Source organism: Ixodes scapularis, unplaced genomic scaffold, assembly GCF_016920785.2.
Source record: "Ixodes scapularis isolate PalLabHiFi unplaced genomic scaffold, ASM1692078v2 PGA_scaffold5__190_contigs__length_132052651, whole genome shotgun sequence".
Taxonomy (NCBI): domain Eukaryota; kingdom Metazoa; phylum Arthropoda; class Arachnida; order Ixodida; family Ixodidae; genus Ixodes; species Ixodes scapularis.
This window is the reverse complement of record NW_024609880.1, coordinates 125,160,089-125,229,721: the sequence shown is the minus strand read 5'-3', so window position 1 is coordinate 125,229,721 and position 69,633 is coordinate 125,160,089. Positions and strand designations below refer to the sequence as shown.

General features: G+C 48.9%; 5 protein-coding genes across 7 annotated transcripts in view; 2 read left to right on the top strand and 3 right to left on the bottom strand.

Annotated features, from left to right (window-relative positions):
- LOC8050445 (solute carrier family 28 member 3-like) overlaps nt 1-22,394 on the bottom strand; it is a 22,906-nt gene extending 512 nt beyond the window's left edge. The window contains exons 1-11 of the mRNA XM_040205791.1: nt 22,264-22,394; nt 17,626-17,834; nt 14,792-15,025; nt 13,844-13,985; nt 5,819-6,031; nt 4,174-4,335; nt 3,614-3,739; nt 2,615-2,733; nt 1,257-1,425; nt 1,045-1,197; nt 797-977 (exon numbers count right to left, since the gene is read on the bottom strand). Of these exons, the coding sequence (XP_040061725.1) occupies nt 797-977; nt 1,045-1,197; nt 1,257-1,425; nt 2,615-2,733; nt 3,614-3,739; nt 4,174-4,335; nt 5,819-6,031; nt 13,844-13,985; nt 14,792-15,025; nt 17,626-17,834; nt 22,264-22,284 (1,729 nt within the window). The 5' untranslated portion in view covers nt 22,285-22,394. The remainder of the gene's footprint in view (nt 1-796; nt 978-1,044; nt 1,198-1,256; nt 1,426-2,614; nt 2,734-3,613; nt 3,740-4,173; nt 4,336-5,818; nt 6,032-13,843; nt 13,986-14,791; nt 15,026-17,625; nt 17,835-22,263) is intronic.
- A 6,027-nt stretch (nt 22,395-28,421) lies between these two features.
- Nucleotides 28,422-45,947, bottom strand: LOC8050447 (forkhead box protein I3). Its single transcript, XM_029995120.4, has 8 exons — nt 45,598-45,947; nt 45,464-45,538; nt 44,925-45,002; nt 44,177-44,284; nt 42,110-42,173; nt 37,531-37,692; nt 35,421-35,536; nt 28,422-31,080 (listed from the first exon to the last, which is right to left on the bottom strand). Exons 1-8 carry the CDS (start codon nt 45,814-45,816, stop codon nt 31,006-31,008), a joined length of 897 nt encoding a protein of 298 aa, XP_029850980.2. The 5' UTR covers nt 45,817-45,947; the 3' UTR covers nt 28,422-31,005.
- Nucleotides 45,685-48,854, top strand: LOC8050448 (E3 ubiquitin-protein ligase rnf168). Of its 3 annotated transcripts, none has more exons than XM_029995122.4 (4): nt 46,210-46,277; nt 46,340-46,598; nt 46,735-46,980; nt 48,076-48,854. In XM_029995122.4, exons 2-4 carry the CDS (start codon nt 46,340-46,342, stop codon nt 48,216-48,218), a joined length of 648 nt encoding a protein of 215 aa, XP_029850982.2. In that variant the 5' UTR covers nt 46,210-46,277; the 3' UTR covers nt 48,219-48,854. The 3 variants fall into 3 exon arrangements, with proteins under 3 accessions (XP_029850981.2, XP_029850982.2, XP_029850983.2); XM_029995123.4 differs by having other exon boundaries at nt 46,220-46,282; XM_029995121.4 differs by having other exon boundaries at nt 45,685-46,598.
- A 484-nt stretch (nt 48,855-49,338) lies between these two features.
- On the bottom strand, nt 49,339-59,610 carry LOC8050449 (negative elongation factor D). The gene is made up of 4 exons (XM_002433687.5): nt 59,029-59,610; nt 53,908-54,366; nt 51,219-51,752; nt 49,339-50,521 (listed from the first exon to the last, which is right to left on the bottom strand). Exons 1-4 carry the CDS (start codon nt 59,317-59,319, stop codon nt 50,075-50,077), a joined length of 1,731 nt encoding a protein of 576 aa, XP_002433732.1. The 5' UTR covers nt 59,320-59,610; the 3' UTR covers nt 49,339-50,074.
- A 184-nt stretch (nt 59,611-59,794) lies between these two features.
- LOC8050450 (cytochrome b-c1 complex subunit 6, mitochondrial-like) lies at nt 59,795-65,448 on the top strand. The gene is given in 3 exon segments (XM_029995130.4): nt 59,795-60,014; nt 60,017-60,047; nt 65,366-65,448. Coding segments are annotated over 3 exon segments (309 nt in total). The 3' UTR covers nt 65,424-65,448.
- Nucleotides 65,449-69,633: the final 4,185 nt, after the last annotated feature.

Below are 69,633 nucleotides of genomic sequence, written 5' to 3'. Positions count from 1 at the left end.
GATTGGGCCAACATCCGAATTCTTTAAGAAAGTTATTGAGTACGGGCACTTCAGATCATCGTACGGCTCGACTGCTGTGAGCGACGCCTCGATCGCCGTGGTTGACGACGCCGGAAGACAGGTGCTTAGCTAGTGCAAAGGAACGAGCCTACAATGGCTGGCTTCTTTTTTTTTTTCTTTAATTAAACTCGCATCACTTTTACAATTGACCTCTGTAACACGTTACAGAAAATGCACTTTTTGTGGGTTTTTTTGTAATTTTAATTTGCCTAAAAACTTTAAAGCAAACTTTTTTAAAAGATATTAGAACAGGTTATTGCATTACATTAAGTTAGTTTATGCGTGATATTCAAACCCGTCGGAAATTTATTTTACATGGGCCCTATGCGTTCGTGACGCGCTATTAATTATTTTTAAGGTATACGAGCGATAGGAAAGCATCCCATTATATTTTACGTGAGTAAGATGTAGGCAAGAATATTCATAGTAAAATGCGATGAACCCCGAACTGAGGAACGCGATAATCAAAGCGCGGTACCATCACTGAAAGCTGCTACCGGTCGAGTGTCTGAATTCTCAGGCGGTGTCGTTTTGCTCTGTCGCGGACGGTTTTTCAGGTTCCTGGAGGACGGCGAACCATTTTCTTAGATTTCAAATAAATCTTCACATTACTGGCCGTAATTATTTTAAGCGACGGCTGGAGATCTTTAGATAGTGAATCTGTGAGATCCGAGGGTACACGGAGGGTACTCCAAGCGAAGCCTCAGGCCGAGGCAGTCTCGTAGCCCCTACTTACCGGTCACGCAGGCGGTCATGAAGCAGGCGACAGAACCCGCGACGAGCGCCCGCGGAGCCACCTGTGCGCAGTCCCCGAGCCGGGAGGGCGCCAGGGCCGCGTAGGCGCCCAGCTGCACACCCACGGCGCCCAGGTTCGAGAAGCCGCACAGCGCGTACGAGCTCACCAGGTCGGCACGCAACTGAGAGGACGGACAGACTTCCTTCCTACTCCCTTTCTCGGAGCGCATGGAGAGCGTTTGTGCTCACCGGGAGCTGTCCCTCGAGGGCTTCGAGGCGCGCGTGGGCCACAAGCTCGTTGTGCGTGGCGCGGACCCCGAGCAGGGTGGCCACGCGCACGCACTCGCCCACGTCCACGCCCATGGCCAGGGTGAGCGGGATGAACAGGCGGCCCGCCAGCCACTGCAATAAGCGCGGAGAGTCGACAGCGGTCAAAGCGACCGCTCCCCCCGTCAACGCACGTTCAGACCCAGGAAGCTCCAGCCGAGCAGCGTGCCAAGGTAGACGAGTGCACTGTCCAGTAGGGCCATGCCCGCCACCAGGGCCATCAGGCAGGCGAGCATGTTGGCCGCCAGCAGGACCATGGAGGACATGCCGTGGGCCATGGCTTCCAGCACGTTCCGGTCGGGGCTGCGACGGGACGACGCGCTTCCAGAGAACGCCTCTCGGCTGGACGCGCAACCAACGAGCTCGGACACTATACGCCTATACTCCCCCACCATCTTCAAAACTCTTTGCGAGAGCCTTCTTTTTTTTTTTTAATTTCAGTTCTTCTTCGAGCTAGTAAGTTGGACCGGGGAACGCTAAGTCGCACCGAAACGCCTATAACGAATGTATCCACGCATCGGGCACTCATAGGAAGTCTACTCAATTGGACTCTTCACTTTGCGTCATATCCGCTTACTCGAGAAAGAACGAAGAATATTTAAATAAACGATCAGTACGCGATCCTATCGCCGGAAGTTGTTTTAGTCTCCATCCATTTCGCACAACCAAGTTGCAGTTTTTTCTTTTCTTTTTTTTTTTTATTGTACAAGGAATGCTGCCTTAACAAAAAAGCTTTTCAACGAAAAAAAAAATGGGTGGCTGCATGAACTGAGCAACTCGGGCCAGAGGGGGTTGGTCAATTGGATCTAATCATTCAGATCTTTGGCTGATCCCCTCATTGGGTAAGTACAAATGATCCACAGTACGGTCACTGCGGCATCTGCGACACGTCGTGGCGAAGTCGAACCCTTTTGTTCGGGAAACCTTGACGTCAGCGCACAGTTTTTTGCAGCGGCGAGGACCCGAAACACACTTGTTCTCTCGGGAGAAGTGTGTCTCGGCGTCTCGCCGCAGCGGAGCGCCAGTCGCGTGGTTTTCCTCTCATCCGTTGTTTGCCGCTCCACCTTTTCCATTTCGGCAGCCGCTTCTCGTGGCGATCTGCCAGGCTTTGTCAGTATATAGGAGGCTATGATACTACAAAAACTCTAAGTATAAACGGGGTTAGTTGTTAACGTTGTGGCTTAGCTCAGTAGTAATGCCCCTGCTTCGCACCTAGTGGACCGAGGTTCAATTCCCGCGGGCGGCGCGTGATCGTTTTCCAGGATTGGGCAACATCAACGACGGACTCCCTAAATCTCCAACTGCAATATCAACAACTACTACTAAAAGATCAAGAACGTCAACAACAACTACTACAACTACAACGTCAACTGCGTCATTTCCAGGAATGGCAAGAGTCCACGAGAGCTCTCGCTGTGCAACATACTTCTGACAGACGAATGACAACTGTGGGCCTCTCCGAGTATTCCGAAAAGGAGAGCGGGACACCAACCTGTGGAGGGGGTCGTCCTTCTCGTCCGACTCCTCCGTCTCCGGGTAGAAGAGCTTGGCGAAGCCCATGGCGGCCGGGGCGGACATGAGCGAGGCGGCTAGCAGGTACTCGGGCTTCAGCTGGCGTCGGAGAGGCATCATGCGGGGACCCTCGGCAACTCCATGAGAAGGACGCAACGCGCTTCCGAAACGGGCTTTGAGCTCCCGAGCTATACAAACACTGGGCTGCGCTCTAATCGGCAACGACATTCCGATCGAACCCCCGTCCACTCCATGTCCTATAATCGTCCCTTCGAAGTTCCTTGGATTTTGAGAACCTACTGACGTCGCTCTACTTGTGTTAGCGCCTGTTATGACCCGCGTGAGCGAGGGTAATATGGATCGAGTTAGATTCCACAGCCGACGTAATGCAGTTCAACGCTGCTGTGTGGACGATGTCTTTAGGCCACCTACCGGCGGCCAGCACCGGACCAGTGTTGCGCCACCCTTGGGACGAGACAAATTCCAGTCGACGTCCGCGTTCCGTAACAGGAAACCGGAGCCAGCCATATCTAACGGACACGCGGACCTGTCTAGACCTTCTATGCGTTGCCGACTATCTGCAGGTGGCGACTATACCAGGCTTTTTCGACGTCCTTCATCATGGCGCCATGGATTTTGTGAATATCTGAAGAGTTCTTTCTGGACCATACAAGCTGCTCCGTGCGCTAATAAAGCGAGCCTCTTTCCAGATGTGCTGCGAAAAGAATCTGTTTACGTCCGGACTATGCACACGGCGCGGACTGTATAATATCTAAATTTTTATTATTTAAATTTTTCTTTTGGGAACCGGGCCTGGCCTATAAAGTAAAAACTACGGTTTTCATGTTAAAAGTATTGCCTTTTGATGGACAGTAGATAATTCTTTTAACACAAAAGCCACGGACTCTAGAGAAGTGCAGTCTCGTAAGCCCTTGTAAAGGTTGTAAATATAAGGCAGTGTTTGTTTTCCGGTACCTACCCCGAACTGGATAAAGATGGCGAGAAGGCTTCCCGATACCGTGGCAAATCCCGTCGCCATGATGCAGTGGATTTCAGACTTTGTCAGGCGCAACATGTACGGCTTGATCAGCATGCAAGCGTCCGCCTGCAAAGAGTTAGTCGTGCCATCTGTTGCCGGAACAAGTGGATGAGGGCGCCGGGGCCTGGTAACAGCCAAAGGCCATCGGTCCTTCCAACGGCTGCCAGTCATTGTCAAGTCCCTCCATTCAAACGATGATAATTGATGGCGCTTAGAATATCGACACCCGATTCTTTCGTGAGCGCCGTCAGTTTGTTTAGTGCAGAGTAGGCGCGTCTTTCCTATAGCTTTAGATGGCAAATAGGCAAGATTGTTTTGCTCTGCCGCGGTCTGTGCCATTGTAGCATTGCGTAGGTCGAACTAAACCCTGCCGACGAACGGCGTCGGGACAGACGGGCGCTCCCAGTGGGAGCCGTAAGAGCTTCCGTGCACGGCTCAACAACGTACCGTTCTTCGTAACCTGTTTGGACGTCTGCAAAGGCGTCCGCGCGAGAACGCACCTGGCCGAGGAGGAGGTTGCTGGCGGCGCAGAAGGACTCGCAGCCCGTGGTGCCTATGGTGGCCGCCATGAGCCAGCCCAGCTTGCCGATCACGCCCTGCAGAACCTGGTAGTGGCGCAACACTGACACGAGCATGCCGAAGAAGATCAGCGTGGACAGCACCTGCACGGTTTGGAACCACACGGCACTGTCGTCGGTTCGCCAGTGGACTCGTCCGCCAGGGCTGAGACGAGTGACTTCGCCTATCAGACATCGAGCGGAGTCAAAGCAGTTCCACAGCCTGCCAATGAGAAGTTGGCACTCTTCGATTAAACTGCCGAGGCCATTCACGGAATAGAGAAACGAACCTGGCGTTCCTTTGACGAGCTAAACTGCACCACACCGGAAAGCGTTTCGCTCGGGGGCATTCGAGGCACAATAGTGGGATGCAGCGAAGGTTACGCAGTTACTTGTCCAAGTAATCGTTCGAATGGAAATCGACTGGAAGACGAGACGTCATCTTCGAAGGTTTTACTCGCAAATTTAACTTGGACCGCCGAAATTTATCAAAAAGTACAAATACCTAAAACGATCAGCTGCCCGTTTTCAGTGCAATATCTGAGGAAGTTTTAAGGTAAGATTACTTCAAAATGAACGACAAGGTTTCTAACAGTTTTTTATGAAAAGCATAAGGTTATTTTCAAGATATATATTTTCAGGTTTTAAGTTGGTGTGTTTTTTGTCCTTATATCTTTAAATTGGAATGTTGCAAATTCCTTCGGGTGTTTCTGGGGCTCCCTTCCCGTTAAGAATGAAAAAGAGAACCGGGGAATCGGTTCTCTTAAGAACTTTGCCATCAGTGGTTGAACAAACCTGGAAGCGCCGTTCTTAGTGAGCGTTTCGAGTCCGCCTATGGTGACAGAGAGAGGCAGGGAGGATTGTCTCGCCTCCAACGTCTCGTGCAACTCGCGCACGCGCAGCCGAGGCGTAAGCATAGCCTCCTTTATACTCACGAAGCCTGGCAGATCGCCACGAGAGGCGGCCGCCGAAATTGAAAAGCTGCTGAGCGGCAGACAACAAATGAGAGAAGAGCCACGTGACTGGCGCCCGCTGCGGCGAGACGCCGAAACACACTTCTCCCGAGTGATGGAATGTCCGCTCGTGCTCCTCGCGTTCCTAGCGCTACCGCTTCTTTTCTAGTCGGCTTTGAAAATCATGTGTCAGGTCCTCGCCACTGCAAAAGCTGTGCGCTGACGTCCAGGTTCCCCAAGAAATGCCCTGTGCTACCAGATCCTCGCGCTCCAAATCTGCGACCGGGCACTCTATGGCTCCATCGTCGAACTGCCAGGTTTGTGAGTATAGAGGAGGCTATGACGTAAGGCACGCAACGCGCGCTAGACCTTCCAAGACACGTCCTGTCGTTTACACTCTGCCAGGGACGAATAGAAACTGGGGAACACCGAGCTCGAACTATAGAATGAATAGCGGGTACCGCCCTTGGAACGCGTTGGAACAGTGAGTAGAGGCAGCTGGGCTTCGCGTCCCACACCGAGCTCGATGTCGCAAGGTGGCGACACGAAGACTGACGGTGTCATGCGTCAGCGTGTTTGCTGCTCGGGGATCCAGAAACGACGACGACATCAGCCTCGTCTTCTCTTGCACGTACCGAGAAGACGGTGGGGGCCGCATTTTCGGTGGGCGCTCCTCCGGACACGAGGGGGCCGAAGGCGAAGCTGCTGCCGGCATTGGCGAAGGCGACGAGGGCGCTCAGCTTGGCCCCCAGGCAGGCCATGGCTTGCCTGCCCCAGCCCCAGCGCACCAGGGCCAAGCCGAGCAGGAACTGCGCCACCACGCCCCAGAACACGGGGCTCCACCGGACCTGCGAGACGTCGACGCCGCACGCCCGACAGACGCTTCTCTTTCTTGCATCTTATATCGTATCCTTAAAGGGGCCCTCCGGAGCGTTCTGCGATGGTCTATTTATGGCGGTAACTCAATCTGCAGGCCCTAAGAATCTTAAAAATCATAAAATTACGGTCATGCGCGGCGGATTTCCCTACTAAAATTGCTATCAAAGTCCCCGGCACGCCCCCCTTTCTGAGATGCCCCCGGAAAACGGGAGGGGCATCTCTTTACGCGTCAGCCAATAGCAAGCGAAGGATCCCGGCGTCACTGCGCGTCACCGACGCCGCTGACCGCCGACCCGCGGAGAAATCTCTCGAACACGCGCGGACCGTCGTCAAGGAACCCGGACTTTGTGCTCGGCAGTCGTCGTTCGCTGCACCGCACCGTCGCGCTGCTACTGCAATACGCAGTCGCATCCCACAGATGGCAAGAAAAAGTTTGACTCGTTGACGTGGAAGGATCGCAAAGCTGGCTTCGGAGTCGGGATCCACGGGAAGAAGGAACATGTGTCCCGCAAACGCACGCCTGCAGACGCCTCGGGAAGCAGACGAGCCGACGCGCCGACGCATCACCCCCTAGCAACAAGCTTGCGGGGAGAAAACATAGTTCGCTGGTTTCGGAGCGATAATTGCGGACTGTGTTTCCCGCACCACAATCAGTTTACGTTTTTCTCAAACTCTAATTTACAAAAAACTTAAAAAGTGTTGCAAAAATAACTTTCGCACTCACCGCGGGACGCAGCATTTCCATTGGTCAAGTTTTAGCGATGGGCAGGGAATGGGGGATTGTCTTCCAAGAAAAAATAGTCCCGATATATTTCTTCTGCCATCTGCTTAATAAACGGTTTTGTAATCTAAAACTTTGTATACATATTAACTTGCACCTACTACGCAACATAACAATATAAACAGACGATCGCAGAAAGCTCCAGAGGGCCCCTTTAAGGAAGCCAAAAACCAAAGAAAAAGCCATCACGCACAACATAAACCCAAGATGCTGCACTTGAACCATCATCGCCACTGTTCTTTCATCGGTTTCATTGCATCATCATTAGACGCGGCGCAGTAGGCTTCGTGGCAAGGGCGACTTACCTTTTTGAGCGGCTCTTCAGATGTCCCGTGCGGGATGGCATCGTTATCCTAGGCATTACTTGTTTACGCATTCCTTTACCCGACGCTATCAACTCTTTCCTGACCGCGGCCATGGGCCATCGATCAGCGGTGATCGATGATTTGCAAGCGCTGTCAAGAAATTCAATTGAGTGCGGGGAATTTTATTCCACAATATCGTGGATAGCCGGAAAACGTTAATTTCGGTTTCAAGGTAGGTTTAAGCTATCACAAGGTGGTGGGCTGTCAAAAATACTCCTGGGAACGGTAGTTGCTCTTGTCTAAGGTGGCCAACTGCTTGCATCGGTCTTCGAAACAAAGATGGCATTATTTACATAATTCAACTGTATTGTGGAATATTTCTTAGACCTCAAGACCTCTGGGGACACTTTTAATTATGTTATAGGCGTCGCTTAACAGAAGGTTTTTATCGGTAAGCATCGCTATAATTTCCAAGGCCGTTATGAGCCTGCGTGCACGTTTTACCTCCTCCACAAGGCGCACAATTTTTTTTTTTTTTTTTTTTAATACGAGGCAAATGCAATTAAGGCTGTGGCAAGCCCAAGGTAGAACACAAAGAAAGCTTTCTGCTGAGAATGTGAGGTGTGCACGTATATCTGTGCTTCACCAATATAAACATTCCTTCGTTGAAAAGCAGACGTGTTACGGAGGCCAACTCTCCAAAGAACCAAAAATAGACAATACACCCATGATTTCACAGCCGTTCATATTTATTGCTTTGGTGAAACTGTTGTTGATGTATGTCGGTACAAACATCGAGTTAGAGAACACTAACTTTCAGAAATAAGAGCCGTGGGTGTGGGGCACATTTTCTATATTCGGATTTTTTTTTATTTGTCCCTTAATTTGACATGGCTATAGAAGTTTCGGCGTTTATACGACTTCCGCACATATATATTGCATTTTTAAGAAATAAAATTGTAAACTATATTACCGACAATATCAACCTCTTTTTCCTTTAAAAGAACAACTAACTGGCGACATTTTAATTGTCATTTTGTTCCATAAGCAAGTTAGTTAGGAAAATAAAATCGCGGATACTTTGAAAAGTGCTACTTTTCTCGTGTTCAGGAAAGGGTGAAAGTAATTTAGATAAGCAACTCGTAATGGACGGATTTCACTAACCGTTCGCCGCGTAACGAACCTTTGACTTCAACGGAGGCTAGTGCACGCGCAAAGTGTTAGCGTCACACACGGTCTCCCGCTCAGACTCGCGGGTTCTTCTACTGCCAGATCATTAAATGTCAGCTGATGGAATACACACTAAACATTGTAACAACCATAATCGTGTAAAAAGGGTGTAAGAAGGGTGTAAGTTAGGCAAAACACCCTTTTACGCGATTTCTGAATATCGGTGGGTGTAAAAAGGGTGTGCTCACGTTTTACACCCTTTACACACCGTCTTTACGCCCCACTTGCAGCGATGGTGTCTGAAATCGTGTAAAAAGGGTGTATGGGCGAATTTTACGCCCTTCATCCACACGGTGTGAAAGGGGCGTAATGGCGATGCTGTCAAATACACCCATGATTTCACAGCCGTTCATATTTATTGCTTTGGTGAAACTGTTGTTGATGTACGGCGGTACAAACATCGAGTATAGTTCATCGCCACATGGAGTCGCGTATGTTTTGCAACTTTTATTGAACTCTTCGTCCGTCACGAGCCGAAAATTACGTTTTGCGCGTGCATCAGTTTTATCGGTTCAACCTTGACTAAAAAAAAAAAAATCATCTCCGCTCGCAAAAAAATGATCGAAAACGTGTAAATATACAACCCAGGCAGCACACAGCATTGCGATGTTATGGAATTAAATCAGAAAGATTGTGTCGATATTATTTTGGTCTGTAGACCGATCTCACCACGCGTTCTGCGCATCCGTGAAGCCGTCATAACTTTAGTCCACAGGAGGCAGGCGGCTGTGCCCGCCACAGCTCGTGCCATAGCCTCGTCTATACTGACAAAGCCTGGCAGAAGGCCACGAGAAGCGGCCGCCGAAATGGAAAAGGTGCATGGAGTGGCAGACAACGGATGAGAGTCACGTGACTGGCGCCCCGCTGCGGCGAGACGCCGAAACACACTTCTCCAGTACGAACAAGTGTGTTTCGGGTCCTCGCCGCAGCAAAAGCTGTGTGCTGACGTCCAGGTTTTCCTAAAGCTCCTTCATGTTTCAAAAGTAGCGCAAGGTGCGTCGGTGCACGAGGCACGTGCAAATTGCAGTCTTTGGGAAGATCATGGCGCCGCAGCGCAGCAGTGAGCTAGATTTCAGACGCCATACTCTTCCCAGAAGTGGTGCGCGCCACTTTTCCCAGGATAGAGGGGCTTTAGGTTCCCCGAGAAATGCCTCTTTGATGCTCTGTGCTACCAAATCCTCGAGCTCCAAATCTACGACCCGGCAGTCTATGGCTCCGTCATCGAACTGCGAGGCTTTGTGAGTGTAGAGGAGGCTATGCTCGTGTCTTCTCGTGCTCTGCACACGCAAAGCTCCAGCAAGGTTGTCGCACGTGCAGAAATACGAAAGTTCCCTCGATGCATTACGGCAGTGGTGGCGTAGCCAAACTGGCTGCTGAGATCGCTCTTTTCCCCCTCGTAACATACCCTCGTTAAAATGAATTTTCCACTTCTTCATTCTTAAGGCCGGTTCTCACATGCAGCGAAGCGCTGATGTAGCGCTCCTCACGTGCCGTCAGCTACTTATCGTCAGCCATGAGCAACAGTTTTGACGGTGGGATACAAAGCTGGTGAACGCTCCCGTCAGCACGCGCTTAGCGCGAGGTAAGCGCTATGCTGGTAGCGCTCCGCTGCATGTGGGAACAGGCCTTTAAAGGGGCGATGCAACAATTATTGTACTTTGCGCAAATGCCGCTTAGAACGAATCCCTGACGTTAATTACCAATGAAACACCCGTTCGTTTTTCACCCCACGCAACAGAAGTCCCCCCCCCCCCAAAAAAAAAAAGAGCAACGTTTACCCAACACTGTAGTTCACCTCCTCAACTCGCAGCCAGAACAAGCGGCCACGTGATATGGAGCCGATTATATGCCGCCAAGGTTGATCATAGCCACGCGCTGGGGTTGGCAAAGCACAGGACACGCGCCGAGTTCCAGACATTGTTATGGCTCGGCTACTGTCGCCGTCGCAGCGATTGGACACGGGTCACTACCCGAATGCTTCTCGAGCTAGTAATTATCACGAGCCCAAATCGAGTGCCCACGCAATGCTCGGGTCCAATCTATGAACCGCATTCAAATATCGTCATTGGGCTGTACTGCGATCCCCACGTTACGTCACCAAATTTTGCAAAGGAAAGATTGAATGAAAATGATCGCTTTTGTCCCTGAAACTATACCGCAACAAAGGAGTTTCTTGGACAGTGGCGTTGCGTGCGAGTATCCTTGAGTCCCACTAGTGCCTGTAAGCTCGTGTAAAGTAAAAAAACATTCCTATTTCATATCGTTGCACCGCTCCTTTAACTTTAATACCCAACTCAAAAGTGACATGTCGCGTGGTCCTGAGTTGGTTACGCACCGGTGCGATGACTCCAAGCTTCAACCGTGCTTTTTAAGCACACCGTAGAACTTGTCATGCGTAAGTAATGATAGGTGCCATCACGGCACTCGTTGGCCACGAACCCGAATGCAATTGCTCGTCGACAGATTGAGTACGTCCGGGTGTGTCCTCTATCTTTTGTCTAGTCTGTTTACGCTGTACGTTTTAATCATCATGCTTTACCAACACGCCCAAGCTTCCGTTTTTGAGCAGTGCTCGCGTTTAATGCCGAGCTGGTGTCGGCTGACGTGCGTTGGGTATCGCGGATGTATCACGGTGAAAATGCGGAGTTTTCAAAGGAAAGGCAAATACGAAATAGACCATATGCAAAAGAGAAGTGCCATCTGGTGTACCCTACCCATAATCAATTATCAAATTTCCTCCGTATTGGAGGACTCTCGTACCGATAGTTCCGACCGAGAAAAAATGGTCCCGACAATAGGGGAGCCGTAGAACTAAATTATGATCACCTGCATGCTGCAAGTCCAGTACGAGCACTTCACAGACGTCTCCGATAAAGACTGTTCACTGGCCTGGGGGGCTATGTTACACGTTTTGGACTCCCAGGAGACTATGACGGAGGAAGTGACGTCAACAACGCTCTTTGAATGTTGATTGGTCGAGTCGCTGATGACGCGTTGCGTGGTGCTGCTAAGATACGTTCATTCATACCTACGTCACTTCCTTCTACCTAGTCTCCTTGGAATCCAAAACGTGCAACATAGCCCCCCTGGATGGCCCAGTTCTCTGCCTCAGTGACGAGTGTTGCGACCTCGTTGCAGACAATTGCTTTTCCAGAATTTCGCGGCCGTCTTTCTTTTCTTGTTTGTACCGAAACTAAACAGCAACTCGTTGAGCGCTCAAACCAATTGTCCATATTTTAGGAAAACCGAGTTATATGCAGATGCGCCTCGTCCAAAGCTGGAAGATATAAAAAACAAATGGCGGCTCCTAATGGAAAGATGATGATAGCTGGCAATAATTTTGCACATGGTATATAAATGTTCGTACCGAAAGGCATGCTTTTAACATTCTGCCCTCTTTTTTGGCTCACTAAACAATATGCAATTAGCAAAATCTCAATCTAAAATTGTTCATGCCGGCCCAAAATTTATTTTCCAAGAAGACCCGACGCGACATCTCTTCATCGCATTTCAAGGCGATCCCGGCTCTGAGTGAAGCCCCGCTGCACAGCTCGGATTGGGTTTGGGCCGAAGACGCGCTGCCGAAACCCGAGCGGCGCCTCGTGCATTTAAAGGGATGCTGAACCATACAATTCAGTGTCTACAATAAGTGGCGCACTATCTTTCCATGAGTCAGCAGCCGCCGGTGTGCGCGAGCACACGCAACGAGATTGACGTCATCATATCCCCCATTCAATCTAAGCTTGAATGGGGGATATAATGATGTCAACTTTCTTTTTACTTCGTTCTTGTTACAATTTTGCTTTGCCCCCTTTGTCCAGTCTTATAGCTGACTCCCTCAGTGAAGGGTCCAGTGCAAACTAAGTTTCCAGGCGCTTTCTTGTTTGTGATTGATCTGTCATTTTTGGTGCCGTCGATGGTTTGTTGGTTTGACCCCGTTGTTAGAGGTCCGATGTCGTAAGGTGATGTGAAGAAGGGTTCCCTTTCCTTCTTTTTTTTTTCAGGCTCTGTCCGCAATAGAGGTCTAGCTGTGCTTGAGACGTTCTGCTCTCTTCCTTGTCACCTGCAATACCTCAGTCTCGAGTTTTTCACAAAAATGTTTGAAATGTTTGGTCCAGCCACGGCCGGACTGGAAGCGCGCGCTCTCTTTCTCTTCTTAAGGCCTTTGCAATCGCCCGGCATTCAATTGTATTTTTTCTCCGTATGTAGTTCACTTGCTTGCCGCCAAGGGCGCAACCACCTCACCCCACTTCACACCACTCGGAGAGGCCCTTTGAGCTGCTTTGCACTGGTGTTGGAGCTTCGTAAGTTGTTGTTTTGGCAAAGGTTCCTCAGAATACTTCTGATTAACCATGCAAAGACGGTCACGGACAGAAACGAAAAATCGGCTGGATATGTGCACAGGCCCTCGAGGAAGCACTTTAGGCTGTAATATGCACTGTGCGAAAATTGTACAGACTACCACACCCTCGTCTAGAGCAGCTGACCGACTTTATGTGCGGCCTATGAAATGATGATGCAGACCACGGCAATAGATAGATTGGGCCAGCTCACATTTCACGAGGGTACACATTACTTATCATTTAAAGTTTCTTCAAATAGAAGGGGCCCGTCTCCCCTTGAGTTGCAACAGAAGACCTGGAAGGTAAAGACGAGTACAGTTTTTCCGCAATTGCATTCGCTGTCTCGGCTTATTAATTTTCACCCCTGAATCTCTCGGAGATGTGCGTCAAATAATAACCGTTTTGGGCTCATCAGAAGCGCATTAGGTAGTGGCTGAGGGTCTAAAACGCAATGATCAGACGTCAAAGGCTATAAAAATCTCCGCCGCAAGTTGCGACAGCGCTGAGATACACTGTCAGACGCGCTCTGCGCAAACGGCACAGGGTAGCCCAGGGGTGAGGTGACAGCACCCCCCGCGGATTGCGGCGGGAGGTGGCGATTGCCAAAGTTGCAAAGGCCGTAAGAAGAGAAAGAGAGCGCGCGCTTCCAGTCCGGCCGTGGTTCAGCATTCCTTTGAAGGGATGCTGAACCGAAATTTGGCTTTCGCAAAATCAGGCCGCAGAAGCGTTGAACGGGACTCTACGAACTCCAAAACATCACTCATACATCGATATCTCAAACGGACGGCAGTACTTTAGGAAAAGAAGGGCGCGATCAGGCGAGGTCTTTGATGTCATTGTCCTTCGGGAGAATTCGAGACTGAGTGGAAGCGGCCTCGGTTCGGTTCACCAGCTCGACGGGACGTAGCAAGGAGGAGAGGGAATGGGAATCGTGACGTGCCTTGTATCGTAAGCCTCGTCGACCGTGTTCGGTCGCGCACTTCTTTTCCAAAAATACGGCGATCCGTTAGAGACTTCGCTGCGCGAGTGAAGTTTTGGGGTTTTGCAGCGTCCGGCCTATCCGTCCAGCCTTGTTCAGTGAGCTCGAAATTTCAGTTCAGTATTTAAGGTCCCGCCACTGACCTTGCTCCGGTGAGCGGAGAAGATGTAGCCAAAGCCCAGCATCATGACGATGCCGAATACGGACGCCAGTCTGGCGGCGTGCAGCCGGGAGTCGACGGCCACGAACGCCAGGATAGAGGCCAGGATGAGCGTCCAGCTCACCCTGCGGGCAACGGCCAACGTGCGGGCCACTTTCGAGCAAGCCTTCTGTAAACTTCCTCATGCATGGTGACTCCTTGGCGTGCTCCTTGCGACATCTGCCATCTACCGACTGACGAGAAGGTCGTACAGAGTCCCCCTTCGGATCAGTCAGCGCGTTTGTTCGTCAGAACGAGAAACTTCGCGGATCGCCGCACCTCGCGGCTGGCACAGCTCGACCCGACGATTAACGACGGCGGAGTTGCGTGACAACTAGTCGAACGAGTAGACAGGCAGACTAGTTGTCGTCATAATCAGCACTCTCGGAGCTGCATACCAACGTTTCGAGGTCAACCTCTTTTATCTCTACCGGCTCGAGGCGGCACAACTGGAACCCAAACTTTCGCGACTCCCAGGCACCGCGACTGTTCGCGCATTCTTTTTATCCCTCAGGAACTTAACGCGTCATCGTCGCTCCGTCTCCTGGGCGCTTGAACAACCAGCATATGTGACGTCACGGCACCATGAACCACTGAAAGTAGATCGGCAGCATGGGCACCAAGAGTAGACTCGCTCAGCAGCACCACCTTAGATGTTCCATAAATATGTCACTATTTTATAGTACGTGGACGTCGTCCGTGCTTCCTCCCAACTTTCTCGTCAGAGTGACGAGAAAGTGGTTACTTGGGAGTTTGAGTGTTCCTTTTGAAGCTCAGCAACTTGTTACGAGAGAGTAACAGTTACTTCTCTTCTTTTCTTGCAGGTGAGTGCCGGGAGAGATACTCGCCTTGGTGAGCAAACGGCCTGCGTTGTCACGCACTCGCCGCTCACCTGGAGAAGCGTTTGGTGGCGGTGATTGGCGCCAGTCTCCTGTTCACGTGCTTCACCAGCTCGGCCAACTTCCTCCGCGGCGTTCGGGTGACGGCGCACGCGATCGCCGCGTCCAGCAGCCCCAGGAAGACGAGCAGCAAGCCCGAGCCGCTGCACCAGGGCTCCCGGGGGTCACGGCCGGAGGTGGCCAGGGACACCGCCACGGCTGCGTGCGCCGCCACCAGTAGCAGCAGCCTGGACAAGCACGACGCCCCGCTGCTTCGAGTGGCGTCCGAGTCCTCGCCACGGGGCCGAGACATCGGGGGCCTTATCGTTTCGTGGAAACAGATATCGTGGAATCGCGTTTCGTGGACACACGTTTCATGGACACGCGTTTCATCAACGCTGTGGCGTTTTGTGGACGCATGCTGCGAAGTTCTGTTGACAACGCACTTTCTTTTTACTAAGTGAGTTATCAAATCTTGAAGCCGCTAATTCATTGAGTCATGTTTACCCAAGCATTTCCCTTCCGCTCCTCTCCCTTCGCCCGTACACAAGACAAGAGCAAAACGTTTGCTGCGAAAACAGCCGGGCTGTATTCGATCAAACGTAGCAAAGTCTGTCATCGGCGCGAACGCAGGAAGCCTTTCGATGACACGAAACGTCGATAAAAGGTATTATTTCAACGAAACGATCTGTCGATGAAACGTCGTTCGACAAACAGAGTGCGAGCCAGACAGCAGTGTGTGCAAAACGTAGCAGTCTGTCATTGACACGAACGCGGGAAGCCTTTCGATGACACGAACTGTCGATGAAACGTCCCAAGTCGACGAAACGATCTGTCGATGAAACGTCGTTCAACGAACAGATTGCGAGCAAGACACCAATGTGCAAAACGCTGCACAGACAGGTCTGGACACCTCGAGTGTCGGTTAGAACCAAAAATAACTGGAATCCATGTTGCTCCGTCACTTGGGTGTCACTCAGTTAGTCGAACGACGTTTTAGCGAACGACGAACTTTCATCGAATGAAACTTTAGCGAATAGTCAGCCGCCGCGAAGCGGCGTTGACGGGTGAGCAAAGTTGGTTAACATTTTTGGCCGCCGCAAACTGCCGCCGCGAAGCGGTGGGTTAACCCGCGCTTCCGTTATTTACTAAAATTTCGATTCGCTCATACGGCGCTGTTCGCTAAAATGTCATTGGCCCATGATATGGCCGCGCGCAAGGCCGAGCAAGCAGCGCCCGGTCACGGAATTCTAGAAGATTCGCGTTTATTCTAACTCAGGGCGTAACTTCTATATTTTCGCGCTAGTTCTTGCTTTCGAAAGTGCCTAAGTGCCTGCTCATTCTCACCCCGAACGCTGGATGCTCGAACCTTCTGGGCCGAATTTTCGCGATGCCGACGCACACAGGATAAGGAGCCGCCCGTGATCTTGTCGAGTCAGTCCCGCTCTCGCTTCACGTTACGCCGCCAAATCGCCGCCCGCTTTTCTGCTGTCTCGACGCTCGTTTTTTTTTTTATATTGTTTAACGCAAGTTGGTCGATTAAAGCTTCTTTTCAGTTCATCATTTATCGTCTCTTCGCCTTACTCCGTGACAATATGGACCCCAGTCGCTTGGTCCTAGCAATGACGTCGAAGCAAAAATTCAGGGCTAGTCACTTTGAGGTGCCACGGTTGTTCTAGGACGAGAGGGCACGCGGCCCTTCTCGAGTATAATAAAAGATATAAAAAAAACGATTACGCATTTTTTCCGCCAATTTGTTGGGAGATGTCGAATCGTGCTTGATTCTAGCATGTTTAGATGAGGGGAAATATTAGTATCACTCTACGACGCTGTTCAGTTGGGAGGGACAACTGTTATGTTCATTTTTAACAGAGTCCCCTGGGTGGAGAAACATGAACGAAGACAACGAGTTTCCAGAAAACACATGGCACGTTAGAAAAACCTTTAGAGCGTTTCTTTTTTTTTTTTGGCCTATCGTTAGCCACGACTACGAACCCTGGGGCGAAAAATAAACTTCGTGTTGCGTTGTACTGTACCGTAAATATACTAGAAATATTAGATAGAAATTAGAACACACCGCAGACGGCCTTCGATTGCTACAAGTCAGCGCGCATATCATGTGCATCTCTTCTGGCTGTCCTTATAATTTGTGCGTTATAAATGTCTGTCTGCCCATCGGACTCTTTAGTAAGGTTGGCCTAATCGTGAACAATAAGGTGTCAAAAGTATAAATAAAATATGCGCCAATTTCTTTTCCGTTTTTTCTTTCTTTCTTTTTTGACTACACAGTGTAATTTAGAAACGCTTTCGGCTACTTTCAGTGGATCCGAATCGTTCCGTGGAAACACGTTTGGGGGACAACTTTAAATGGACACACGTTTTATGAAGACACGTTTCGTCGACTGTGGCGTTTCGTGGCCACTCGTTTCATGGATACATGCTCCTGCGACGTTTCGTCGACAACGTATTCCTTTTTACTAGGTGCGTAATCAAGTGCAAAAGCCGCTGAAGGCTAGCGCGGGATCCATCTATGCGTGTTTACCAAAACCTCGTTCACCCCCCCCCCCCCCTTTCCATTTCTCCTCCGCTCTCTTCTGCAGAAACGGCAAAACGGAACAAACAAAACAAAAATGTTGCGAAAAGAGCAGGGCTCTGTTCAACCAAACGACACAAGATGTGTCGATGAAACGAACGCGAGAAGCCCTCCGATGAAACGAACTCTCGATGAAGCGTTGCATTTCGAAGAAAACGATCTGTTGATGAAACATCGTTCGACGAACTGAGTGCCAGCGGTTTTCAGCTTGGCTCTGCTATGAGACTGTCTGTCCTCTGTCCCGGTGCGTTGTACCTGAGCGCGCAGGGCGCGTGTGTCAGCAGCCACGTCCAGGGAAAGGCCCGCTTTCGCACTGCCACGGGCGACTCCGGAGGTGGGGGCGGCGGCGGCGGCGGTGGCGGCGCCGACAGCTCCGTGCCGGGCACGCGCGACAGGATGAAGGACATCACGCTCCGCGTCTCCTCGATCGAGCTGCCAGACGCCAGGCTCTCCTCCGACGAACGCTGCAACGCACGACTCTTTTCACGGACCAATCGGAGGGACTCTACTACTTCAAGTAGGTTTAGGAAACTTGTACTTTACTTGAAGTACATTCTCTGAGTATGTACTTGTAACCATTCTGATGTTAGCCTGAGACTGAGGCAGGAAAAGAGGAAGTTTCAAAGTAGAAGAAAAAGGAACAGTCGAGGATACGTCTCTAACACAGCTAAAGACAAGTTTATTCGGTCACCCTCTTATATACACTCCACAATCTTCACCACAGAACCTTCGCGACCTTTGGAGGTCGCGAAGGTTCTGTGGTGAAGATTGTGGAGTGTATATAAGAGGGTGACCGAATAAACTTGTCTTTAGCTGTGTTAGAGACGTATCCTCGACTGTTCCTTTTTCTTCTACTTTGAAACTTCCTCTTTTCCTGCCTCAGTCTCAGGCTAACATCAGAATGGTTAATTTCCACCAGCTCGCCTGCGCACTCACTACAATATGTACTTGTACTTTACTTAAAGTATTTTTTTCTGGTACTTTCCGAGGAAAGTACGATTCCCGACTCCAAAGTACATTTCCCAAATTTGGATTTGTTATGTTTGTATCACGAAATGATGCTTTGTTAACTCCGAAGAAATACTGGGAGGGATATTCCGTCCTCACCAGAAAGGTGAGCAGACGACGCATCACTCCGTTTGTTCTGCAGGGGCGGCTTTCCAGTAGCTTTTTGAACTCTCGCTACTTTTTGGTCGGTCAGCGCAAGCGAGGAGGTTTAAAATATTAGGACAGCAAAATTGATCATAATCTAGCACCTGAAACTGTGGTGCGGAACAATTAAACTTTCAAGTCGGAGAAAAAGACAACAGAGGAGAACGTCACAATGTTTTGAGACATTCTCTTTTGTCTTTTCCTTCGACTTGAATGTTCCTTAATTTTTTTCGCACCCAATCTCAGGTGTCATATTATGAATAATTATCACCACCTCGCTCCACACTCACTGTTTTTTTTTTGTTTTTTTTTTGTTTTTTTGTTTTCATTAAAGAGAAGACACTACTCTATGAGAGGATTGCTTGCAGAAGCTATGGGGCAGACGTCATGCACTTTCCTAGTACATTAAACCCCCTTGGGTGCAACAATCCAGTGCAAGCGGCACCAAATTCAGAAGAGGAACTTCTGAATTTGGCTCCATACCTGAAAACAACTACTCTGTGTCCAAATGGCTTTATCAAATATTCGCCGCTGTTTTTGAAAATAGGTCATGCACCCCTGATTACCCCTGAGCAATGCGCACCAGTTTAAAAAAATCACTGTATAGGGGAATTAAGGTACATCATGAAAGCTTGTGTTAAAATACTTGTGCTTTACTTTCAAAGTACATTGTATTTCTAGTACTTTACTTCAAGTACATTGCACCCAGTGTACTTACTACATTACTTAAAGTACTTTATGTCTTATTTACTCTGTACTTCCCTTGAAGTATTTTTTAGATGTACTTTACCCAACACTGTGAGAGTGTAACTAGGCTTTTTGCTCTGGAACTAGACAAAGTTCAGAGTAAACGAAAAGGGAAGCAAGGACATACACCAAAAAGCTGGTGGGACAAAGAAGTGAAGCAAGCGATACAAAAACGTCAGAAAACCTCTAGAGAACACAGGCATTCAAGCGTAGTGGGGAGAAAATGGGACACTTTTATAACATGTCGCCGAGAGGCATCCAGTTTGAATAATGCGAAAGTTCAGAGAAAGGGTGAGGAATGCATGAGTAATGTAAGCAAGAAAGATAGAAACGCAGCCAAGAAGTTTTGGGGAACACTTGACCTCACTCGGTGAAACGACGCAAGCTAAACAGAGGTTCTTACTCTCGCATCAGGGAGATCAATTAGAGGGAGATGATGCGATACAATATATAGGAGCAGTGATGGAGGAGAAATTTCGGGAACGGGTACATGTGGAAGATAGGGGAACCGAAGGAAGTAGCAGTCCAGCTTGTGACATCGCGGATTTCGGACAAAACGAATGGGAAAAGGCGGAAGGTAGAGTCCCTATTGGCACGTCGGCAGGCACAGATGAGATCACAATCAAGCTGGTGAAGAATTTGGGTCCTAAATCTAAGGCAAAACTAAGGGAGGTAGTGAGCACTATGATAACAAAAGGAAATATTCCAGATGAATGGAGGCTTAGTAGGATGAGTATGATATATAAGGGAAAGGGAGATAAGTCTGATATTAGGAATTATCGTCCCATAACCGTGACCCCAGTTATTTACAGGTTGGTAATGCAGATTATAAAGAACAGACTGGAGGGAATGGGTAGATTGCGAGGGCATACTGGGCGAGTTACAGAACGGGTTTCGGAAACAAAGAAGGTTGGAGGACAATATATTTTCTCAAACACAGTGTATAGAAATAGCGCAAAAAGAAAACAGACAGACAGACAGACAGCTCTGGCTGGCATTTCTGGATATCAAGGGTGCCTATGACAATGTGAACCAAAGGAACCTGTGGGATATAGTGGAGAGCTTAAACCTAGATGAAGGACTAACAGCAATATTAAGCAACATTTACAAAGATAATAAGGTGATTATAACAAGGAAAGGCACCGGGGAAAATAGAGATAAGACGAGGCCTTAGGCAGGGGTGCCCGTTACCACCTTTGCTGTTTATGTTGTATCTGAGAGGATTGGAGGATAGACTAGAGAAAGAGTGGGCTTGGATTCGACCTTACGTACAGTAAGCTAGGCCAAAAAATTCAGCAATCCTTACCGGGATTGATGTATGCGGATGATACCGTACTAATGGCTAATAACACGATAGATTTGCAGAAATTAATGAGCATCTGTGGTAGGGAAGGAGAGGAATTAGGTTTAGAATTCAGTAGTGAAAAGTCAGCCGTCATGATTTTTAACAATGATGAAGTTGAGAGGCTGAAGATACAGAATATTACAATTGAGAGAGCTAGTAAATACAAGTATCTAGGAGTATGGATATGTGATGGTGCAGAATATCTCAGTGAGCATGAAAAGTATATAATAGGTAAGGGCAACAGAAATGCAGCTGTAATGAAAAATAGAGCACTTTGGAATTACAACAGGTATGAGGCGGTGAGAGAGATTTGGACAGGGGTCATGGTGCCTGGCTTGACTTTTGGAAACGCAGTGCTATGCATGAAATCCGAGGTGCATGCCAGACTAGAAATAAAACAGCGCGCGGTAAGTAGGCTGGCTTTGGGGGCTCATTGCAAAACGCCAAACCAGGGAGTACAAGGAGACATGGGATGGGCGTCATTTGAGGGCGTGGAAGCTGTGAGCAAGAGAAAATTTGAGGATCGGTTGGATGGGGAGCAATGGGCACGAAAGGTTTTCAGCTATATATACATGAGGAGTATAGACACAAAGTGGAGACAGCGCACTAGGAAATTAAGAGGAAAGTTCTTAGGCTACAGTGGAGTTACGGAACAGCAGGTCTCAGTTAAGAAGAAAGTTAAGGCCACAGAAAGGGATCAGTGGCTAGACAGAATGGTATTTTATTATTAACTAGGTATTTTATTAGTAAAACTAGGTATTTTATTATTAACAGATGGCAAGGGGTTTTATAGCCTCACTTTATTTTCAGTGCGGAGTGAATATAGTGTTCACATTTAAATATTTTAAGCTTAAATGGTAAAACAAAATGGCTAGGTGGCGTAAGCTACCGCCCGATCCGAAGGGCTCAGCCAGATTCATCTATCTATCCATCCATCCTCTCATCCGTTGTGTGCCACACTACCTTTTCACTTTCGGCGGTCGCGTCTCGTCGCGATCTGCCAGGCTTTGTCACTATCACGGTGGAAGAAACATGAAAGAAACATGGAAGAAATGTGTTTCCTCCACTGTGGCCAGGGGGGCTATGTTGCGCTTTTTGCACTCCCAGGAGACTAGGGAGAGGAAAGTGACGTCAACAACGCAGCAGATGCAGATTGGATGTTGATTTTGTTTTCTTCTGTCAACATCTAATCTGATTTGCTCTAGTCGTTGACGTCACTTCCCTCTTCCAAGTCTCCTGGGAGTACAAAAAGCGCAACATAGCACCCCAGTATAGAGGAGGGCTACGGTGGTATTCACTGGCGGCCATATAGCTGAGCTCGCTGCTGCTGAGCGCGTGCTGACGGCAAGCTTACACGCTTCCAACCGTTGTTCCAACACGAACATTCCACACCATCAAGATTTTATTCTTTGGCAGACCATAAATAAAAACTCATCCCGAGCATGCGCTCTGGGCAGTCACCTCAAACATGGCGTCCAGTGGATACCACCTTGCTCTGAGAACCCCGGCGATCCAGTCGCTCCCAGCGGTGCGTAACCAGAATAGAGCGGCACATGTGCACTGCCAAGTGAGTGGATCGCCCTGTTCAAGGCACGCTGTAGCTCTTCTTCGCCGAATGTGAAGAGCCGCGAAAAAGGCCAGAAAGTTACCTTGCCCTTGATGCGAGACATGGCGACGTGTCTTCTTCCTTTTCTCCTGTTGGCGATAGCCCGATGACTATCTCACAAACGTCCGCAGTGCTGACGCGAGCGGTGCGCGTTTCTTTGTAACACAATGAAAACAACCCGAATATTTTCTCAACTCAAAAGGGGTTCACCCGGTCGTCACTTTGTGGGCAAATCTCGCTGCACAAACCTGAGCTTCAGGAATGCAGGAGAGTATTCATTCTTTTGGAAATTAGTTATGAAGACGTAATAATAATCGTACGGCCCTTGAATTTATTTAATTTGTTTCGAGAGCGCTGGAGATTTCTGATCATATCCAGAAATATGACCGTTCTGACTGTTTAGAGTGATTTTGAGACATTTTTGAAAATAAAATTATTTTGAAGACAAACGTGACAAAACGCTTGGGCGTACGTACTAGGGCTGCCTCTAATCCTAATTTTAAGACCATGACAAGAAAACTTAATATTCTTGTTTTTGCGAATTTGTGTAAATAAACCGCCCTGTTAATTTTATTTTTAACGTGTTAAACCGGATGGCGACACTAGTACTAAATGCGCAAAGCGGATATTTTTTTGTTGTTTTATAGTGCAGCTCTTAGGCGCCCGTTTCCGGCTTGAGCGGCGTCGCCGTCGCCGTCGGCGTAACCGCGCAGTGCATTATCGGAAACGTCCCATAATGGCAACGCGAGGGTCTCACTCGTAACCCGCGCGTTGCATTATGGCACGTTTCCCATAATGACATCACACGTGACGTCACGAGTGACGTCACGAGGGTCCCGCCCGTTGCGGGACCCCCCGTTGCTACGCCACTGGTACCTAGGAGCAAAGACCGGAATCGAAATACCGCAAGCCCGGAATCGAAATACCGCGAGCCGAAATACCGCCAATCAAACAGCGAAAGAGGCGCAACGTCATGGCGTGCTCTCTGCAGTTGATAGGACCAGGCGGTATTCGCCGTCTCTCTGTGCGCGCTCCTCCACCGGCCGCGCTCGTAGCTAAGGTGAAACGAAGTATAGTGCCACTGGCCTCATCAGCGCTAGATCAGAAAGGCGGCGGCTCAGACAGAAAACAAACCACACAAGCCCGCAGTGGCCCCCCTCGTGAGCCTGAAGAGAAGCTTTACGGAAACCTTTCTCCTTGTGCGCTTTTCTTTTCGGAGGAACTGCTTGCCACGTGCTTATGCATAGTCTATAAGTTGCTTCATAGAAAAGCTAATAATTATCCTTCCTTCTTTCTCTGTCGTGTCATTCTCTCGAAAGGTTGCGAAGTCTTGGGATAGAGAGACGAGACAACACGGGCGCTGCTGCCAGTCCCGTGTAGTGGTGTCTTGACAGAGCAGCGACTTAGAGCGTCCATAAAGTATTTCGTGCTATCTTAGTAAACGCTAAAAAGAAGATAGCAAAGCAGATCAATTTTCGCAGTGTGTAAGATCTGGATGTCGATTCTTCGAAGATCTGTCAAAATCCTCCGGTTCGTGCATTCCTTATTTGTAGCCACATTCGAGTTGACCGGTTTTCTCGCTCTCGTTGGGATCAGGTGAGCGCTTCGCGGAATGCCGTCAGTCTGCTTTGAAGAGGGACCAAAGACGGCCTTCTCAAGAAGCCCTCCTCCTGCTACCGCGGGCCAATATTGTGCGCCCGATATCTTTACTCGTCGTTTTTATTTTTACTTTTTTTTATTTTTAGTGGAATAAATAATTACAAATATTTTTAATCTTAACGGACGCCTTCCTGAAAGTCTGCCAGTGAAGTCGCAGGTTTACCTTGGTCAGCCAGACGTGCAACCGTCATGATTAGCAGTGTAAGAAGCGTGGTGGCTCAAATATTCCCACTTCAACGCGAGTATAGGTATAAATATTCGCATATAATTTTCACTACTTTACTTACTTTTCTAGTTCCGTCAAAAAAGAAAATGGTTGTAGTAGCGATTACAAGTTTTCGACCTGCTTTTGTGGAAAAAATTTATCACAGAACTTGTCATTTTAAGGGGCAAAACAGGCTTACTGGTTAAATTACCAAAAAAGGACGAGCAACGAGGGCATCGTTTTAATTAGTAGAATACCTGAACTTGAGCCCAACACTCGAACATAGCACAAAAATATATATATTATAATACACGGAATGAAAAGATCATCTCGTCTGTAGCATTGGGCAAAAATGCCGGCCTGGAAGGTACACTTTGCAGCGCTGTCTGTAACTTTGAAGAAAAAAAAATGATACAGATGTTTTTCATAAATGTACACAAAAGTATGGTGAATAACTATCACTATAGATTTCAGAAAAGTCAAAGATGTTTTTCTTTTTTTTTTTTTTTTTTAATTACCCCTCGAAATTTTTTAACTTTGTAATTTAGAACATGTTTGGAGCGACATAAAAGTTTCAATCTTCGAGATAAAGCAATGATTTATATATATACCATTCTAAAGAACGCTTTCAAAGCAATATATGATATAAACTTTAATGCTGTAGCTATTCAACTTTTGTGGATAACGGCTCAGAAATCGTGACAAGACTTCAAAGGAGTTATGTTTGCGCATTTTTGACGCGAAATATATGACCTCTACAATGCTGCACATATTTCACTCAATATTTCCCATAATCTATTATAAGTTAAGAATATTTGAGATTTGTCATATATGTTGTTTGCTTACCGGGTGTCACCAAACATGACATAAACCAAAACTTCAAAAATCGAATATGCCATTTTGGCACACTAGACATTTTTTTTTTCTCTTTAAGTATTGTGTTTTTTGTAAAATATTTTTTATCACGTTCACTACACATGTTGAGGAGTAACATATGAAAAAAATTAACAAAAACAAAAAATAAGTTCGGACTCGCGTGGGTGATCTTATCTGGGGCGAATATTAATTAATCTTTCAATCAATCTTTATCTGCGTAAGAACTCAAGTGCGATTCATTCATTCAAGTATCTTCGCTCTCCGAAAGAGTCGGATGTGTGCATGTTTGATTTTAAAATTAAGCCACCCTAATGTTCAGCGTGAAAGCGACGAGCGCGTGACAGAGACTGTTCGAGCTCGACGGCCACGGCTCGCTGCATCATTTAATTCACGAATATCTGCCACAGCAAAGCCCAAGTTCCTCAGTCAATTTCAAAGCATTACAGCACTTTAAGAAATCAGTGGACGTGACCGAAAGCGGCCCGGATATTAATTATGTATAGAATGTGCTGTCATTTCTAGGTATTTTTGTCGAATACGCTGTAAAATATCCCGAAAGAAAATATCGTCCTCCATACATTGAATAAAAACATGTTCAACCGTTTCAGGCTGCTTACACAATAAGCAGTTTGCCGTCGATGGTACAAATATACCTTATTCTAGTAACCATCATCTAACAAGTAAAACAAAACAGTGTAAAAAAAAAGAGGCAGGGGCCACGACACACAACATTGTGGCCTTTGCTTTCCGTTTTCAATGCAGAATAGATTGGCACTAGAAAAAAATAAAAGAAGTTTACAACTCTCTGCAATTCCGGATTAGAGCGCAGCTCTTGAGGAGGAGGAGGGGTGGATATGGAGGGTATGTCCCTCCTCTTCTCCTGCTCCCCTCCCGTTTAGCGGGAAATTTTCGCTAAACTTGCCGCTAAATTTAGTGGGAAATTTACCATCATTTTAAGTTCGTGTTTTTTCCCCGCGAAAATTAGCGGACAAATTTTCCCGCTAAATTTAGCGGAAAATTTTTCTCGGTTTGAGTGGCGTCACGTGCGACGTCATGAGGTCAAAATTTTCCCACTAAATTTGGCGAGAAATGTTTCCGCTAAATTTGGCGGGGAAATTCCCCCGCTCAATTTAGCGGAAAAACTTCCCCATTAAATTTAACGGGAAACTTTTCCTGATAAATTTAGCAGAAAAATTTTCCCGCTAAGTTCAGCAGAAAAATATTATCCTGATGACGTCACACGTGACGTCATATACGACGTCATTATGGGAAACGTCCCATAATGCAACACATGGTTACGCCGACGGCGACGCCGCTCAACCCGGAAACAGGCGCCTAAGAGCTGCGCTCTAAAAGAATATCTACAAGATCTCTCGTTAACGTTTTTCTTGTCACCCTACCAATTGTTGAGGGGGCTTTTCAAAAGAGGATGCAAGGAACATGGGGATAAATCTTGCCAGTCGGCATTTGAGGACCACGCTAATTAAATGGCTTTCCGAATCTTTCAAAAAAAGAAAGAAAGAACGTGATGCTGTCTGATAAAAAATAAGTGGGGCAAGACCACGCCCCCTTCGGCGATCCTGCGAAAGATTTTCGTGACGATTGGTTCCCAAGTTCAGTTTCAGATAAAAAGCGCAAACTCACGATGAAACAACGTGGCGAGTTAGGCAAGTTCGTATTGAGAAGACACAATGAAAGCACACAAAGAACAGGACAATAGGAGATGAACACATAGAGCACAGAAGCGCCGACTCGCAACTGATATTTACGAGGAAAACAACGTTCATAGATAAAAAAGAAAAAGACGAAGCGCAATACATTCACACCATGAATATTTACAAAAGGAAACTAAGATAACTAAAAGAAAACTATAAAGGCAGGGCAGGTCACAGGGTGAGCTAACACTTAACACATTCAGGATTTCCCTAGTGCTCTGGTCTAGAAATTACCCCAAAATTGTTCTTTGTTCAAACACTGGTGCACACCGGCAGGTCTGACAGTGCTGTGGGAGGTGTCCTCCTACGGTGGCATGAAGGAAATAGTAGTGTTCTCGGAGGCGGTCGTTGACATGCCGTTCAGTCTGTCCAACATAACTTCTACTACAAATAAGACATAATTTATACGCAGCAACACTTGTGCATGGAATGAAGTGCCACTGATGTCGCTTCATGCGTCCGAGTTTTGAGCGTTTTTCTATTTTTGAATGCAGTTGAGAGCAAATCCTGGCCATCATCTTAAGGTGGAAAGGGGGGGGGGGGGTTGCCACTTTTTTCAGATTGTGCAACATTTTGTGGGCACATGAAACCACCACTGGGCAACCCCTCCCGTCTTTGGGGCCTGCTTTTCTCTCCCCTATTAACCTCGCTTAACAAGGACCCCATTACCTCAGTTAATACCTGCTGTGGAAATCCTGAAAACTCTAGGAGTTCCAATTCAGCTTTAAAACTACCTTTTACGTTGTGGAAACGACTTCTCCAGCGCCGTCCCTAGGATGGACACGGCTATACCCCTTTTTGCAACTTTGGAATGTGTCGACATATAGTGCAGGATACCTTTTGTCAAGCGTGGAAAGAATGACAGCACGGATGATTTTAGTGAAGAAATATCAAGACCTAAAAATTGTAAGGATGCATCCTTGGGTTTCTCAAAAATAAATTTAAGACCAAGACCACACTTGTCAAAGATATCAAAAATCTGGTCTACAAAATTGTCTTCTGTCTTAGAGTACACAATTAGAAAATCATTGACATAGTGGAAAACCTTTTTTACAGGAAGGGTTCTAAGACAGTCTTTGAATGCCTGATCTACCCTTGACAAAAAATATCACTCAGTACAGGAGCTACACACGACCCAATGGAGACCCCAGATTTATGTACGTAAAGGCCGTTACTCCATCCAATTAACATAGAATTCAAATAAAGCTTCAAAAGCTCCAGGAAGGTTCGATAGACACACCATTAGCATTTCCGAAAAATATTTTGCTGTTATTCTTAATACAGGATTGAACTGAGGTGAGCAAAGTATCACGGTGAAGGGAGTAGAGGTCCTGGAAGTCCACTGAAAACACTACGATTGCTGTAATTGTCAGACTTCACAGATTCAACCACTGCTTCAGAATTACGTGCAATAAAAGGAACTGCATTTCTTTCTTTCCAATTGAACGGTTGCCAGTAAAGCTACCAGCGAGGTGGAAAGTCCTCATTCGGGGCACCGACCAAGGAGGTACGGACAGGTGATTGTCGCTACTCCGTCTCAACAAAAAGCAAAATGCGTCGCGTTGGGACCATAGCGCCGCAAACCTCCCACCCCAGCGTGGCAAAAGCAATGCCCCCAAATGTTTTATTACCTTTTTGTCGTCGTACTTGAGCGCAGCATACATTCGCTCGTCACTGCTCACACACCAGAGTAAAAACAAATTTGGCCGTGCGCCAGTTCTTCGTTTCAAGCAGACAGGCACAAGATCCTTCGCACACCCATCTGACATTTATTCGGTGCATGTTTGTATAAAAAATATACAACAAAACAGAAGACACGCTATTGCAACCCAGACAGAAACCGCTCAATTCTCTCCTCGAGGGAAATGGAGTACAGGTTAACGCATCGAAGACGTACAAAACATTGGCAGTGTTTTCCTCCTTCAAAACATGTCCGTGGGTTAGAACATGGCCCCATGCCGTTGACAGAAGCGCGACAGCAAACCCAGAACGACGGAGCTCCTCCGTGGCCGGCGCAGAGCAAGCCCGGCAATCTCGCGGCAGAGATACGTCGAGACCGCGGATAAATAATGAGGACCGTGGGAACACCCATGGCCCTGGAAACAACGCTATGTACAAGCCCCACCCAGCCACAACCCACGCCGGAGTGGAGAACACCCACAGGAACCCGGGTGTCTCGGCAGGTGCCGCTGCGACACCGAGGGAGAACGGTGACGGACGACCGGAGTGGAGGGATGCTTGGGAGGGCGAGAAGCTTTAGCCGTATATCACACGTGGGCGCTGATTGTTGCTTCCTCCGCTCCGTCCAACTTTCCACGCACCAATTCTGGAAAGTTCCCGGGCAACTCTAGCACTATGTTTCATCTTGCCAAAACTGCCATGCAGAGGAGCCACGAGGTACCAACCACTCGCCGAGACTAGAGCAGAGAAGAATCAGTCGTGGAATGTCCCTAGAAAGGCCGAGCGATAAAGCCGGGACCAGACGCGAGCAAAAGAGGGGAGTCGTTTAGAGGGTTTTGAAATTTTCCGACATGGTCGCAATAGCCATAAGTTAGCTGGGACTGCTGCGACGCACGAGACAAGAACTCCGAGTGTTCTTAGAAAAGGCTCGGCCCGGCGTCTTGTGGCTGCCCCACCGTCGTCTCCGCCGGCAACTCCAAAGTCGCCCACGCACGCTTGGAGAACTGCTGGAGGCCACAGAAAGACGGAGCAATGCGACGCAACATTTGCGGCAACCCTCACCGTCCCTTCCACAATGGCAGACGTATGCAACTGTGCTCCCAGAGTCCCGGCAGCCATTTCAGAAACACGGACGCACACACATTCGTGGCACACCAACCCGGCGGCCAAAACAGCGGGGATTTGCGTAAACAACTCGGGGCAGCAGCCCGAACCGAGGCAGGCAGTCGGTAGCCGCGACGGGGCATGCCAAACAAACAAAGCTTTTGCGGCCCCGTCAGGGCTCGCAAAACACAACACTGCCACTGCCCTTCTGCAGTCAGAAAGCCAAAGCAGCCGGCCAGATCAACTGGTTCTTGGTTCTGGTGGCAGCCAATGCGGAAGGAGGTCCAGCGGGTACCTCGAGCCCTCACCCGGTGGTGCACAAGGTCGCAATGAACAAACGAGACGAGCATCCTCGGTAGGATCGGCCGACGCACCGGCCTTGCGACTCAAAAGCGGATTTCTGAAGCCCTAGCCAGTTGCACCGGGCCAACAAAAACTAAGGTGCGTTTTGTGCACAAGATGCCATTCAATGGCCCGTCAGAGCCACTTTTCTAGAGTAAGAACTCGAGTCCCCACGACTCCGGTGCAGCGGAAATTGAGGAACGGCCGCACGTGCCCCGGCCAAAGTTCGTGCCAAAGGTGAATTGACTAGAGGCACTCGGTGCTTGAAACCAACGGACAGTGCCACGCAATCCTCGGAACTCGACAGCGGCAACAATGCCGTCCCCATGTTCTGTTCGGGGGCCTTTCCTCGTTCTGAAATCTGGATGTCCAACAAGTAGCGCCTCGCTCGTGCTTCGGATCCGTCCAATGGCAAAATGAAGTGCCGCCCCTACTGAGCCGCTCGAGTCCCAAGAAGCACTTTTCCAGCCGGCGATGCTCGGACCTTGCACGAAGGTGCTGCCTCCACACGGTTTCAGCCGGGTCCCTCGGCCACTGCAAGTCGAGTTATTGGCCGAGGACCGGGAAGCCTCTCGAAAGTGACGGACAACCATTTCCAAGAGCAAACGAATGAAGAACGCCCGTCACGGTCGACAGCGAGCGCTCGGTACTTCCCTCACGTAGAGACATGTGGGCCGGCCTGGGACGTCGCAGTCTCTTTGGTCTCCTTCGTTCCCTGGAGACGCCCGCCCCACTTCCCGACGAAACCCGAGCTATCTTTCTCTCCAACTGTGGCAGTGTGCACCGGACGCGGCACAAAGATTCCCCTGCCCTCTCCCAACACCTTAAAATGGCCGTTCGGGACCCACGGTTGGAGCTACAGGCAACTCTAGGGCGTCTTTTGACGCGGCTAGTCCGAGGCCGCACGCGGCGGCACGAGCGATGCCCGCGAGGTGCACACACGCCCGCACACCCAGCGTTCCGAGCGTCTTTCCATGGCGGACGGCGATAGTCCGCGAGAACGAAGGGCGTCCCATAACGAGGCAACGATGCGGGGGCCGGAGTGCCCTAGGTCGCGCCAAAGTGACCGGTGAGACGCGTGATTATCACATTTATTTCACAGGCACATCGGAGCAAAAAGAGACCGGGGACTCGGACCGCCCGCTCACTTTTGATTTCAAGGAAAACAACCGCGGCAAACGTGGCATGCAAGGAGGAGGCGGGGCTAGGGCTGCTGGTGCCAGGCGAAGGCGGGATCCCCGGGGCACGCCGGCAGGGGCCCCTTCACCAGGTCCGGGATCTGTGAAGGAAGGGGCACCGTCTGACCTTCCACGCAGCCAAGTGAGAACCTGATCATCTATTCTAAACGGTATTAGCGCACACAAAGAGAGAAGATAAAGGAAAGAGTGCTCTTTCCTGTCTCTACGTGTGCGCTAATTACGTTTAGATGTTTATATACCAACTAGCCCATTTATCAACTTTTTTACTAAGAATCCGACGTAGCGCAAGGAACGGAGACGGCCTCCGGGCATGTTGCCACAATACGTGGGTGGCGCTGCGCTAGCCGGGATGGATATTACCCTTGGGGAAAAGACAAAGCTTTCTGCAGTCGGCTACGGAGGGTTGCCGCACGCTTACCCCGCCTGCAGCTTGCACTAAATCGGGCAGTGTTTCAAAATCTATCTTCGCAATAGACTACTTCCATAAAGCCCTGCATGCAACACGGCGCGCGTTGCACTCTGGGAACTAGTTGGCCAGGGAGGAGGGTGGCATGGTTTCGGTTTCGATCGACACGTCGACAAGAAATGATTTTCTGGTCCCGAGAGCGTCATTTGTGGTCTTTAAACTAACCTAAATGGCCAGGCCTCGAAGCTTTAGCACAAGCCTGAGACGTATAGCTTGTCTTAACACATGCTTGTTGTATTTTTGTACTTGAGTCTTCCTGTTAGCGTTCGAATCGAGGTATGTGGACGAGCCAGTGCTAGGAATCTCGACGCTGCGAAGCTCGGGTTTCTTGCTTGTATACGAAACAACAAGCTGTAGCAACCAATAAGTATGCATACATCGAGCTCGCACCTTTACATTAGTGTTGCTGATCAGGAAGTTTGTTTGTTTCGTGCGTCCATAGACGAAATATTACTTTTTGCAATTACTGTATTTCTTAATATGCCTGAATATGCGAGGTAAAACTCGGAGGCGCCATTGAAAAGCTCAATTTTGACACACTTCTTATCTCTTATCTGTACTGACCCGCAGCACTGCACGAAGTGAAGTCCCTACCCGCTTGCATTCCATTAATATTCAACATCGCGTATGCGCATAAAGTTATCCTGTAATCATATAGGCAAATTCGCACATACAGACCGTTTTGAAAAAGCAAAAGTCGAGCACTTGTGTGAAGAATGTCGCACCGTTCCCCGAAAGTGCGCCGGACGGGCATGAACCCCCATGCGCAACGCATAGGGGTTCATGCCCGTCCGGCGCACGGTGCGGCATTCTTCACACAAGTGCTCGAACGAATTCAAAGCGCGTTTGACGGTTGCTAATGGCCATAATATTTGTTTTGTGTTCGTTTTTTTCCTGCCTGAGTATGCCGAGATAATTTCAGACACACCGTTCAGGCGCAGATCTTGGGCGTCAGTAAAAGCTCGTCCAAAAAGGCTTAGCGAGGAGTAGGGGACGCTTGTTAGGGCCTCCGTCGTAGCTAGCCGATCTCAGCGTTTGCGAGAAATTGATCTTCTACCAGCATAAAATTCGAGTGGGAGATATATGATGACACGAGGAAGAGATCATAGTAACTTTTGTGCAGTAGTGAGGTCGAATTTACTGCGTTTCCTTAAAAGTTCTTGCGTAAACGCTGGGCTCAACTTTGATACCCTGTGAGGATGCGGCTTTCTTTTCGCCCAATGAAGTAACAAGAAACGGACGTTTGGCAAACAAAATACGTATAAGGCTCCAGATGAACAAATTTTAGTTCTAGTTCAGTGGTACTAGACGGGATTATTGAAATTGAGCTCAAACATGCACCCGTAGGGTGAGGTGACTAAGCCATGTCTTACTACGTTCGCATACGCACGCACCATATCCGGTGTTTCGGGAACCAAGGAAAATGCCCCGGTCTTCGTTTTGTATCGCTCGAGAATGAGTCTATTGTACGTTCGTGAAAAGTCAGATAATCGAAAACGCAAGCAGCGCGTCCGGTCGCGGAGTGATAGCATGAGGTGAAGCTGCACTGTTGAAACCGAAACTGAGTGGCCAACTAGTTCCCAGAGTGCACTGCGTGGTATTTCGCCGCGATGGGGCGCGTCGGTTTTGGAAGTAGTCCATTGAAAGCCCAGTGATATCCACGTTATATGACACGGGGAAGTGATCCGGATCTACTTGAGCAATATTTGAAACACGGCCTAATGCGCACGTGCAAATAGTAGACTTTTAGTTAGAAGCGGATTTCAAGTGAAAAGTTGCTTTGGCCCAATATGTTCAAATCACATACAGAATAGTTTCTCCAAGACTTTAGTTACTGCACCTTGCTTAAATGAAAATTTTGTCACACTCACCAAGGCTGCTTCCAGGCTTCCAAGCGTCCATTTTTAAGCTAACTATATTTATTGTCTGTTACTTCAGAAAGTTCAATACGTACATCGGGATGGCACATAAACAAGGCATTTTCGGCGTAAAATAAACCTACACAGACGGCCTGGTATTTCTGATGGAGGGAATTTACAGATCTTTTTCCAATGTGCAAACGTCCACTCTTAAATCTTGAGAAAAGAAAAAAGATAGTCAGGAAGGATGAACGCAGGTTCTTTGAGTGTCTCTGCCGAACTACTCTCACATAATACTGTAAAACACTTCATGTTGGCAAACCCCCAATTCCTGCAATTGTAAGTCGCAAACCTTAGTGGGCACGAATATTTCCATCGTCTGTAGAGGCAGATTGGAGCCTGGAAAATTCACGAAATTTAATGGTCGCGAATATAACCCTGCTGCCCAATTCGCGAAAAAATGAGGCCGCGAAAATAAAGGGTTTTACAGTAGCCACGGTGAAATTTCAAAACTTATACTGCGGTGTTGACATCGACATGACAAAGTTTCTGTTCGTTTTTAAAACCACCAGGAACGAACATAGACCATCCTGCCTTGAAAGTGTTCTGTGCTCCTAAATGCGCGACTGCAATATTTACACTTTTCGAAGCGTCGATTGCGGCGCTTCGACGCTTCGAAGTGCTCACTTCTGCAGCATCTGCAGAAGTGAGCGTTGCGGGTGTGCTTCTTTGCAGTGCACCGGTGCTTGGCAAGAGGTGCGCCTAAGGAGACTGACCTGGTGCGATCGATACTTTGAAAATACAAATATCACGATTCATTTACACTCATTTTGACCTCAAGAACTGTAGTAAAAAGAGTATGGCGTCTTGCGGAGCATTACTTATTTCCCTCTTTATGCTGAGAATTGAGATATATGTAGGTGCATTTTAGGTTAGATATATGTTACCTTATCAAGACTTACACGTTTCAAATGCCAAAAGCAACGCTCCTGCCTCCGACAACCAAATCTTGTAAAACTACTTTGTGCGGCATATGAACATTGAGCAAAACTTTCTTTTTTCTTGAGGCTAAAACAGGTATAGAAGCGAATACTGAATAGCGTATTGTTCTCAACCACTATTGGAAAATTCGAATATTGGTGCGATTTTAGAGCCTAAAGGTCTATTGACACGATGCATCTTGTTGGCAAATCTTGTGTCGCAAAACTAGGTTTCGGGGAACGGAATCCCCGCCTGAACGCGGCCGAAAAAGTGGCACGTGTTCCTCGCTTCTGGAGCAATTTTTCGCTGGAACCTCACCAAGGCCTGCCGATCACCCGAAGGAAAAACGAGGACGCTGCCAATGGCCGCTCGACTTCGCTAGGACGTCTGACCTTAGAGGAGGAGCGAGTTTTTGGAGGAGTCTGATTTTTGGCCGATTCTGTAGCCAAGCCAAAGCCGAAAGAAAAACAAAACAAAACATGGCAAGCGACAAGCGGTGCGTACGCGTGACGAGTCTTGGTCCTACTCGGTTGCAGGCGTGTGAATGGCGCCTTAGCAGTACTGGTTGGTGGCGTGGTGCAGATTCCATCAACAGTCGCGACGAATGCAAGCACCGCATATAAACATGATGGCTGGGGGCAACTTTATTAGCAGTGCAAAAATGTTTGAAATTCTTTAAGATCATCTGCCTGTTTTTTCAGGTATGCGGTCTTTCCCAGGTATGGCAGGACTAGTAAACCCAGTGAAACGAATCTGACGAAGTTCATTAAGTGGTATTAATCAAAAAAGACCGTCTCTTCACACTGTGCATACTTCATATCATTTTGATGTGAAACGCTTGGTATTCCCGGTGCAGATGACACGGTTAGGCGAATTTCTCGTGAGTCAATACGTCACAGGTTTTTGCGTGTCAAACTCCACATGTGAACAGGCCGATTTCGCGAAATCTCGATTTCACTAAACTGCGGCACGTTGAAAAGATGCATCGTGTGAATAAGCCTTATGTAAGCCGCTTCTTGGTTCATGCAGCCCCCGGCTTTCTTGAGAAGCGGGCCAAAACATGGGAGAGAGGACCAGGGCGGTTGGAGTGCCGAAGCAGGCCGCGCTTTGTTACCTGGTCTAGGAATCCTGCGCTGAGGTTTGGGCTGCTGCTACTGCTGCTGCTGCTGTTCCCGCCGTTGAGCGTGTAATAGTCCGGCTGCAGAGCTCCGGCCTGGCAGGGCGGCCGCACTGCAGGGGGGGAGCGTGCCGGCAAAGGGCGTCGGCAACCGCTCCCAACAGATCCCCGGCGCAAGACACCCCCCAGGCTCCCTCCCAGTACGGTGGTGCCTCTCCGAACATGACGGCAACACGAGCGGAGCTTGAGGCGCTCGGACGGGAAAACCAACTCGCGCACCAATGCTACAAGCGAGAAGGTAGAGCGAGCCTAAGACGCGTCGTGCGTCGAGCGGCACGAGCTTTCTGGGAGAAAGCCGCCCGGTGCCGAATAGCGTCTCTATGCAGGACGAGAACCATTTTTTTTCTGCCGAACTTCCAGCACTTCAGTTTTTGGTTATGTCAAAACTTATCAGCTTTTGCAACCTCTCATCAAAATATCCGTGGCACCACTTTGTGCTTGTTCGTTACAAATGGGCTATTATTATGCGTAAAACAACCACCAGTAGCGTGCGACAAACCTTTGTTCGTCCTATGCCATCTTCCGCCATAGAATCTATTACAATATTTAGAGTCTAAAAGCTAATTAATGATTCCATCTACATATCGTCAAGCCTCGACCATAATTTCAACACCGCCATGTAACACTACCTCTTTCTGCGGTTCTTTCATCCCCAAAACCTCGCAATTAAAACCGCATTTTCCCCTTCTATAGTGACAGTCGGAGATTTTAATAGGTTTAAAGGGACACCGACAGGGTATTTATGCTGGCCAAGGTTTTTATTTGTACATGACATATGAAAGCCCAGCTACCCAAAACACAATTTGTGGCTCAAAAATTTTTTTTCCCCCCTTCCGAAGATTGTCGACTGAGAACTGGCCGGTTTGAGTCATGCTCGCTTTCTTCACTGTGGTCATGTGCCATTAAGACACAACCACCAAATATAATCAGTCGTGGGCCATTCAAAGCACACGCTGAACATTAAAAAGTGCAAAAAAATATAAAACCCATTTTCTGTGGCTTCTAAAAACTGCAGATACAATGATTGAAACAAAAAAAATTCAGGGTACTATAAGCACATGCACTGTGTAATTCTCAGCATGGCATCGTATCGCGGGAGTTGCGGGCTGGATGGCTGGACGAAGCGGACTGATCAATGGCGGCGGACGACGGGCGTGGAACCTCTACTTCGCAACTATCGTTCGCGATGCTATAAAATCTCTCTAGCTTTAAGAGAAAATTTTTAACAAACAAAACAATTCCGATTTATTCCGTACAACATGCCCGACCGCCGGGTTATTGCCCCTTCTCCAGGCCGAAGACATTGCTCGTCTTACGAACACGAATTCGCAAGAGCTTGGAAAATGCGCAAACGTCAAGTATGAAGTGCATACTTGGCGTTGAATATGCATGCGAACGATATCTCTATTAGCTACGAATGTGGCCAATGCGTGGTCCTGCCCAACTTCGAGCATCGGGAGTTCCTCTGCAGCATGGGGGTAGCTGCAAACTTTCTGATCTGCGGTCGACTGGCTACAATACTGCGAACGAGGAGTTCCCCCTCGTGTGCTTGACCATTACAAAGTTAAAACAGCTGTCTGCTTCTCACGGCCAGAGAAGTGGAGGAAAAATAAAAAAAATTAAAAAAAAGAATGCGGTCAAGTGTAGCCACGTGACTTCCGGCAACTCTCTCCTCCTCTATATATCTCCCTCCTCCCTAGTTGACATGTCACGCCACTACTCCGCACTTGGGCTTTGGTTTCCAGCAGTTACGCTTTTAATTCTTTAAAGATATTTGGGACTGTTGCAAACTATTGATTGGGTAGTCTCCAGACAGCATAATAAATCGCCCGACAGAAATAAAAGCTAATTTTTGCGGGGGTGTCAGTGTCTCTTTAAGGCTGCATTATTGTTGTTTCGAGCTGGCGTAACAACTTTTAATTACGTCTGCATTCCCAAATCCCCGCCCCTTCCGAAATGCATCGATCTCGAGAGGATAACATTTATAGATCAATAAATTTGCAGGTTTGTTAGGGGCAGGTTCAACCGCCTTTTCGATGGGGCCCACCTGCGCCGTCCGCCTGGTGGCAGGGCCCCCCCGGTTGAGGCAAGGTGGCCAGCAGACCCGCGTCCCCGGGGTGGCTGGCGTACCCCGAGGCCTCGGCCTCTTGCAGGCAGGCCAGGGTGGCCGTCAGCTCCACCAGCTGCTCGTGCGTGAACGACTCCATGACTGCGCAAGGAGGGCTCTGGTCAGCCACAAACTCTCGGCAATGCCCACCACCGGCGGCACACCCGCAGGCTACGTCGCACCGGAGACGCCGGCCGCTTTCCACAACTCGCTCGAGCAGATCCGAGCTTAGGAAGGTTTAAAGGGACGCGTAACACGCATACCCCATCCTAACGCCAAGAGATACTGCTTCAATTTACAAATACGGACCCAAATTTTTATTCCTGCTTTGTACGACCACTTGCAATGTGCTAATGCGTTTGGGGGAAGGAGGGAAGCGTGGTGCAGAGCGGTGACAGGGAGAAAGGGGTTGCCATGGAGCAAAAGGGTCCGTGGTACATAGTGGTGCACGTCGGGCAGCACATAACCAAAGTTTCGCGAGGAGAGGGGGAAGTGCCCTTCACATTTCCGCTGCGCCCTCAATACGGAAGCCTACATTGTGGCCCCCCAAAAGTTCAAAATACCGTAAAACACCAGGGGAAGGCCCACCTCACTTTCACTGAGAACTGGGCTAACCTAGACGTGGGCGCCTGTCCGGTCAGACTGGGTGCTAGCGTATAGAATCCTCAAGTTTGGGAAATGTCGGTAACTCCCAATCCAGTTGTCGAAGACATGAAATGACAGTGACGTCGAAGGTGGCCGAGAAAATCTTCTCGCGTACCGGTGCACGTGTATGTATTATGTGCCAGTTTGGACGCTCTTTACTCTTGCGCGTCGTATCAGGTGACAATGCAGATAGCGCGACGCTAAATGCAAGTAGATTCCTGAATGCCACGGTGCAATACCTCGACTCTGAAGTGAGATGGAGTAAATTTTGTGACACGAATGCTGTTTCTCGTTAACACCACCCGAAGCAGTTGACAGGGGCAGTCAGGGGTGTTCGAGAGCAAAGGAATAGGAACCTCAAGAAAGCAGAGCAATGCGAACTTGAACACCATCTCTTGGAGGTTAAAAGAAAACACTACCCGAGCTCCGATACCGCTCTCAATGCATGTGCAATTTATGAATGTTTTGCTCACTCGCTGAATAATGCAAGGCACGAAACTGTTTGAACGTCACTCGAATGCCTTATCAAAACCCACCCGTTAAAAACTGCTCGGGAGTGGTTTTGAATTAGAAACAATCGTATAGACGACATTGTGACCAAAGAATGCAGTCGCGTCTCGATACACTCGAGAACGCCGAGAAAGGATGCAAAAACTTTATTCGGAGGACCAGCATCAAATCAATTCGTCTCCTACAGATGTCAAGTTTTCCTTTGCCAACTTTCAACACGTATCCAGTCTCTGCCAAACATTCTTTTCACACTGTTCCACCAACTTGGTGCTGAGACGACTGCAACAAGCGTACGGCCGTATCACGTCTTCAGTCGACCGTGCCCCGGGCTGTTCGTCTATGTCCTCCTCCCACTACATACAATGGGCCTAGCAAGTGGAAGCTCGAGCCTTTTAGGGTGCATTCGCATCATCGAGTTTTCGTCCGGAAGAGAAGAAAATGCCATAGAGATTCGAGGTCGGGAGTGCCGCATCACAATCGTTCCCAAATCCCCTGAGAAATGAGGGCAGCTGCGGAAAAATCTGCAACCGGCCTACGAAATATTCGTTGTCTTGTCAGCGTGACCGGTCCCCTTCCTTTTGGGGAAGGATTACAGTCGGCAGCCTCGAGCTGCAGGCTGCCTTTTTTTCTTTCACCACCTTTCATTTGGCAAGCTTGTGAAGGTCGCCAACACGTCCGCGAAGAGACCCGGCAACTTAACTCCGTCGTACGAGCGGTCGCTCGAATAAGGCTCCTCACTTTCTCCTCCTCCTCGCGGCTCTAGGACGCGCTCCATTTTCTCCGCAGAGAAAAGTCCGTCGCACGAACACTCCATGAGGAGCAAGAATGGGACGCTCGGCCAACCAGTCGGAAACTAAGAGATTCGCTCCATCGGCAAAACCTGCAGCTCAAAACTGCAGCGGTTGCGCCACTAGCACGTCAAAGACCACCGAGACAGCGAGTATAGAGGTAACGTCGACCTCAGCGGGAATAGCGCAACCGCTCCAAAATAATGCGCTACTCGTCTCGGGGGTGCACGCCGCTTGGGGCCCCCCTCGGAAGCGGCAGAAGGGGCGCCAGGCCTGCCGGCGAGGGGCCGCAAAGCATCTCGACGCAAGGATTGCAACGCGGAAGGCACCGGTGCAGGCGAGTGGGTCTAGGCTCGTCGGTACGGCCGAGATTTTCTGCACGCAACGGCCAGGTAAGAGTTATCCGGACGGCTGAGTGAGCGGCCGGCGTACCTTGCATCATCACTCGTTCGGACTTAATAGGGGAAAGGGCAGACGAAAGCTTAATGCGACACTTCTGGCCACCAGAGAGAAGGGTGGACCGACATCGCGTTGTGAGCCACGTACACTCAAGGTACGCAATTTCTTCTTTCCGTGCAGTTTCCTCCTCTCCACCCAGGCAAATCCTCCTCTCACGGCATTACCGAGCAGAAATAGAGCATCTAAGATCCGCCAAACACAGTAGAGCGTAGTTGGCCGAGACCGCAAACACCGTTGCGCTTACACGGGCACCTGGCCGGGACCTCCACACAGCATTAACGACAAAACAGGAAAATAATTTTTAAAAAATGAAAGAAAAACGGAGAAGCAAGGCGCATAGAAAAAATATTATAAAAAGAAGTTAAGCAAGCAACAAAAAAGAAAGCTTACTAAACTCAAGCAGCAAAGAAAGAAAATTTAAAAAAAAAAATAGAAAGACGGGCAAAGAAATAACGACAAAAAAAAAAAAAAAAAAAGGTTAACAAAGGTGAGGCATTCTGAAGTGCGATTGCACAACCATTGTTGTGGACAAACTCAACTTGCCGAAACTTTTTCTTTGCTCATTTTATTTTGGGGTTAGGGAGTCACACAGCATCAGCAGTGTTTCGGGAAAGGGCGCAGGGTACCGTTCCAACAGCGGGCACTCCCTGCTCTCCCTACGCGCATGCCCTACCGCTTGCTTTTGCCATCCTCCTCTTTTTTTTTTTCTTTTTTTTTCCACCTGTACGTTGGCTTGGCAGTCTGCCAGCCCCGCAATGCGGGCGATGTGCTCGCCACCCACCCCATCCACCTGCGCAAGTGGATCGTGGGAAAAGCAACGGGCAGCCGGGCTTCGTTCGCTATATCGAGTGTCCCCGCCACGGGTGTTCGATACAAAAAGACAACGCTCCTACGGTATGACATGTGACCTTCAAGGGGATGTTTGGACGGTTTGATATAAACAATAATTCGAAATACCCGAGCGTGAAATACCCGCTCGGCTATTACCCGGCTCGATTGTATAACAATATTTTAGTCTTTTAACGGTGTGTATCTGCGTTCGTTCAATGGCTCGTTTTTTGTTGAAATCAAATATATATACTAGGTGACTACGGAAATAAAGTTGAGTTGTAAGTTACCGCTGCGTCTCCATTTATCTTCCTTGTCCGTTTCTTGTTGCACTTCTTAAGGAGGGACATGGGCCTAAATTTTAAATTTTTTTGAAAAATTTCATTTTTTATTTTTGAGGTTTTCAGTTTTAGAAACTAATTATACACCCTTACACCAAATTTGATAACCATATGCCAAATAGTTACGTTGATATAAAATATTTTCAACACATTGTGAGGCAGTAACAAAGTAAAGGAGTTCAATGTTTGAATGCATTTTTCTCAGTTCCACTTATTGCTGCAAATTTCATACGAAGGAATCTTTTGTTCGAAGGTGAAAGTATTCTGATACCACAATCAAGATGTTTCTGAACTGAAATTTACTCAGGAATCGGGCTATCTACTTTATTTTGTTTTAGGTTGAAGTCCTCAGTGATAAAAAACCAATTTTTCAAAAATTGACAGAGGACAGATATGTATCTCATAGTTTGAGGTAATAACTCTTCCTGAAATATTTACATTTAAGTTATTAAAACTAGATAGCCCGAGGTCCCATATCCCCCACTTTATATTCAAGGAGTCAAAATAATGCTTAATAGCTTGATTTGCATATCATACATTTCTTAATGAAAAGTGACACATTACTTTATGCAGGTATGTAAATTTGTCCTAGAGAGCTGAAAGTTTGCACAATACACCTACATCTGAAGCTAAATCTCCCCTGCAAATTTCATTCCGATCACTTGAGTAGTTAAAAAGTTCGAGCTCTAGCCAGTGTCCCCCCTTAACTATTCCCAAGACCTTTGAGAACTCAAAAAGGTGCCAATCTGCGGCCCAAGGATGCCTCCGTCTCGGAGGCGTCGTTGCGTGGCAGCCGTGGAGGCCACCATCTGCAACCACGGCTCGAGCTGGGGCCAGATTCTAGGGACTAACAACTAGGGCAAACAGCGACCCCTGGGGACATTTTCACTCACTGAAGCCCCAGAGCTCTCGGGGGAGAGGGGCAGAGGGGCCTGGCAGCACACTTACTTGTCTTGACGGGCTCGTCGTACGAGTCGGAGACGCGTGACCGATCATCCTCCGACGGCAGCACCTGCACGACCAAACAAGGGCAGCTCAGAGGCATTTGCAAGGGCACACACGCGGTCATCATACTTTCTCCAGGAGCCGTCATTTGTAAGAGATCTGCTGAGTTGCAGCGTTGCGGCAAAAAGGGGTGTTAAGCGGGAACCAGCTCGTGTCTTGCCCTACTCGTACCAAAAACTGAATTCTTGCTCCGCGAGTTACCATCTTAAAAGGGTTAGGATGCGCCAAAATAAAATGACATTACTATATTGGTGGGACCCATTGCATGTACCTATATTATTGCTATATTTGTTTCATAAATGGCGCGATGGTTTCGCGGAAAAATCCATTTTTATACGAGACCCTCGGATCCACTTTAATCGGGAAGGCCGCCAAGTTTGATGGGTCAGTGACGTACTTCGCCCGCAGTCGCGGTGGCACGGCGTCCCCTTGCACGTAGTCGCAGACTCTGCTCTCTCGGTGCCTCGCGCGTCATCATTTCGAGCACGCTGTTTCGAGATGACAACGTTTACGGAATCACTATCTTCGTCGGAGTCTTGGACACCGGTCGCAAAAAAGATGAGTGCGATTGCTATCGAAAAATGTTGGAAGCTGGCCATTTTGACTTGGACGCACCAGCAACCAGCTCCGGCGACGACGACAAGATTGTCACGGATGAACTCGCCGTCGTCCGTGACAATCTCGCACGTGCATGCAGGGTGGAAGGCCGAAGGGGGTGAGAACGAACCTTTGGAGTAGCCTTAGCGTGAGGGCGAGCAAATAATGAGAGAGCGTTTGACTATGCATCATTATCACATGGTTTATGGGCACAATGATATGACTAATGGCACAATGACGTGATTAACTTGGGCAGTGCTGCTGCCAGATGAAAGTTAATAACATTCATAAATTCATTAATGCAATTACTAGTACTCTAAGAAACGTAAAACTCGGTGTATGTACTAGTAGCCTATGAGCATTCCATTTCAAAAATGGTCCACCCATCTACCTTTCGTTTCCTAACCCTTTTAAAGACCGACGACCAGTTCGCGCTTTCCACTTGTCTCCCGCTTCCTCCTCTCCCTCTCCCCCCTTCCACTTTGTCCACCGTTGCCTGTTTCCTCCTCCCCCATGGTGAAGAGGATCTTCCGCCTTCCAAAATCTCTGAACTGGTCGTCGGCCTTTAAGTGGCCGATTGCAAAATGCACCGTTACCCGAACTTGGGCAGAAAAGGCGCAGGGGCGACTAGGCTCCCACGCTCGCGGTGTTTCCTCGGGAGAGAGAGCCCGCCGGAGCACCGCACCCCCCGCTGGCGGCATTACAAGGACGACAGACACTCCTCCTCCGCCAATGTTGCAAGCGTAAAGTTGAAACAAACGTGAAGCGTTAAAGCACGCACAAACTAACAATCTGTTTCGATCTGTCATTCTGTACCTGTTGTTCTTCCGTAGAAAACTCCCGGGCGACGAAAACACACCCCGCGCCCGACTCTCGGCGGCAAAAAAGGAGCCACCTCGGAACACGCCGCCCGACGGACCGTCACCTCCCATGCACCTGCAGCAAATCGCGGCTGCACACTGCGGGGGTGAGCGCACTCATGTCGCCGTAATTCGGCGGGACCGCCCGGGCAACGTCCAGACAAACAACCCACCCATTCCACTGCAAAGAAATACTTTGTTACACCAAGCAGGTAAGGTCATTTTACGAGGAATGAGGGACAACGGCAGGCCTTTAAAGGATGTCAAATGAGACCCCGAGGGCTTTCGAGGGAGCTTTACGTTCGTACCGCCTAAATCAATGTTTGTGCGTTTTATCCACTTGAGAAACAAAGCAGGAAGACATAGTTACACCCCCAGTAGCTTCCGCACTTTTAGCGCCGTATCTGTAGACGGCAACCCACTTGGGCCCCGACACTAAATTATATAAAGTGAATCTACACGGCACCGGACCCCAGTTTAATGCCCGCTCGTCTGGCAGGACGGGCCCACTGGCACGGCCCGTGCACGCCTGGGCCAAAGAGTGTGGTCTCACCTGCTGCTCCGGCAGGGCCTCCTGGGGGGACGGGTGGCCCTCGGGGGTCCAGGTCGTGCTGGGGGCCGGGCTGTGCGGGAACGCAGGGGACTCGAGCTGGCCACTCCACTGCGGAGAGGAGACAGGTTAGCTCGCTCGACCCTGCTGTGGGAGAGCCGTGGCTCCCCCTGCGAGGCGACACAACTGTCGTAAGTGAAGTGGCAAGCGGAAGCAGCGATGCCACCTTACGATCCACGTGAGCACCCGCCACACTTCGGCCGAAGCGCCTTGGTGAGTGGATCATCCCCTTCGCGGCCCAGACAAATCCAACGAGCTGGTTCGTTTCTAACCCCCCCCCCCCCCCCCCGCCGAATGTCGCACCTTGGGACTCGTGCCGGCGAAAAATGACTGGCCCCGATTATTACAGTCTCGGAATTTGTTGATTTCGCTCAATCGGTTAAGAAGCCCTATGAACACTTTGCGGAGCTAACTTTGCAGAGGGAAATAAATGGAAGAGAGGGTTTAGTTGCTCTCGTCGATTCGAAAGGAAACCCAGATCTTCCGAAGTCATCTCAGTCCCTCCTGAATCACCGATGTGTACTGGAGTAAGATAATCGCGGAGAACAGAAAACCGGACAGTTTGGACCTTGCCGGAAGACAGCAATACGTATGGGAGAGAGTTCCGAAACAGTGGGGGCAGCTCGCGGCGGCTCTCGAGAACCGCCCCGCAAAGGTGGCCAACCGGCGGGTTCGTGCCAGAGACACTCACGGCTTCGTAGGACTTGAGCTTCTTCTTGCGGCACGGCAGCTCGTTTCCCGACTTGAGGTCCAGCTCCCAGTAGGATCCCTGCGGGGAGAAAGCTCGTGGTCCGCTCTGCCTACGCTCGCCAAGCCCTTTCGTGAGGTGAGCACACACCACGGTGGAGGAAGCGTAGGGCCGGAGGGACGACTGTGCCGGCCTCGGTCGTTGGGAGCATCGTCAAAACGACTTTCTCATTACCCGTCGCCCGCGCTTCGAGACCTCCCAAACGGTGGAGAAACGAGAGGTATTTTCGGGCAGTTCGCGACGCAGCGTCGCGCGAGAGACCAGGGAGAACGCACAGTGGGGAAAAGCGCGCAGGGCTCGACTGCCAGCGGTGCACGTAGCGGCGCCGGGCCCCACGAACACCGGCAGCTGAGCGGCCCAACAACGCGCGGCAGGCAGTCGTCCCCGAGGTCTCCGTTCAAGGCCAACTGTCGGGTCGGGCGGCTCCGGGTCGCGGTCGAGCGGCCGTGGCACGCGGACGACGGGGTCTGCCCGGGTCTCACCTTTCCGGGGTCGTCCTTGGACCGGGGCACCTTGTGAAAGCACTTGTTCAGCGACAGGTTGTGCCGTATGGAATTCTGCGCGGAAGGCCAGGCATGAGCGGGCCGCGCCTCGCGACGCGGCGACGGCGTCCTACCTTCCAGCCCGTCCCGGCGTCCCTGTAGAAGGGGAAGTTGGCGCAGATCCAGGTGTAAATGTCGCTCAGCGTCATCTTCTTGGAGGGCGAGCTGTTGATGGCGAACGAGATGAGCGTCGAGTACGAGTACGGCGGCTTCCGCTTGCCCTGGTCGGCCGCCGGGGAGGTCGGCTGGCACCGCCGCATCTCCCGCGCACTCGGCCGGCCGGCCCAATCCATCGCCGGGGCGCTGGACGGATTCGACGATTCGACGCCCAGCAGAGTGGGCCTAGCCGACTCGCCACAACAACACAGCACTCGCTGCAGGCACCACCGCCATCTTGATGGCTCGCTTGTTTTGCTTTGCTCCGTTTTTTCTTTTTCGTTTTTTCTTTAAATTAATTTTAAAGGTGGCGCTAGTGAACGGCTGCTGTCTGGCTGCTGTAAAGCAAGTTAACGCGTGGATCTACTCGAGTCGTCTTTTCTACGTATAAAAATTACGTTTTCATCAACGTCAAGTGCTCTCGTTTATTTTTTATAAAAAACAAAAAAAAAAATATAAAATAACTGACGCAGCTGTCCTATCTGTCCTGTAGTCCGCATTCAAATCCCAGTTTTTTTTCTACCAGTTCAAAGTACAATCCAATCCAAATCCGCGCGCTTCTTGGCGGGCAAAGCGGCCGTTGTCGGCAATTTCCACGGTATTGTTTTACGGAGATCTTTCAAAAAGATGTTTGACGCGCGTGTCTCAACGCGTTCCCAGATGCGCGAGGCCGACGTGAGCCGCGACGTCACCTGCCCCGTGTGCTTGGGCGTGCGGGCTGAACCCGTGACCCTGCCGTGCGGCCACGGCGTATGCCTGACGTGCTTCGAGCAGTCCCTGCATCTGGCGAACAAGGAGTGTCCCCTGTGTCGTCTCAGGATCAGCTCGTGGGCGCGGAGGGCCGCTCGGGAGGGCACCCTGGTCGACGAGGCCCTCCGTGCGCGCATCCGACGGCACCTGTCCCAGCCGGAGGAGCCGGGTGAGAGTTTACCGGGCGGCTCCCTTTTGTGCGGGCCCTTGGGCATTTGCAAGCGCTGCCGTCTCAACACCGCACCGTCACAGTCTTCGGAAGAAACGGTCGCTTATTGATGCCAATTTCTTCGTCTCGCGCTCAGCCGACTCTGTGGACCCCCCGGTCGCGGCGGTGAACCACCGGCTCTGCCTTCCCGGGGAGATCCGGCTGGAGTTCGAGGAGCAGGCCCGTCTCGAGGCGGAGCGGCTGGAGCGAGAGCGCCGGGAGCAGCTGCTTGCCGGCGAAGCCCTCGCCCTGGCGCTGGCCGCGGAGGAGCGCCGGGCCTGGCAGGAGACCCAGGAACGAATCCTGCGCGAGGACCAGGAGCTGGCACGCTGCCTTAGCTCAGGTTCGTGCGCTGCATGCACTCCGACTGGGTCGCCGTCGTTCGCCGCAGCTCACACGCGCCGCCCGGACACCGGTACAGCCCGACAGAAACGCGCCGGCGTTCTTTCCTAAACAAAATATGCGATAGACGGCCGTATCCCAAGTCTGTTCCCAAAGTAGCAGGGAGGCGTCCTTCCTCCCAGTTTTAAGAGGACACTGACACGCCAAAAAAAGTTTCATTCATTTTTTGCCAGGCAATTTATTAGGGTGTTAGGACACTACTCAATCACAATTTTTCTGCAGTCACGTATCTTTTTAATAAAGCCAGAAAGCTCGCTGCTCCAGACCGGAACACGAGCACGGAGATTCATGGCAGACTATGTGTGCCGAGGAGGAAGGAGAAATGTGAAGGAGGGAGTTGCCGGAAGTCATGGCTGTCGCTCTCTAGCCAGTCTTTTAATGTTCTTCCGCTCTTCTGGCCTGTGAGGCTGATGACAACGACGGAGTTGCTCAGACCATTTGTCGGACGATTGTTTTGCACTTGCGTCCCTTCTGCTCGCTGTTCTCTGCTTGAAGATTAGTTGGCCGGTACCACGAACGACAGTTCCGAAGTAGCGGTCCCACATCCGTCGTAACGGTGGTCCAACGTGCGCCGCCATCGAGTCATCCAGATCGCGATACATCGCCATATTGAGGATAACTTAGTACACATAATCGTGTAATCTCCGCAACATTTTTTTTTAATCAACGTATTTGCAGCTTTTTAGAAGCCACAGAAAATGAAATTCATATCCTTTTCAATATTGAGTGTGTGCCTTAGATGACCCACGACTTTGAATATATTTATTATGCTATAGTTTAAATGCCACGTGACCATAGAAAAGAGAGTGAATGCGCCTTAAACCGGCCAATTCCCAACCAGCGGTTTTTCGGGTTAAAAAAAAGAATTTCAAGTTGCAAGTTGTTCTGGATAGTTAGGCTCTTCTAGTTCACGTTGAAATAAAAACCTCAGAGAGCATAAATACCCCATGTCCCGTAAGTGTTGAGCTTAGTCTTTCTCCGGGAGCGGTTTCTGCTGGTGGCAGTGTCAGAGTGTGAGTAATTCATCTCTGCGCAGGTGTAGACGAGTCCAGGGCATCCCGCGAGGTGGCCCTGCAGGTGGAGGCGGATCTGCGGCTGGCCAGGCAGCTGCAGCAGACGGAGCTCCCCACGCGCTCGTACGCGCTGCGCCCCAGGGGCAAGGGCCCTGCCTGCGTTTAGCGGGACCCACGCGAGCCGGCTTCCCGAGACTGCTGCATTCCTTTCCGACGTGGCGGAGGCAAAAAGAGCCTCCAAACGTTCCCTGGCTCGGGACCCAACGGCCGTCTTCGTTCCCCAGACGTGAGGTGGACGCCATATATGGACGTTTTTTTGCTGACAACGAGGTTGCCTCTCCGTCGGAGAGTGCTCTTCGTGCTGGACGTGGCAACCCGGCATCCTGCGTAACAGCCGACGAAACAATCGCCTCGTGAAAGAGACAACTTTTCCTGTGGATTCTCCAAAATTGCTCTTGTCTGCCGGAGCAAGTTGCCGGAGTAGTTGCGGCGGAAAGTGCAGGGAGTGTTCTTGCCAGTCTCCGAGCAGAACTTGGCCATTTGGATGCTCCGATGTAGGCAGTCGTTGTCGTGCAACAAAATTGAGGCGCGAAAGAAGTGCAACTAGAGTACACTTGTGGCTCGTCCAGGAGCATAGTTTTGTGCTACGTTGAGGCTGGGAGGGAGGGGCCCGGGAAACCAGAGACGACTGCTGCGCCCACCCGTCGGGCTGTGTCCCTGTGATTTTAGGTTTTATGGAGTTTTATTATTTTTGAACTTTTATATTTGATGTACGAAAATAAAAAGTACCGGTTATGAAGACGAATACGCATTTGAAGACCTGCTATGAACCGCACATTGCATTAAGGGACGTTTCCCATAATGACATTATGGAGGTCACGACCTTCACTTGTGACCTCTACAAGACCTTTCCGAGTGAAGTCACGAGGAGGAGGAGAGGCATACCCTCCCCTCCTCAAGAGCTGCGCTCTAATTCGGAATTACAGGGAATTGTAAACGTCTCATTTTCTTCTTTACTGAAAAGCACTTTGCTACTGCATTTGTTAATGCCTTACGCCGGCGACTCGCTCCTTGTCTTCCCTTCGGCCAAGGCAAGTGTGTTGAGAGCAGGTACCTTCAAACTCCTCCTTGGGTATTCCAATCGTTCGGCAAAACGCCTCGTGGGTCGGGTGTCTGTCACGGGTCACTCCCCTGAGGGTTGGTTGCGAGAAACCTCGAGACCTTTGAGGTGCACGAACCAAGCTGCTTCTGACCTGGCGAGGAGTGCACCAAAGAATAGACTCCCAAACGGCAGACATTCATATTTGTATTTCATTTTTAATGCATATACATCTGTTTTTGTTTAGAGAAAATACATTAAAAAAAAAGACCAAGCGAAGAAATATTTTTTGAGGATAATGTTGTATGCCATACTGGATGTTAGGCCACCTGCTGTGTTATAATTTGCAAACTAACCACCTAAAAACTCAATTTACTTCTTAAATAAGATTTAAAAAAAAAAAAAAAATCGCCAAGAGCTCGGAGGGTTTTAGGAGTGTGCAACCATGTGACCTAGAGATATGGTGAGGCTGCTAGATCAGCTCGTGGCGGCTCGTCACCCACCCTCGCAGCGGACTCCAATGTACCCGCAGGGCGGGACTTCCCTGTTTCTTGTACAGCTTGAATGCACCATTTTCTGAGATACAATTGCCATGGTCCATTTTTATGATGGGCTATATGGAAAGCTTACTGGAATATCTCTGTTAAAACAATCGGAGCAACTTGGGTAATCTTTCGCTAATCATTACGTCATATTTCTTACTCCAACATCCGTCGTGGACATCCATTTGAAAAAAATGGTATCTCTATTTTGGAAGCCGTTTTTCTTTTTTCTTAAAGTAATTTTCAGCTTAAACAGAAACAGCTTTCCAAGAAAGGATAATGGGCAATTGAAAAAGGGAACGAGAAAGAAGAGCCCGGAAAGACTTCTCGAATTCTTTGTCGTAACGCCTCGACTCGACGCACCTGGCAAGGCAGGGCGACTCAGCTCATGACGATGTAGTTGGCCTTGCAGTGGACGACAAAGTCCCTGACGGCATCCCCATCGCCGCCCTCCAGGGCCCCCGTGACCTCGTCGCTTTCGGCCAACGGCAGGAAGAGCTGGACAAACTCGAGGGTGTACGGGGGCGCGATGACGTCCAGCACCTCGGTGACGAAGTAGCGGATGAGGGACACGTCCGTGTCCTGGCGCTCCCAGCAGGCGCGCACGTAGCCCACCACAGGCACCACGCAGCCCCGGCTGAGTAAGTGCACCATGCGGTCGAGCAGCATCTTCCGCCGCTCCAGCTGCACCAGCACGTCCAGCTCCTCCTGGGGCGGCCACTCGAAGAGGCGCACCAGCAGGTCCAGCACCCTCTGGTGCAGGGTGCTGTGGCATACCACCACCTCGTCCAGCAGGGCCAGGTGCAGGGGCGTGTGCTCCGTCGACAGCTGTAAGGCCCAGAGGCGGTCACAAGCAGAACGCGCCGCTTCCCGCGGATGGAAAGAGCATGAACTACATCCACTTACCTCCCCGCAGACGGAAAGAGCACTGACTACATCCACAGGTTCCGAGGATTTGTATATATAGTCAATATGTGTGCGAGTCTCCAGTCCTTGCTCGAGAGCAAGGTAGAGTATGCACGTGGCGTTGTGCGGCTCCGACCATCTGCTCCCGTCGCCGACCAAACCCCCCAAACAATTAGCGGGTGGCAGAGTTATTTTGGACGGCTAAAATGCGCTTGGGATTTGCGAGGCTCCTTACATCAAGTAGACTGCAGTCATCAAAAAAAGAAAACATTTGCATGCCAGCAAGTGGCTCGTTAAATCGGTGCGCCTGCCCGATTCCGTCGTGGGGAAATCACCATTGGGCGTGGTTACGCGGTCGCTGATTCTGGTGGCCGGAAGGCGTTTTCAACTAGCGCGTTTACCAGGTCCTTGTTTGTGGTCCAAGAAGTTTCGCCTGACTAGGTCGCGATCCCAGCGGCAGATTTGCCGCAGCTGCAGCCTGCAGTTGGGACAACGGTGGAAACAGCCTTGTTGGCTTCTTTACCTCGTCGGATTGACGCCGGGACTATGATGGCAGAATGTGCCCCGCGTCGTCATCCACTCCGGTCGAGACGCGTTCCAGACGCCGCCAGCTACGCACCTTGAAGTAGGACGGCTCGGACACGGTGTGTTCAACCCAGTGCACGACGCCCAGGGCCACGACGGGGAAGCGCATGGCCTGGAACAGGGCCCCCAGCTCGGGCACCAGGTCGGAGGCCCCCCGGCGCTCCTGACAGGTGGCGTGCACCTTCTCCACGGCCTGCTGGGTGGGGCGCAGCTCGTCCCGGTTGAGGGCCTTGCGCACTCCCTTGCGACGCGTCTCGTACACGCTGCCCGCGTAGGCCAGCAGGAACACGTACTTGGGCCGGTGCTCGGGGTTCAGCCGGGAGCCCGGCCGGAACAGGGCGTCCAGCAGCAGGTCCAGGAAGTGGGGTTCTCGCAGCAGCTCCACGGGGGGCGGGTCCGGCGCCTGGTACATCTTGGACAGCACCGTCACGTCCGCCGGGTTCAGGGCGTCTCGCGACAGCATGGCCGACAGGGCCTGGCAGGCCCGGGGGTACGCCGACGCCCCGTTGAGCGCCATCGTAATGGGCGTCGGGTCGTGGCCCGACCGCTGGGCGTGCCGGCTGATCTCCTGCGCAAGACGGGGCGTTCCCTTTCCTTCCCAAAAGAGTCGGGTACGGTACTCCCTTCTGCCGCATCTGTCGCCTAAACCGGTCTGTCCTCGCCGATGTGTAAGCGTGCTTTACGGTTTCAACGCCCAAGCATTTTGGGCTAGGTACGTCGGTGTCATTGAAAGCTGCCCTCGTGGTATTTTACTTCACAGACAAACTACCTCCGTTGCGGTATTCTATGATGCACAAGGTGCGTGCCTGAAGGGTCGGACAAAATTGGGAGGCAACTGGTGGATTTTGTACTTGAAGTAAGGTAGACGATGCAGTGGTTGAAATGTGCTTTGAGTACACTACTTTAGACACAGTGTACTTTCGATGTAACATAGAGCTGCTTTTTTTTTATTAACATATAGGGTGGCATTAAGTCTTGAGGCTCATTCTATAATCCTACATAAAAATTATTGCTTGCATGTAGTTTTCTCGAATTTTCCGTGAAGGTGTACTTTAGTGGTGGATTTTAGGTTGAAATTCGGAACCCCAGCGAGGCAAACAATGCACTCGGTTGAAAGCAGATTGTCGTCGGTGTTGTGCGGCTAACTCGGTCGACTGCCTAGGTTTGCTGGTCTGATTTTTCCCAAAAAGGGGCCTCGCAATTTCACAAAGTGAAATCCACCACTAAAGTACAACTTCGATGAAAGGTTGAGATCACCTCATGTAACCACCGATTTTTCCCTACAGAATCATTGTTGGTTTTTATTTGTTCCTACCAATTAACGTAAATCAAGGCGATAAAAATTGCTCCATTACTATACAGCAAAACAGCCTTCAGTTTAATGAGAAAAGGCTCACAATTGTCAGCCAAGTGACACCGTAGTAAATCAGAGCAATTTGAGACATACCCAAAAAGATGAGGCACACCCCAGCATTGTTGGTCGCACGAGGCCGTGAAGTAAAAAAGGACCGTTAGGTAGACTCCACCCACTGGAGGACAGGGTTGAGACTTTAAGCTGGGGCCATGGGAGGCAGTCCCAATATTCCTCTGTCCCCGTCTGTCCCCCCGCTGTGCTAATTACTTGTACTTAATTCCATTTTCCTTAGATATTTTCCACCAGTACACCAATCTCCTCTTCGCTTTTCTCTTCTCACATCCACCCCTCGGCCTTCTTAACTCCTTTTTCCACTTAATCTGTTTTCTCCACCCTATTCATGACGTTCAGCTCAATGTTGGCTGCACCAACACCGTAGGCTTGACTGTGCCGTTGATTGCGCCTCGATTCACTCATCCGGCTAATTTTGGCAACTTGGCGCGTTCTAAAGTGTGCCTGACTGTTTAAGAAACATTTAGACGGAACTAGGTTGTAATATTTGATGCGTGGTCTTCCTAGGTAATACTGAAGAGGACTGCATTCTTTTTTTTCAGACAGAAAATTGAAGCGGACTTGCCCTTCAAAGATTATTTAGTCTGGGGCTAAAAAATTTTTCCGCTAGATTTAGCGGGGAGATTTTTCCGTTAAATTTAGCGGGGAAATGTTCCCGCTAGATTTGGCGGGGAAATTTTTCCGCTAGATTTAGCACGGAAATTTTTCCGCTAGATTTAGCGGGGAGATTTTTCTGTTAAATTTAGCAGAGAAATTATTCCGCTAGATTTAGCGGGGAGATTTTTCCGTTAAATTTAGCGGGGAAATGTTCCCGCTAGATTTGGCGGGGAAATTTTTCCGCTAGATTTAGCACGGAAATTTTTCCGCTAGATTTAGCGGGGAGATTTTTCTGTTAAATTTAGCAGAGAAATTTTTCCGCTAGATTTAGCGGGGAGATTTTTCCGTTAAATTTAGCGGGGAAATGTTCCCGCTAGATTTGGCGGGGAAATTTTTCCGCTAGATTTAGCACGGAAATTTTTCCGCTAGATTTAGCGGGGAGATTTTTCTGTTAAATTTAGCAGAGAAATTATTCCGCTAGATTTAGTGGGGAAATTTTCCCGCAAGATGTAGCGGGGAAAATTTTCCTCTAGATTTAGCGGGGAAATTTACCCATAATGCCCCGCGCAGTTACGCCTACGGCGACGCCGCTCAAGCCGGAAATGGGCGCCTAAGAGCTGCGCTCTAAAATTTGGCTAGGTGGCAGCGCCCGAATCCAAGGGCAGCCATGCAGTGGGCCCGCACCGGAGCCCCGACTTGCCTGAGCCAGGCGCTTGACGTTGGAGCCCCCCCGGGGCTCCTGGGCCAGGGTGTGCAGCACAGACTGGCTGTACAGGTAGGTGTGCTCCCCGTGGCAGACCATGCGCGTGAGCTCCCCCAGGTGGCGCTCCATGTGCTCCTCCCCGCCGTCCAGGAAGTTGTCTGTGGCCGTGCGCAGGATGCGCGAGAACACCTCGAGCTGCTGGGAGGCCGTCGAGATGCTGGTGATCTCGCCCTGGAAGCCCGCATCCGAGATCAGCTTGATGGTGAAGTTGAGCATCAGGCAGTCCGGGTACTCCTCGGCCAGCTTGTACACCAGCGAGCGCCACGTCGGGTGCTCAATCATCTCTGTGAGCCAGCCAGGCGTCTCTCCCTCGTCCGTGAAGATGGAGTCCGCCTTCTTGGGGTCAAAGTGCTTCAGGATCATCTGCTTCAGGTGGTCCTCCACCAGGCCCTGCACCTGCGCGTCCACCTTCTCACAATGCCGCCCTTGCCCTGGCTCTCGCGCCGAGAAAGAGTCTTGCAAAGCCCTCGCAAAGTGCTCGCCCAAGATTTCTCGAATGCTCTCGCAACAGAGCACACTGCAGATCCGTTAACCCCGACTGTCCATCCCCGAAAAAAATTACTTTTCAAAACAATTGTAGCAAGTGCGATCAAGTTTGGGCAGTGCCTCTGGCGATCAAAACTGAATATTTCTCAGGCGCGTTACTGTGCTTTTTTACGTTGCTCGCAGGTGCAAAGCTGGCAGAATGTCATTGCTGGATAAAAATTTTTGGAGAAAAGACGGGAACAAGAAAGCTAAAAGAAAGCACTCTTGATAGGACAGCAGGAGCTGCATTTTTCTTCTATTTTAGACCTTTTTTTGGTTCTCTCAGACCATAGAGTTATTATAATGTACGCTAGAGGTTCAACTGGCGCTAGTGTGCTGCTGCAAATTGAAGCAGACAGCAACCAGTCCGAAATTGACTTCCGGTAATGCATTTTTATGGGAAAAAGCGAGTGTTTTTTTTTTCTGCGTTCGATTATAACAGCAAATATCACAAACAATTTGTGCGCTCTAGGTAGCTTGGAACATTTCTCAGTCACGCAGATTAAATAATTGGTCAGTTACAGCGTTTTTATTTGAAATTCGTGGCACGAAAAACGGCGCTAAAACCGCTTCGTACATGTAATTATGTGCACTGTTGGACACTGTTAGCGCGAACACGGCGTCGGTGCTTTCCAGCATGGGGGATATACGTGCCAAACGAACGAAGGACATGTGGAAAACCAAGAGAGACGGCAAGAACTATGCAGTAACACTGGATAAGTAACTCCTTGTGCATACAGACGATCAAAAATAAATTGAAAGCCACGTAATATAGTCAGATTTGCAATAAATAAGTACTGCTTTATTCTTACTGCTCCCGAATATGTGCGAAGGTGCGTGTTCTGGGTTCAAATCATCACCCGCACGCTCCAAATCTTTACAAATAGGGAGAAGCCAGAGAACAGATGCACGAATCAAACTGCCCCGACATAGGAAATAATAAAACAACACCTTTCGTAGCCGACATACTTTATTTTTTTTAACAGATCGCAAAGATGCACGACGGATTCATTTTCAACGGGCATATTAGCAATATATAAGCGCCACCGGAATGCTAGCGAACCTTGAACACACTCTACATTCCTTTCGATTGTTATTTTGCTTAGAATCGTCGCTCATTTTTACATACCTGCCATGGAACATAGGTTTGGGCCTGAAACATAGCGAAGTTTGAAATCGTTCAGTGGTAAAGAAAAATGCTGTGACTAAAGCAATTACACTTTCACAATATTAATAAAGGTGCATACTATCCGGTACAACCGAAATAATAAAAGTTATTCGTGTCATTTTCCGGCGAAGAGACAAAATTCACACGCGTTTTCCCATGGGAATGCACAGGAGCACCGCAAAAGTAAACTGGTTGTTGTCTGCTTCAATTTGCCTCCCGGAAGCCGCATAGACACTAGCGCCAGTTGAACCTCTAGCGTACATTTTAATAACTCTATGTCTCAGACACTCTGTTACCACGCGTGAACAGATACTTACTATGGATGGATGGATAGATGCTAACAACTGTACCCTTTAAAATGGGCTGGAGCTTGGGCCACCTCGCCCAGAAACTAAAAACCCAAAGTATGATTCCTCCTTTTGCCCTTCTAAGCCAATTTGCTTCCCCTCTGCCATTTTGTAACTATTACCAGGTGGTGTTGGATATCACCAGGATCACCTTGGGGTATTGAGCAAAAACACTAAAAACATCACCCCTCGCCTCTTCCCCCAGCGAGGGAGTCGCCAATTTTCCTCTGGTCAAACTTAGTTGGCGTTACCCCAGCACCGAGCCCACTGGGACACAGGGTTGAGACTTTGGGCCGGAGCCACGCGGGAGGGGGTCCCAATTTTCTTGTGTCCCGCCTGTCCCTAGCTGTGTTAGTTGTACGCCATTCAATTCTTCCTAGATAATTTCTGTGAGTCTTCCAATCTCCTTTGTTATTAGAATGCATTTATCATCCATTCTTCCATTCTCGTCTGCAAAGCCCAGCGCTCCAGCTAAATCAGTCGCCCCCTCCGGGAGGGCGAGAGCAAACCTTGTGCACCTCAACACCACATGTTCTATTGTCTCGTCTTCCCCTTGGCATACAGCACACCACATATCCATTTCCTCATACATTGTCCTATTTGTCCTAGTCCTCAATACCCCTGTTCTAGCCTCAAATAACAATGAGCTCCCCCATTAATTATCATACCTTCTTCCTTATTTCCTGTTTTTGTACCCTATACATAGTTTAAACAGATTTTCCCTGCATTCTTTCCTCCCACATTTTACTCAGCGTCTTTTACTTCTTTTTCCACAGAGGTAGTCTACTCTGGCCCAACACTTGACTGTTTGTATTTGAATTTCAATTTTTGGGTTTGGTTTGTCCATTTAGTGTTCAGACTTTTCATGTATAGATGCTCGTATAGACCAACACGCGGCTCTGACGTCACGCCTCTGCGGTGGCGCTGCTGTCGGCATAGCGCATGCGCAGTTGCTTCGCCTCACGCGAATCTGGTTTCTGCGCACGCGCAGTGCCCACACCTGGTGTGGGCAAACGCGGGCTTGTTTGTAAACAGCCTGTCGGTCTATACCTTTCTTGCCCATCGTGTATCTTCAATTATGTCTAGCTTTTGTTCAAATTTCATCTTACAATCGCCTTTCTAGCCTCCGAAAATGCCCAGCCCAAGTTCCCCTGCACTCCTTCATTTGCTGTATTCCCATGTGCCCCCAATGCCAGTCTGCCCACGCTCCTCTGCCGGGTCTCTAAACTCGACTTGAACTCGGATTTCACGCACAATACCGCATTGCCTAGAGACGACCCCGGCATGATGACTCCTTTTCATACTTTCCTAACAACTTCACATCTGATGCAATTCTATAGTGCCCTATGCTTCATAATTGCTGCATTCCTTCTTCCTTTCTTTAGCATTTTTTCTTCCTGTTCTTCTAAGTATCGCTTTCCCTCGTTTAGCCATACTCCTAGGTATTTATACTTCTCTGTGTGTTCTATTAAAACGTCTTGAATTTGCAGCGCGTCCCTTTTCTCATTATTCCCGACTTGTCGCTACTGAACTTCAGGCCCAGAGAGCCTCCTTCCTCTTCACAGATCTTAATCAGTTCCTGTAACCTATCCCGGCTATCTGCTAACTGTACAACGTCGTCTGCATAGAACATTCCTAGAATAACTTGGTTGACTTTTCTCCCTCTATATGACAAATCAAATCCTAAGTGCACTCTTCTAATTTCTATTCCATTCTACTCAGGTATATCATAAAAAAAAGTAGAGGTGATAAAGGACAACCCCGCCCGAGTCATCTTTTTATTTCTATCAGTTCCGTCATTTCTGCTTCCCATGCTATGACAACCTTATTACTTATGTACGGTATACCTGTTTTAAAATTGAAAGATGGGCTAGTTGGTACGTCATTGGACGGAAGCACCGAACAAACGGGGACGAAGAAGTAGACAAAGAGGAAGTGCACTCGCAACTGATAGCTTAGTCCTTGGACTCTTCGTGTGTCAGCGTGCTATCACTACACCTGACACATAGAGTTTTTCTTCCTGTGCGAGCAGCCAGACAGGCGGCATCAATAGTATGTTGTTTTTTTTCAATAAACCTTCAGTTGTGAGTGCGCCATGTCTTCGTCTACTTTTTTCCTGTTTGTTCAGCGCTTCCGTCAGACAGTATGCTTATTCTAAAGCGTAATCAAATGTGCATCTGAATCATACTCTCTCAGCTTTTTCCTGACTCCCATTGTTGTACAGTCCTTTAATGTCTAGAAACGCTATCCATAAGGGTTTTTAATCGTCGGTGCCACCTCTATACATTAAGTGGTGATGAATAAGCTATTGTCTAATCTTCTATCTCTTCGAAACCTGTTCTGTATCTCACCTAAAATGTTTTCCGCCCATTCTTCCTACTACCTGCATCGCTAGTCTGTACAGGCCCGAAGTTACTGTTATTGGGCAGTATGATGTTATGCTATCCTTATTTCCCGTTCCTTTATTTAGTAATTCCATTCTGCTTAGTTTCCAATCAATATTTGATCAGTTGCCTGTCTTAACTAGTCTCATTCCTGTTTAACGCCTGTTAACGCACAGCCGAGGAGGCAGCCAGCACTTGGATTGTACGGGCTTCCGCTTTTTTGACTGCCTCAGGCTGTGTGCAAGTTGTGCCAACCTCTATCAGGACGTCATTCCAGCTGGTACTTTATTTTACTGACCCAGGCCTGTAAAGGACCGTGGTTCGTGCATGATCGAACGCTACAGTGGCACTTTATGCTCGATGCAAGCATTACATGGGCGCGTCTTACGAGAAACGGGCATGACTTCCATCCCAATGTGCCAGGAGCGAGTGATCTGTGCTATGATATCGAGCTTCGCCCTATCGCCAGCCTGGCAGCCCATGTCGCCAAAGTGCTGCTTCATGTGAATGAGGTGCGACACCTAACGTAGTGGCTTTTCGAAACCTCGACCGAGGTGCCCGTCAAAGCATCCTCAACTCTGCAGGCTGTGGCGCCCTTTAGCGTCCCTCTCTGCGCAGCTGAGTGGGTACTGACCTCGGTGATCTTCATTCCGGCCATGATGAGCCATTCGGCGAGCAGGTTCGCCGTCTGGGCCACGGCCTGGTAGTTCTCGAGCAGCAGGTCTACCACCTGCTCCGGGTTCCCCCCGGCCTGGAAGTAGCGCTTGAGCTGGGCGAAGATGCCGGGCTCCATGATAAAGTCCAGGCTGCTGAATTTCTCGATGCATTCCTGCTGGATGCGTTCTACCAGGGCCTCCTGGTCCTCGCCCAGCGGGGAGTCGCCTTCCTCCCAGCCCCCGCGCTCTTCGTCCATCGGCTCCTCCATGGCAGTGAGGTCGGGGCAGTCGCAGAAAACCGGGCCTCTGGACTCCGGAGGCTCGGACCACACTTCTTCGAACCTCAAGCGCCTGGGATGCTTGTCAACACTCTCGTTTCACTCTTGTCAACAAGCACTTGTTGGACTTGTTGCCACTTCGGCCACTTCGGACTTGGACTACTTGGGATTATAATTGGATATGGCTCGCGTTGGCTCGAAAAACCTTGACATATCGGGCAAGTTTATATTCAGTTAAAAATATTTTTGTCGTCAGATTGTATGTCTCAAGATACCGAACCGTGATAAAAACGGCATGACAGCTTGCTGAAGAGCAGTCATGTTTTCTGGTTTGCAGCGGGCCCGCTGACTCTGGCGGCGTTACAACGTTCCTCCCACCACATTGGGAAGGTCACGGTGCCCTCTCGGTCGTTGGTCAGCGGCGTGTTCGGCGTGCGTGCTAGGTCGCGGCGGCTCTCAAAGGACCATGGACAAGGCGAAGGTGCACGCGGAGTCCCCTGAAGAAGAAGAGGACCTGGTCGACCCGATCGACGCCCTGCGCGAAAAGTGCAGAGGCCACTGCTCGGCGCTGGGCGACAAGCTGCAGGAGTGCAACGACCGCGTCAACAGCCGCTCCCAGACCCTGGAGACGTGCACCGAGGAGCTGTTCGATTTCCTGCACTGCGTCGACCACTGCGCGGCCAAGGACATGTTCAAGGAGCTCAAGTGAACGCTCTCCGGTGAGCAGGGACGAGGAGCACCCGAAACGCTGTCCCAGCGACAGACCCGTCAGCTTTCCTGGGGGTCTGCCTCGTACGCGTCGGCAGGTTTCGGGGCCGCTCGATCTACGGCGGGCTGAGCCCCCCGAACCGCCTTGGCTCAGTCCTCGGGACTTCGCGGACCGGTGCATTTGACTCTACCCCACTCCTCTCGATCGGTCCGGCGGGACGGGCGCCGCGTACCCGTTGCCGCTCACACGGATTGGAATTCCTTCAGCGGTACAGGGCGATCTAAACCAGCCCGCAGAACGTCGTCCGAAACAGTCCCTAAAACAAAATCCCCCCTTTTTTTTTTTTTAATTTCCGCAGATTGGAACGGAGAGAATGTGTGCGCATGCGTGTGGACGCCCGCCGCCAGCGCACCTGCGACGGGCGGAGGGGAGGGAGGTTGAGCTGGAAAGGGAAAAACGCATGTTCCTAGATAGAAAAGCCTAAGTGCTGCATTTCCCTGCTTCACTAATGAAGGCCACCCTAGGTGACAGTAGTCTCTAGGGGCCTGAGAGGGAGGGAAAGCCCCCTTTGTGGAACTTTTTATAGTGACTTCGAGGGGGAGAGTACAACAAAAGTAACAGCTTCTTAAGCCTCCCTTTGTCCTTTTGTAGGGTTCCCGAAAAGCAATAAGTGCACCCCCCTACTACCCACCCTACTACTCTGGTTTGCAATGAGGGTGACCTTCCCTTGGGAAAATATGGCCTTCCCTCGCTGCTCCGCTGCTCCGGGAGAATTCAATATCTTCAACTTTCAGTTTGGGCTCTGGAAGCTGGAAAATGTCACCGTTGACGTCACAGGAAACGTCACTTCCGGCTCCCGTAGTTCCCGCACGACCGTTTTGCGAGCTGGTTTGGACTGCCCTTCTCAATGATCTCAATGGTATTTGCTGGATCGCACTTTCCTGCTCTGCAGGTGTGGCCACCGGACGGCCATCTTGCATCCACCGGTAGTCAACCTTTTGGAGCATTGCAGAGGCTGGGCGGCAGCATGCTGGAAGACACTTTTTCTGCTCGTACACCATCATTCGCCGAAAGATTTTTAAAACCTTGTGAAAACGGCCGTAGTTTCTTTTAAACACGTGGAAATTTTTACGAAAGTGCAGCATCACAGAAAAGAGGCACAACTGGTCAAACACAAGTCTCGTGGCGTCATCGGAAGACAATTGCCATGCCGAAGTTCTCTCTCTCTCTTCCTTTACACACTTAGATAATTATGAAGAATCGACGTCATGTGGATGATATTTAAGGTGTTTCTCGTGTCGAGGTGTATGTTTCTCTGGAGCAGTGTTTTAATTTACTCTGACGACTGTATTTATAACTTGCGGCCCTCGCAAGTCAGAAACAAGTTTGATTCCATGCCGACGGAGGGGGGGGACAGCGCAGCAGTGGCGGTGATCATTTTTTGTTGCCTTTGAGACATTTCTAGCAATCAATAGACCCTTTCCGAAATTCAGTGCCATCTGGTGGCTGAAATGGCAGTTGCTGTACTAATGGCGGCAATGAACCTGTAGCCCGCAGTATTTTATCGGGCACCGTCACTTTCGCAAGTCAACGACAAATGAGAATGTGCTCTTCACTCTACAGTTTTTTCTCAATCGCCTTTTTCAGTGTCAGTGGCCACAAAGATCCAACCAGTCAGAATGAAGTGCCAACCCAGATAAACGCCTTGATAAAGTTGTATACATCAAGGGGCTTTGAAGTCGACTTTGTGCTACTAACAGATTTACTAAGCCCGAGTTATAGGAATGAACACTTATACAGCTCTTGCATTCAATTCCTGCTTCACATCGTGCTAACGTCTCTAATGTATAGGCCTTGAATCCTAAGCTTAGGAGTATCTTCAGCATGTTCCTTCATCAGTAAACAGAAGGTGGCCATTAGTATGGCACATATGGCATTTTTCACATGATGATAGTGATCAAAGTGGCAAAACTGAATTTCGGAAAGGGTCTATTCAGTCGAAGGGAATGGAAATCTAGCTTTCTCGAACCATCTCCCGAACACTTGCTTTGTTCACAAGCTGCGATGTGATTTTTAACGCACACTTAAAAGGACACTGACACCCCCTCAGAAGCTCTTAAAATAAATTGCCAGGCGATTTAATATGGTGTCAGAAGACTAGCCAATCAATATTTTGCTGCAGCGTCGCATACACCTTGAATAAAATTTAAAAAAAATGTGAATGCTCGTAACCGAAATTGAACTGTGAAGGAAGAAAAAATTTAAAGGAGGATTGAGAGTTGCTTGAAGTTCATGTGGCTACATCCGACCACATTTTCTTTTTCTTTTTTTCTTCGTCATTACAGGTGTGCGAAGGTAACAAAAAACGCAAGTCCAGCACTTCGTGCTTAACATTTGTGCATTCTTCATGCTCTTACCAATTCGTGTTCATAAGATGAGCGATGTCTTCAGCCTGAAAAAGGTGCAACGACTCGGCGACGTCTTCGTGCAAATCAGTTCAGTGGTTAGGCGCTTCGTGTGGAATAAATCCTAATTGTTCTGATCGGTAAAAAAATTTCTCTCTCGAACCTGAAAGATTCGCCGGCACCGCGAACGACAATTCTGAAGTAGAGGTCCCACACCTGTCGTCTGCCGCCCTCACTTAAGCCGCTAAAATTCAGCCGTCCAGCCCGCGACTCTTGCGATATGACACCATGTTAAGAATTACGCAGAGAGTGCACAAAGTGCTTCCAGTTCTCTGTGCAACTTTTTTTTTTTTTTCAATCAATGTATTTACAGCCACTTACAAGCCACAAAAAAACGAGTATCATATTTGTTTTTCTATTTTTAATATTGAGTGTTAGCCTTCGATGACCTACGACTTAGATTATATTTGATGAGTGTGTCTAAACCATAGAGAATGGCATGTGACCACGGAGGAGAGAGTGAATGCAATTCAACCCGGCCAGTTTTCGGGCAGAAAGAATATGAATTTCGATCCGAAAATTGTGTTCTGTGTAGTTAGGCTCTCATATGTCATGTACAACTTAAAGCCTTGGCGAGCATAAATACCGTGTCAGTGTTCCTTTAACTGCATTGCTCTATCTGTGTTTCCATATGATGCAATTTGGATCCATAATGCATAATAGTAACCACTAATCAGTGCAGCTTACCGGAGCAGGTGGACGATCCAGAACTCTGCGACTGATAAGTATGCGACAAAGACGTCTATGCTCGACACAGCTTCAGAACTTTCTCTGAAGGGTTAACGTATCCACAGAGTGTGGATATGTTAATTCTTGATATGTATGTTAGCTCTGTGGATATGTAAACATATCCACAGAGTGTGGATATGATATAACTCTCGATCGGTATCCAAGCGTGACACGTCAGAGACACAGTACTTCAGCGTTTTTGCCGCAAGGCTGGCGTTCGGCGAGTTGCCTTTTTCACTTGGTGCTGCACTTTCGTAAATATTTCCACATGTTCTCAAACGTAACTACAACCGTTTACACAAGGTTTTAAAAATATTTGGCCAATGACAGCGAACAAAGAGAAAATGTGTCTTCCGGCATGGTGCCGGCCAGCCTCTGCAATGCTCCCAAAGGTCGACTTCCAGTGGACGCAAGATGGTCAATACGGAACTTCCGGTGGCCGCTCTCGCACTGCAGCTACCAAGCAGGGAAGCGTGATCCAACAATTGTCATAGAGAACAGTGAGCGACGCAACTTTTAAAAGGCTTAACCTGAAAGGGGCAGCATAGCGGGCTTTGAATGTTTCTTCCTTTACACGAGCTTACGCTGCTTCGCTCTGCTGCAGAAAATGTTATGAGCCGGTTAACCAATCTAGCGTAACTTCATGCTCTGCATGTTGTTCTGTTTATCCGGGAAGTCAGATGTCCTGTGGCTCCTTGCGTTGGTTGCAGTACGTTGGTATAGGAAGCCTCCAGGTGTACTTGCACGCAACTCCACTGACCTTGGAGCAATTTTGTCCCGGCATAATTTTCAAGATAAAAAAAACTACTATATTTTTCAGTCTCTTTTGCAATACTCTATGCCATCAAGTTTCTTACAACACGCTTGTATTGAAGTGCATTGCTTGCACGCACATATTTATATTTCTGCCTCACTTTGTGGTAATTAATCTGTGGCAGGTTATGCCAGTTTTGTTCTCTGATAATGAATCTAATACTTCGTTCCCATTTGGGGGGTTCTTCAGTACACCATTTCATAGTCTGTGTGAAACGCTGTCAAAACCACGAGCATGTGGCTGTGACAGCATTCCGTGCTATCAGGGATAGGCAAAATACATGCAAATATGTATCGAAATACAAATACAAAATACTTCGTCAAAAATGTATTTCATTACAAATCTAATTACATTTCCAAAAAAGCATTTAAGTACAAGATACAAATACAACCAAATGTATTTGGTCTCCTCCAAATACTTTTCCAAATATATTCCTCAAAATTTGCGTCAGCGACTTCAGGGCACCTGCAACGGGTTTCTGGGTATCTCATTTTAATTTTGCATCGCACACTCAGGAGTTAGTGTGCGAGGCTGTAGTAACGTAATAGAAATATAATCACAAAAAAATGTAATCATCTTGGACGTAATAGGTAAAAAAAGTAGAGAGCTTCAAGCAGCTTTTTTTGTCGATTACATTTTGGTATAGACCAACAAAGAACCGAGACGACCAAGACGTGCAGCACTAGCTAGAGAATCTGGACGATCCGCGCATTTAGAATGTTCCAGGCAAAAATATGGATGGAAATCAGGCTGGAAAGCATAACAAGTTGTCACAGGCACTTATTTAGCCAAGTCTGCCTGTGAACGTCGATTTCGTCACTATTCTTGCCCTGGACTAGCACCGTAATCAGAAAGTCACTAAACGCTTGTGCTTGATTGAGAGACACTGCATTCGGTGCAGAACAGTTTTCTTACTGCTCTGGACAGTGACAATAAATTTGAGGGATGCATTTTCGCCCACAAAATTGTATTTAATTACAATTGTACTTGAAATACTCGCGTTTTAGTATTTAAATACACACGGCAAATACATTACCCAATTTGTAATTAAATACAAATGCAAAATACACAAAATATTTGAAATACGTATTTCAGATACTTGTATTTGAAATACTGCCCATCCCTGCGTGCTATGTATGACACAGCCGATCTGTCTCGTTGGGACCCATTTGCCGTCGAAGGTGTCTGTCGTGGCTTGTGGGGCTCGAGACTCAGGTGATGCTGCCTCGTTTATTAGGATGTGTCCGTCATTTTGAGCCAGTCACGAAGTGTACGAGAGTAGAACTGTTGATCATGTGTTCCCTCTTCTCCTCCTTGCAGGTGTACCCCCGGTGCAAGCGAGTCCTCTAGAATTCTGAAGCGTAGACTGTTATTTTGAACGAGTAAATGCCTTTGTTGAATTCTTCCGGGTCCGGCTTGGTCTTGTTGAAGTAACCGACAGTATCACGAGCTGCCGGATGGCTTGCTTTGTGACTTCTAGAGGCACGGGAACCGGAAGATGGAATGCAGCCAAAAAAGAAAATTAAACAATGCTGTGGTAGTGAGTATGCTGTTTTCAAGTATTTCAGTGTAAATGTGGAAGAGTAATATTGACCCCCAAGAACATGCCTGTTTCCACGGTATCAGATGTCATGGGCTGGATGGACGGATAGATGATAACCAGAATCGTATATAGAGGGAGTTAGGCCATTCATTGGGATGTATAGGAGACAAATAAGGAGGTGCCATTGGTTGAAAGCAGGCTGGGCATGTTCCAGGGCTGGATGGATGGATGGATGTTAATGGCTATACCCTTTGCAACGTGCGGTAGCTTGCGCCACCTAGCCTAAAGCTAAAAAGACAAAAACACATGATTCCTCCACCCTTCTAAGACCAATTTTCTCCCCCTAACTATCACCAGGCAGTGGGAAATTTCACCAGGATGACCTTTGGGGGGTCGGGCAATAAAACCTAAAAACGTCACTCTTGCCCCCAGCGAGGGAGTTGCCAATTTTCCTCTGGTCAAACCTTGTCGGCGTTACCCCAGCACCAGACCCACTGGGAGACAGGGTTGAGACTTTGGGCCAGAGCCACGCGGGAGGAAGTCCCAATTTTACTCTGTCTCGCCTCTCCCCAGCTGTGCTAGTTAGTTGTCCATCATTGAATTTTCTCTAGATAATTTCCACCAATCTTCTAATCGCCTCTTTGTCACTGTAATCCTTTTCTCTTCCGTCCTCCCATCGTCACAAGTAAGACCCAGGGCCCCGGCCAAATCTGTTACCCCTCCAGGGAGGGCAGGGCGAAGCCCCGTGCACTTCAATACCAAGTGCTCTAGTGTGTCGCTATCGTTATGGCGGGCGGCACATAATGTGCCTGTCTCCTGAAATTTAGCCCTATACGTACTCATCCTCAAAACTTCCGTTCTCGCCTCGAACAGCAAAGAACTTCTCAGTGAATTGGAAAACATATTTTCCTTTCTTATATCCTGCTTTCATGACCTGTGCACTGTTAAGGCTGATTTATCCTGCATTCTTCCCTCCCACATTTTCCTCTCTGCCTCTTTCACCCCCTTTTTCACTGAAGTAGTCTCCTCAGCCCCATCACCAGTGTGTAGGTATTTAAATGTAAGCTTTTGGGTTCGGTTTGTCTATTTTATGTTTAAACTTTTCATGTATAAAGACTTGAATACCTTCCGTGCCCACCGCGTATCATCCATTTCAATCAACCTTTGTTCAAATATCAACTTACTAATTGCTTCCCTGCTCGCAAAAGACGACCATCCCATGCCCCCCTGTACTCCCTCATTTGGTGATTTTCCATGTGCTCCCAGTGCCAATCTGCCTAGCCTTCTTTGTCGAATTTCTAATCCCGATTGAACCTCTGATTTTATGCACAGTACTGCATTGCCAAAAGACAGTCCTGATACCATCACTCCTTTCCATATACCTCTGACCACTTCATATCTATTTTAGTTCCATAGTGCCTTGAGCTTCACAATAGATGAATTTCTTTTCCCTTTTCTGATTATATTCTCATGTTCCTGTAGATATTTCCTTCCCTTACTGAGCCAGACTCCCAGATATTTGTATTTTCCTACATGGTCTATTACAATGTCTTGTATTCTTAGGGATTCCCTCTTTTCGTCGTTAAACACCATTACTTCAGACTTGTCACTACTAAAACTCATGCCCAAGGTGTCCCCTTCCTCCCACATATTCCAGCTAGTTCCTGTAACGTATGCTGCTTATCTGTAATGAGTACAATGTCATCCGCATACATCAGTCCTGTATTACATTTCTTCCTCCGATATAACTCGCATCAAAACCCTGCTCTGCTCTAATTCCTTTTTCATTTCACTGAGATTTATTTATTTATTTTATTTACGCTCACTGCGACCTCTGAAGTCATTGCAGGAGTGGTATAAATGCAGAAACAAAATAACAGTCAAACACTACAATATGCCCTTGAACATATCAGAACTTGAAAACGATTACGGCATGTATTAGTGAAAAGACATAGGCAGAACCGCGAAAATAAAATCACCATATGGAACAGTATGCATTTGCCCATTAAGATTATTCCAAATTTCAATACTACGTGAAAAAAAAACGAATATTTAAAGCGGTTAGTATGAGACTGAAAAGGAGCAATATTTAATTAATGAGATCGTCTGGTGCGTGTACTAGTAGAGAATAAAATATATTTACTTCGCTCAATTCCACAGTCCTCATTAACAATTCTGTGTAACATTCTAATTCTATCAATTGTTCGCCTTCTAGACAAAGGCTGCAGCCCCAGAGATGAGCAGTTGATACTTCACTGTAAGAGGCTTCACCGGTAGTAGCTCTGGGGTAGTAGCTCTGAGATTTAGGGATAGTGAGGGGAAAGATGAAAGACGTTTACAATTCTCTGTGATGCCGAATTAGAGCGCAGCTTTTGAGGAGAATGATGGGAGGGTGTGCCCCTCCTACCCCTCCATACCTTCCCCTCCCCTCCTATTCAGCGGGAAATTTTCGGGAATTTTCCCGCTAAATTTAGCAAGGAAAGTAGGGAGTTTTAGAACAGCGCACGCTAAAGCTTTGCGTACGCGAAGAATAGCGTCGTCGCCACTGCGCATGCTCCGAACGCAAATCAGGTTTTGCGTGCGCAATTTTAGCGTGCGCTATTTCCCAGAAATAGCGTGCGTACGCAAAGAGTCTTTGCGCTTCGCCAAGGAGGATTCGTGATGACAAGTTGGCTAAAGCCAAGCCAAGACGAGCAGAGTTGAAAAAAAAAAAAATGGCGGCTTCCAGGATTATGTTGGCGGCTGCTTTGGCGGCGTCGTGAGTGCGACGTCGGCGGCATCCTCGCGACTGCGATTTTCAATACGGGACGACATTGTACTCGGTTTGGCAACGATCACCGGCAACTTGACGCTTGCGACGCGCGAACATTTCTCGGCGAAGGTACGATGTGCGAAGGTCAGGGGGGCTATGTTGCGCTTTTTGCACTCCCAGGAGACTAGGGAGAAGGAAGTGACGTCAACAACGCAGCAAATGCAGATTGGATGTTGAGTTTGTTTTCTTCTGTCAACATCCAATCTGCGTTTGCTGTATCGCTGACGTCACTTCCTTCTCCCTAGTCTCCTGGGGGTCCAAAAAGCGCAACATAGCACCCCAGTACACGAGACCTCTCATGCCGAGGCGACGCAAGCGGACACGACCGGTCAACCGCAGGCGTCGCATTCTCATGTTTAAACAAATCTAAAATGCTACTCTGAACCAAAAAACTTGCTTTTTTCTAAAGTTACAGCATTTCGAGTGTGATATCAAAATTGTGACTGTATCTTGGTGGCGTCGCAAGCGCGAGATGCTTGGGCTTTTGTGTCGCGACGGATAAACGCTATTCTAAAACTCTCTCGCGTCGCGTGCGCTAATATGTCACAAAAGAAAATTTACACGGTCTTTTTCACCGCAAAAATAAACTAGGCATCGCCGAACGCTCATTCTCCGCCCAAAGGTAGAGCTAGAGGTCACAACCAGATGCCAAAGTTTCAGCCCGATCCGATAACTCAATCAAAAGTTATAAGTGATTTTCTGAAAATTTCAATGGGAAAATGGAGCCCATTTTCGCCCGTTTTCGGTTTCTGGTGCCATAGAGCCCCATGTGTTTGAAAACGCCGTCGGCCGCCATTTTCCCATTGAAAATTTCAGAAAATCACTTATAACTTTTGATTAAGTTATCGGATCGGGCTGAAACTTTGGCATCTGATTGTGACCTCTAGCTCTACCTTTGGGCGGAGAATGAGCATTCGGCGACGCCTAGTTCATTTTTGCGGTAAAAAAGACCGTGTAAATTTTCCCGCTAAATTTAGCAGAAAAATTTAGCGGAAAAAAATGTTACCCTCGTAACGTCAAACGTGACGTCACATTCATTCACGTGACGTCACGAGGGTAAAATCTCCCCGCTAAATTTGGAGGAAAAATTTTCCGCTAAATTTAGCGCAAAACTTTCTCCGCTAAATCCAGCGGGAAAATTTCCAGTTAAATTTAGCGTAAAAAGTTTACCCTCGTGACGTCATTATGGGAAATGTCCCATAATGCAACGCGCTGTTACGGCGACGGCGTCGC

Bases quoted from the DNA above. Each gene is read 5' to 3' on its own strand.
- LOC8050447 (XM_029995120.4), bottom strand. From the start codon at position 45,816: ATGGATTGGGCCGGCCGGCCGAGTGCGCGGGAGATGCGGCGGTGCCAG. The intron at 44,285-44,924 runs GTGAGTGTCTCT...TCCTCTCCGCAG, and splicing joins AGCTCAAGTCCTACGAAGCC to TGGAGTGGCCAGCTCGAGTC. The intron at 31,081-35,420 runs GTAACAAAGCGC...CTTCCTTCACAG, and splicing joins GCGCAGGATTCCTAGACCAG to ATCCCGGACCTGGTGAAGGG.
- LOC8050448 (XM_029995121.4), top strand. From the start codon at position 46,307: ATGTTTGACGCGCGTGTCTCAACGCGTTCCCAGATGCGCGAGGCCGAC. The intron at 46,599-46,734 runs GTGAGAGTTTAC...TCTCGCGCTCAG, and splicing joins GTCCCAGCCGGAGGAGCCGG to CCGACTCTGTGGACCCCCCG. The intron at 46,981-48,075 runs GTTCGTGCGCTG...ATCTCTGCGCAG, and splicing joins GGCACGCTGCCTTAGCTCAG to GTGTAGACGAGTCCAGGGCA.
- LOC8050449 (XM_002433687.5), bottom strand. From the start codon at position 59,319: ATGGAGGAGCCGATGGACGAAGAGCGCGGGGGCTGGGAGGAAGGCGAC. The intron at 51,753-53,907 runs GCAAGTCGGGGC...CGTCTTGCGCAG, and splicing joins ACGTCAAGCGCCTGGCTCAG to GAGATCAGCCGGCACGCCCA. The intron at 50,522-51,218 runs GTGCGTAGCTGG...TGGGCCTTACAG, and splicing joins CCGAGCCGTCCTACTTCAAG to CTGTCGACGGAGCACACGCC.